A 72,089-nucleotide genomic window follows, 5' to 3' on the forward strand; every position below is an offset into this window, starting at 1 on the left:
TCCGTCTTGCCCACTCTGTTGAAAAACATACATTTGGAGAACACTTTTCAATTATCTGAAAAGTCATGGAAATTCAAATTTTATTGCAAAATCGGCTTGCATACTGTAAAGTACCGTAGTATTTAGAAGTAAATAGTATGGAGATAAAATTTTAATTATCGCATTGTTTACACTGTCAAAATAGAGTGTTTCCTAAACATGTCCGTCTTAACCTCCCCGCCCCCTCCTCTACGATTGGCGTTCTCCAAGTACCCCATGGGCCATCCAAAGTCGTCCTTCGAGTGAGTCACCCTGCCACGCGCAATAGGAGGAAGAGGCGTCACCAATAGGGCACTGCACTGTTTTGATTTTGTATGGGATTTTGACGTTTCGTGGCCTTGTTGTTTACAAAATTTCTGTAAGAGTGAAAGAGAAGGAGATAATTTCATGCACTGCCCTATATCCAGGCACTATGTGTCACCCAGATCCAGCAGTTACGTGCACCAGGTCCGCTCCCAATGGTAAGTTTGTTTCTATATACACTACCCGTCATAAGTACGGACTCACTAAAAGTATTGCAACAATATTGCATCACCCTGACTCACCTCGATATCTCTAAAACCTGAGGACTTACAAAGATGCTATCTTCAGGTAAGTTGTTCAGAAGCCCAAAAGCAACAACTTTTCTGAAGGCGGTATTCTTGTAGGTGTTCTGGTTTTAGAGATACCGAGATGAGTCAGGGTGATGCAATATTGTTGCAATACTTTTTGTGAGTCCGTACTTATGACGGGTAGTGTATCATTTTTGTGGCTAAACATTGTCCAAACGTATCCTTTGGACTTCACCCTTTCACAAACAACACCCAAATTCCCGTGACACCTACACAGAACTACAAATCAACCCAAATTTAAGTTCTTTTGACGCAATCCCGCACCTCCGTGGAATTACTCAAATTTGCGTCAAACAGCGATAGTGGTCACTAGGTAGTTTTCGTTTGATCACTGCAAAATTTTTCACCCAGCGGAGGCCTTATTTGACGCAAATTTGGGGTTAGTTAAGGTAACCCAAATTTGGCTTTTTGCATGGAGCCGCACAGATGTGTCGGTGCTTCTCTCTTTGTTTTTGACAACATTCGTGTGGGGAGAGGGAGAAAACAACCCAATGCTGAGTAAAAAGCTGTTTAGCCAAATTTGAGTTTTTAAAACTTATTCGCTGGGTTTAAATATTTTTCAGTGTAGGCCTGAGAGGAGGTAGAAGTCTCTACGTACCTTTATTAGGTGTCCATTTCCAACTAATCTTCTTTTCTCATTCCTTAGCTGTCGCAAGGACGTGGTCAGGACAGCTTTGGACCGTTGGAGGATTGCGTCATTCTTGCCTTAGAGTCAGTGAGTAGTTCCAAAACTCCAAGCTAACATTGAACAGCCTGCAACGACACGCTCGATCGTTTCTCCAACTGAATTGCACTTTTTACATCGGTCCTCCACGTCTTCGTGCAAAGCCGTAGAAATCCGGAATCGTCATGAAATGTACCGTACTGTATGTGAGACTGACCACGCTTACAGCGCCCTGCATCTGGCGTAGGAGGATTATCAGCTAAACATCAAGACTGTTGACGAGATGATCGTAGCGTGGAAGCAGATGGAGTTGCATGGGACGCACTCCCATCAACTGGTGCTCGAACACATAGAAAAGACGGCGTCAAGCGTTTGGCTGGTGTGGGGTGACCTCTTATCGGATGCCATATCCCTTTTGGGACGGAGCGCAAAAAAGTGAAATTTCCATACAAATTGCTCAACTTTGGCTCTCCAGAACTCTTAGTTTTCCCAGAAAAGCAACAATTTTTTTTCCTCATTTGAAAGAACTACTCTTTATCGTTCAATTTCTATCTTTGACTACCTAGATAAATTGGAAATAAAAAATATGCGACAGATGAAGCCTTTTCGTGTTTTACGGTTTTTGACCACTTTTTGTTTACCTTGTTGTGGTAAATTTCACAGGCAATGTATACAAAAGTTTGTTTACACACAAACAAGTATAAGTAATAACTGAATTATTGAAACAATTTACATCACATAAAACAAAGTATAAACAGATGAAAAAAATATGCAAAACTGTTACCGCTCAACAGCACAATTGTGCTGGTTCGTCACGAAAGGGATATAAGAGTTACGGCAGCGCAAGTTTTGGTTAAGTTAACATAAGTTAATTTTATTGCAGGCTGTTCAGTGTTAGTAGCTTGGAGATTTGGAACTACCCACTGACTCTAAGGCAAGAATGATGCAATCCTCCAACGGTCGAAAGCTGTCCTGGCCACGTCCTTGCGACAGCTAAGGAATGAGAAAAGAAGATTAGTTGGACACCTAATAAAGGTACGTAGGGACCTCTACCTCCTCTCAGGCCTAGGTGTCACGGGAATTTGGGTGTTGTTTGTGAAAGGGAGAAGTCCAAAGGACAAGGATGTTTTTGATCACCTGGTAATCGTTTGACTCATTTATCCATAACTCAGTTCAAAAGCATAATACTGAAATGAGATGTTCGGCAAACTTGTAGATAAATGTTTTTCCTACAATTATCACCAAGGACGTCATATCCTAACTCTCATATATGCGGCGTGAGAGCGCTAGTACCACCTACTCATACTAAACGATCGAAAAATCCGATCGTTTAGTATAAGTATTAGAGTGGGTCAACGTTGTATGGAGAAACTTTAAATTTGATCGTATCAATCCGGAACAAAGCTTTTCCAACCTATGTTAGCGTCCAAAACAACTGTGCAAAATTTGGGAGCGATTGGTTACGTCCCCGTATTCCGCATTGCGATTGAAATTTGTATGGAAGTTAGTATGGGAAAACGTGCTTTTTTGCATTTTTCTCATAAATTGAAATTTTTCGTCTAAAACAATCTAACCAATGACGTTTAAGTATAGCATAGGATATACCAAAAAACTTTGCCGAAGACCGCAAAGTGATCCGATGCTTGTGAAAAAAGTTATTCGCATGGTAACTTAGGCCAAAAATTGAGATTTTATTATTGATGTTATTCCTTTACATGTTAAATGTTGAGCACCACCGGGCAATCTGTACGTTATAACTTTTTTCATAAGTGTCGGATCACTTTGCGGTCTTCGGCAAAGTTTTTCGGCATATCCTAGGCTATACTTTAACGTCATTGGTTAGATCGTTTTAGATGAAAAATTTCAATTTATGAGAAAAATGCAAAAAAGCACGTTTTCCCATACTAAATTCCATACAAATTTCAATCACAAAGCGGAATACGGGGAAGCAACCCATCGCTCCCAAATTTTGCACAGTTGCTTTGGACGCTAAAATGAATCGAAAAAGCTTAGTTCCGAAAAATCGACTTTGTTGACCCAGTCTAATAAGTATGTAGTACTCACACTTTTACGCCGTAAATATAAGAGTTAGAATATGGCGTCCTTGGTGATAATTGTAGGAAAAACACTTATCTACAAGTTGCCGAACATCTCATTTCAATATTATGCTTCTGAACTGAGTTATAGACAAATGAGTCAAATGATTGCCAGATGATCGAAAACATACTTGCCAAAGGATACGTTTGGACAATGTTTGGCCACAAAAATGTTATATAGAATCAAACTTACCATTGGGAGCGGACCTGGAGGGATGGTTCGAACACGTGACTATCACGCCCATCACCTGGGAGTGAATCCCACTCCCGACCAGCTCAGCTATCATATTTAGATGGACCCATAAAAGTTGGCCTCCTGTTGCCACCGGTTGATTGGATACCGAAGAGCTGCCGTCGGAGTGGAAGGAAGGGATAATATGGCTCATTCACAAGAAAGGTGAAATGTGAGAACTTCTGAGCAATTACCACACAGTAAAACCGCTCAGCACTAAAATGTGTAAGCCCTACTCATAAGTGCATAATTTCCAGACCACACAAAAATGTGTTACAGTTACACATTTTCAAAAACAGCTCGTACATTCATCTAGATGCGAAATGTTGATATTTTTTTTGTTTTCCAAGGTCACTAGTAAACCTAGCTATATTGCTGTACAAAAATTTTTGCGAATTTAACGATTTTGCGGACACAGGAGCTGATTTTGGTGTAGTCTGGAAATTATGCACTTTTGTGCTGAGCGGCGTTAGCGTGCATTTTGATTGCCGCTTTTCAAGTGGTATCCCAGACAATCTTTTGTTGTCTTAGAGCTGAAGCATCAAATGGAAGTCGCGACTCGCGCGACATGCGAAGTTACAGATGCGAAGCAAGTTTGATCCGATTTTTAGCATTGTGCATCATTCAGCTAAAAAAGAGCTATAATATTCACTCGTCCGAATCGACACAGAAAAGTGGGTGAAAAATCAATTTTCGCACCCCAGGTCACTTCGGATTTCAACCATAAGCATAATTTCAAGCCGGCTTCATTGATGGCCAGCAGACAACGGACCAGATCTTCACTGTTCGCCAAAGCCTTCAGAAATGCCGTGAATACCAGGTACCAATGCATCCCTTGTTCATCGATTTCAAGGTGACATACGACAGTATCGACAAGATGATGGACTTTGATGACCATTACACGCTTAAAAATCCGTTCCGATTTTCACGAACAAAAAGTCACGAATAGCAGAACAGTTTGTTTGACTAAATTCGTGACGCAGTTCTCGTCATCGCGAACTGTAGAAACATCTTTTTGTAAACATATTCCCGAATCCAGGAACTGAGTTCACGGTCTACTTTCGGTTCGTAACGCATTCAAAGCCGTGAACACAAATCATGCGCTCGTGATCTTTGAAACCCAAATAGGTGATTATGTGCCCAGAAATGTGAACTTAATTCATGGTAGCTGTCACTTCCACAGCTTCCACACGAGAAGTTAAAAAAACAAAAACACCAGCAAGTGCAGTGAAGTGAAGTGAGAATCTAGTTGAAGATTATATTCTTCGAAATATAGAGAGATAAAGTATAATATGGAAAATTATCAACTGCTGAACTGTTTATAGGGGTAAGTAAGTGCTGATTGTGACAATTTACAATTTCGTTTCGCAGTTTTAAATTTTCAAAAGTGTAAAGTGCTGCATTTGTTTTTTATTCATTATGAAGGGGAAGATGCGAGTTTTGTTCATGCACCAATTCTCTAAAAAATAGTTTACGTGCTGCTCGTTGAATTCTTTTAATTGCAAAATTGTAAACTTGCACTAAAAGTGAAGACCAGCCACCCCATAATTGGTCGTAAAATTAGTGCCGGAATCCGTGAACCAAATTCTTGTTGTGATCTCATTAGATCTGATAACCGTGAACTTATGTCTCCTTTTCGTGAACCAAGTTTCCATCTCCAAGAACACGAATCATAAAAACAGGATCACAGTTCTCGTTTACGTGATATTTTCTCCGCCATGTTTTGAGCGGCGGCGTTTCGCATGCGTTACATTTGAGTTTGCAGAACTTAGTTCTTGAATCCGTGACATAAATTCATGGTGTATAATCGTAAACGGAGTTCCGATCTGTTCTGGAAATTGTGACTGAATGTTGATGATTTCAGGAACGGATTATTTTGCGTGTATCTTCAACATCGCTCTGAAAGTTGTAATGTGATGAACTGGGCTCAACAGCCAGGATAAGACATGAATTTTGATCAATTTGTACGCTTTGCGGGCGACTGGATATTGTCCCCATAACATTTGAAATGGAAGTTTTCTTGGAAGTTTTGCAAACTTCTATCAACAGAGAATGTTTAATGCTTGCACTACCGTTTCAGAAGCTGAGGATTTAAATATAACATTCTCTTGAGAGTATTTAGAAAATTAATCAGAAAAGAAATTTTCTATGCTTTGAAATATCACATATTAATCGTTTTGATGTCCACAGCTGTGCAGCACTCAAGTTCCAACGTCGAACTTCATCAGCTTTCCTAGACACATCAAACGGTAAAATGGGATTTGCCGCTGCACCCCATCAGCCATCACTCAACGGAAAGCTCGATCGATTGTGATAGTTATAGTCGTTCGTCTCTAATGCCCTCATCTTATAATTCCATTAGTTGTCTGCCTGCCTGCTCGCGTGGAGCATTATAATTCAATTTTTGACTCTGTCGGCCATGACGAAGCTTAATTTTGACTCCCTGATGAACTTTTAGAACAAATTTAGCCAAGGGCAAAGACCTCCCTCCTGTGTCTCTCCACACGGCGTTGGGGTGTGACTGAAGCAACTGTACATTTCTGTCCATTTTATCTGCTTTTCTTGGAATCATTTCCATGAGGCAGATAATTCCTCAATTATCTACGCTTTGTCCCTATCGAAAACCTGTTGACCTACATTCGAGACGACTTCTTCAAGCACACCGTATTTCTTCCAATCGGATTGGAGCCCGGCTAAAGAAGCCATCCCGAAAAGCCGAGACATATGTATGCATAACTACCGAGATGCTATGGGCCGATTTCCAATAAAACCAAACACATTAGATTCGATGCGGCAGTCAAGAGGCCAAACAGCGGATTGACGACTACGTTACCGGTATCGGCGGATTAGCATCAAGTTGTTTTTTTTTTTTCTCCTCGTGGCACCATGCCACTCACTGACTGAATGGACCTCAGTGGAACTGCATTGAACAAGATTCCATCGGATTCCATCATGGTCTAGTGGAACCAGAAAAAGCTATCAATTGCCTAAAAATGTGTGCGCGATCATAGGTGTTCTGAAGAAATGTCTATATTTTTTGTGTTTTGGTTGATCAACGCCAATCGGTAGCTTGACTTTACTTGACGTGTGATGAGGATTATAACGGACCGTAGCTAGTGGTATGACACTATAGTGTTTGATCGGTAGTGTATAAGACTAGTAGACAGGTAGTGAAAGGATTCGGATCGTAAAATATAGTCTCAAGTCCAGAATATATTTTTCGGCAGAGGTTACTTCTACTTCTCAGTTCATAGAATATCATCGAGACTGCCACACAATATCTGATATGAAAAAAGATAATTGGCAAAGATAGCTCTTAGGTAACAACTCTCAAAGTCCTTATACATATAATACACAAATGAAGTATTCTGTTCCAAATTGGGGAAAAAAATATATCACCGAAAATATTCTTGTAATACCAACCAGATTCAGATAAAACATCGGACGTTATTCTACTCTAATGACAAAATAAATCCAGTAGCCTTTTATTTTTGAATGCTCAGTATTCATTTATATTTCGAATAAAAAAATGGAGTTTTCACTTATTTTGGACAGATTTTTGCGTGTATTGATATTGGACACTCGCATTTGATTTCTACACCTTTAACAAAAAGCATCTTTGAAGATGTCAGTGGCGCGTAAGCCGCTTGAAAGCATTCCCAATCAACTGTATTATTTCACTCTTTTAGAGCAGCTTCCGTTCCGCACTCCATTGACAGACTGTTCAAAGCTGGTGTCGACGATCATGAAAGCAGATGACTGAGAAGCGGAGCATTATGACCACTTTTGCTACTGCATCATTTTCTTTCTTTTTCCTCCGACACACCTCTTCTACCGCCCAAAATCTTTTTTTTTGTGAATGGATTGCTATCGATTGTCTCGCGGATCAAAGGAAGCAAAATGATGATGATGATGATGATGATGATGATATAGTTTTCTCACCGAGTGCTTCCTCAACTCCCAAGATGCGCAGTACTGCAACCGACGTCGAAAGGGAAGACCCTGTTTCAATTCAGTGAAAAGAAAAGCAAAATATTACTGCCGTTCATTGCTGGTATGTTGGAGCATCTGAAAAAAAAAATGCAAGGCGGAAAAAATGATATGGGAAAACGTGGGTTCGCAGCCGGGGGAGGGAAACAAATGGAAAAGCGGCACGAACCAGAGGAAATCGAAATCGTATTGCTTTCGAGGCTATTATCGATACTTTTGCTTTTATCTGCCGTTGCGACCCGAGAGGAGATGACGGACTCTATTGAAGTACATATGTACAGTGACTTAGTTACGTGTTCTCACAGGGAGGTGTATCACACGAAAGTGAACGGTTGTTTTCAGTGAGCTGTGTCTATAAAGATTCTTTGAATTATTCTCAAAATATTTTTTGGGGAATTTAAACCATTGATGAATTTCACAGGACCCTTATAACATATCAGGAAAAAATCTTAAAACATCTTTTATTTAAAATTTACTTTAAAATTTTCCTAGCGATTAAATTGCTGATACAGTGTTATTGCCAAGAATTTTATGAAGAAATTATGTTAAAAGATCGAAAATTCCTCCAGAATCACAAATATAAATTGTTCTAATAATTATGAAAGAAATCTATTCTAGATTTCTAGAGATTTCAAGAACTGCTCCAAGTATTTCACCTCGACTCTCTTAAGGTTTTTGATCATAAAATTTTAGTCGAATTTAAAGACTCCATGAGTTGCACAAGAAACTTATTTTGAAGCTTTTTTGTCATCCCAGGCAGCAAGGATAACTCAAACAGTGAATTGATACACGGTACCCCTCGATAGCCAAAGCCATCTGCAAAACTCCAACTCTTGGAAAGTTCACCCATAATATATCTAAATCCCATTGTATCGCGATTCCCCATGGGTGGATATTATCCAGTGAATTCGCCTCAAGCACTCTCCCTCCAATCCAACGCAGCAACAATTGTCGGCGAGGCAAGTTATACCTTGTGATCTTAACCATTCCGGGGGATCCTGAGGATTGGTCGCTACTCACTTTTGGCGGACAAGGGGCCGCCATCCGAAGATGACAAACGTACCCGTCGGATAGTAAAGGAAATAGCGAAACGCGTTTCAAATAGGTTTGAGACCGGCTTTTTGTGGCTCCTTGATCTCGTGGAATTTCCAAATAGTTTACCAGTCTGAGGTTTTCCCATATGTAGCAGGCTGTGCTTAGGATGACATTGGCTGAACAAACAATAAACATCACTTCTGTATCAGACTCCAAACTACGAACAGTGTTTTATACAATACTACATTGGCGACGAGGATGGGATCCCGGAATCTCACGATGCTGTGTTTTCTTAATTGAGGGGAAGTATTAACCTGTATTAACTATAATTTGTGTAAACAATAATTAAACGGATTTTTTTGCAGCAATGATCAACACTGTGCTATGCGCGACCCGTGGAGGGACCGAGTTAGCCATTCGAGGGAGATGTACAGGTGGTAGGTAGTCCAACAAGCGTAACAGATGATTACTGGCACGTACAGAGGCCTTATTAGGATGAATGATGGTGATGTGACCTGATAGTGGTAGAACTATTTAATTGAAGATTTGAAGTCAATGGATAATGTTGATCGTGGTAAGAAATCAGGTGAGTAAATTTGTAATTAATTTAGACTACACAAACAGTTACGGAAAGAATCTGATTCAGTTGATCTACCGCAAAATGGAGTTTGCCACAATTTCATTTTTTTGGATAGCATAGTGGATAGTGGAAAGACTACTACATAAAAGGAAATTTGCAGAAAAAAATATTCCTTTACGTTCTTCTATACGTACAGTGTGCTATCCTAGCCGGTGCATGTTTTGGTTTGTCATTTTTCTGGAGTAGTTTGGTGGACACAAGAAACTTTTCCTAAGCTGTCAGAGGACATACGGTTGATAAGCTGCATAGAAAAAAAACACGAGTTTACTTTGATTTATACAGAGCGACCGTGGACATCTCATATTATTTTCCAAGGCAAAATAGTTGTGACAGTAACATTAAAGAGCGCTGAGACTGATTTTATACACGCATATAAAATATTCACATTAGTTTGTTTATATACGATGCTGATTAAAACAGCGTTACGTTGAGTAGAAGTACTGAGCCATGTATGAAAAAAGCAGTTTTCATAAATGAATATTTTCTACTGGTTTGTCTTCACATGTATGGATAAGATACTGTTAGAATGTCTTGTATCTTAGATAACCATCAAGTATTTTATTTGTGTTTATCAACAACTGACTTACGAAAGCACGGAAATATTACTCCAAAGCTACGAACTTTCAAATAGTTTGCTTGCGATGTTTAGTAGTTTTAATTTTGAAACAAGGTTCCTTAAGGTAGATCAATACTATTCAAAATTGATTTGTTAAGGGATGTAGCGATCTGTATTTCTAGCATTCTCATTACTACGTTATTACAAATTACTAGTAGATATGCATGGATCATCGATTTGTATCGATAGTTGAATGGATTAATTGTCAGAACTGAGAAGTTCATCACACAACTTACTTTTAATAACAGTAAATTTATGAAGAGAACTTTCCAGGAAATTATTTCTCATATTGATATATAGTCGCTAATCAGTAAAAACAAAATATCATAAATGTTTGATGCACAGTAATAAATGGAAAATGAATAGCTCAAATCATCATGAAAAAAAAAATGTGGTTGTATACATTTTAGCTTGAATTTGATGTGACAACCAAAAACGGACACGGAAATGGTTTACTGCTTATTATTGAGAGTAAGATTCCATTGTTATTGTTTTGTGGAAATAAGGAATAGAAATTTGTTGCGTCGAAAAAAAAATATATGCATATAAAAAAAAGTTCTTTTTTTTTGAAAATTTTCTAATTTTTGTCCTGTTTTGATGAATGTTGAATTATAATTGAAAGATATATGTGCCCATATAACCGAAGCGGTAAGCACACGAACGTGTTCTTCAAGACCATGCTGATGGTGACGGATTCAATTCCAGGTCGATCCAAGAATGTTTCGTAATGTATATTTCCTCAACTTCCTTTGACATGGAGTGTCTTTTAATTTGCCACAGGATATATAAATTCAAAATGGTTATTGACAGAGAAAAACCTTGGAGAAAACTCTCAGTGAATAACTTGGAAGTGCTCATAGAGCACTAATTTGAGAAGCAGGATTGATCCTAGTGCAGACGTTACGCCAATAAGAGGAAAGGCGAAAATCAAAATTTTAAGGCTTTATGTGACCGAGAAAAAAAAAATTAAAAATATACATTACTGGAAAAGAAAGGATTTAGTTTTGGACAAGACTGTCAATAATATTTGGGCTCGGTCTGCCAGCAAACTTCATATTCATAGATGAAAGTGAAGAAAATCAAATCATAATGTTTGATCGATGATTTGATAAAAGCACTTGAGATCCAGTTCTCATCACGAAATAAAAAAAAAATAGTGTATAGATTTCTAGGGAAAGTCTAGAGTTTAAGCCAATGGAAGCCAATGGAAGCCAAAAAAAAAGACCAAATGTAGGGGATCGATCCCAGTCCATTTGGAAATCCAGTCTACCATGAAATGAAGGAAGTGAAGCTTCAGTCCATCTGTGGTAAAGGGATGTGCAAAGGAAACTATACGTTTCAGTCTGAGAGAAAAAAGACCAGATGAAGGAGATTCGTCTCAGTCCATTTGGCAATCCAGTCTATCATGAGATGGAGGAAGTGAATCTTCAGTCCGTCCATGATAAAGGGAAACGCAAAGGAAACTAAAAGTTTCAGTCTGCATTGAAAAGACCAGATGAAGGAGATTCGTCTCAGTCCATTTGGCAATCCAGTCTATCATGAGATGGAGGAAGTGAATCTTCAGTCCGTCCATGATAAAGGGAAATGCAAAGGAAACTAAAAGTTTCAGTCTGCATTGAAAAGGCCAGATGAAGGAGATTCGTCTCAGTCCATTTGGCAATCCAGTCTATCATGGGATGGAGGAAGTGAATCTTCAGTCCGTCCATGATAAAGGGAAACGCAAAGGAGACTAAAAGTTTCAGTCTGCATTGAAAAGACCAGATGAAGGAGATTCGTCTCAGTCCATTTGGCAATCCAGTCTATCATGAGATGGAGGAAGTAAATCTTCAGTCCGTCCATGATAAAGGGATAAGCAAAGAAAAAAAGGTTTGAGTCCGCATTGAAAAAATAAGATGAAGGAGACTCGTCGCAGTCTATTTGACAATCTGGTATAACATGTGATGTAGGAAGATTATTATCTTCGGTCCACCACATTTGGTGTTAAACAAATATTTAGAATTTATACGAATACTTAAATAACAGTATTTTAAGTCTCATTTCAGAACAAAATATGCAAATTATAGATTGTAGGTCACAGCTGCTTGAAATAGTTACTCCGACAAATGGAACAACATGTCAACATAGCAGAGAAGGAATTGGTATGTACACCATGTGTTGGGATAGGAAAGAGAAGGAAAGTATGGAAGTAAAAAGCTAAGTATTGATATGGTTTTTAAAATAAATATAAATAATTTCATGCACATTTCCAACTACATTTAGGTTGAAATTGACAACTACCTCAGTAGGATGGATCACGTAGTTTGTGGATGGTCTATCAAACTAAATTTCCTTTTGTTGCTGTAAACGCCAAAATTGGATTTCCAGGACAACTCTCTACTCTTGGGAGAATTATCAATCTTATATAGGATTTACTGAACGGCAACGCACGGAAACGAGAAAACTGAAATTCAACGGTTTAAAATTGTACCATCAAGAAATTGTGAAACTTTCTTTAAACAAGTATTGTATCACAAACAGAAGATTTTTAGGAGTCATTTGAAACTCAAATTTAAATGACTTAGGTCTAGAACATTGTTCAAATTTTAATAAAGTTGAGGAAAGATGTAGCAGGCTGTGCTTAGGATGACATTGGCTGAACAAACAATAAACATCACTTCTGTATCAGACTCCAAACTACGAACAGTGTTTTATACAATACTACACCATAGTATGATTCAAAGCCTGGAATGTTTCGAAAAAAGTAGGAAGATAGACCCATGGATTGCAAGAAAGTGTTCAGCGGCAGATCAGCGAGTATCCACATCAAGGTGTGGATTCGTGGTAGCATGGCTAGTGTCATTAAGAATTTGGATGCATCGTGCTGAGAAGCGCGGTTTCGGTTCTCTCCGCTGCTATGAGGAAAAGTTATTGGCTGTGCCACTGGGCTTCACTTCCATACAAATTTCTCAGAGTACTGGCAGGGTTGTTAACGTTAATCAACGATTAACGCCGTTAACGTTAATTTTCGCTCATATCAACGTTAACGACGTTGCGTTGATTTTTTTGGCAATTAACGTTAACGTCAACGGAATGCGTTAAATTAACGTTAACGATTATCGTTAATGCTAGCGTTACTTCATGTGATGAGAAAAAAATAACATCTGAATTCCCTTGGAGGTGATCATAGTAGCCATCCATGTGTCAAAAATTTTCTCCTTCATTTCAAGGAATCTTTATCACAGACCGGCCATGTCCAGTCAGCACGGTTGCTGAAATAAACTTCTACAATCTTCCAAGATATGTTTTTTTTCTGAAAATCTAGGGGATTTTGGCATAGAGGACAGCAGAATCATTTATCGATTAAATCTCTCCGGTCACCAGTGACTTTTTTGTGTTCTACTGCACTCAAACACGGAAAACAATGCAAGCTGATGTAAGTAGCAAGATTTTCTACTCCATCCTTTTTCCTTCTTTTTTAATTTTCTTGGTGTAACGCCCCCACTGGAATATAGCCTGCTTTTCAGCAGTGTTCTATGGACACTTCCTCAGTTACATGTTAACTAAGCGCTTTCTCTGCCAATGAGCATTTTGCATGTGTATATCGTGCAGCAGGCGCGAAGACACTCTATGCCCAAAGAAGTCAAGGAAAATTCCTGGATCGACCAAAATCGAATTTGTCACTCTCAGCATGATCATGCTGAATACCCACGCCTTTACGGCTGTGGCTTTATGGGCTTTACAATAACCCACTGTTGGTGATATTGGACGCAGAGACTTAATTTCTTATACAGTGAGGTAGGGTATTGGAAAAGTAGCAAGACTGAATTTACCCTTTATTGAAATTATTTTAATGATGGTTTAAATATTTTGAATCATTAAATACGTACGAATTAATTCTAGTTGTTTCATCAGCTTTTTTCTCTAATGCCTTTAAATTTACCAAGCTCGCTGTAATTTCATCACACCACCCATGAACAAGCGCCCACATTAGTGGACTAATAACTCTTCGCGCACTAGGCAAAGTTCCAATAGTCGCTTAAAGAGTTGCCACATATAATGTTGGGTTAGCTAATGGGGCATGAAAGCGAATGTTTGGTCAACAAAATGCATAGTTAAATTAAGCTTTCAAAACAACTAGGAGTAAAAAAACATTTGAAATTTTTGAATGATTCAAAATATATTCCTTGGATGATTGCTTTGTAAATTTATGGGAGATAAAAAACTTTGACCGTGGAAATGATATTTTCAACATGTTTATCACTTAACATATAGAATTCTCTGTATTTTCCATTATTTCATAGAAAAGGCATATGAATTTTATATTTTTAAATTTCATAATTCTTGGAACCTGTGCCACTTACAGTCACTCTTTTACCTAAATGTGCAACTTAAGCTCCCCCTAATTGTCTGTTTAAAAAAACCTGATATCTCCCAAAGGCAATCATTAAAAGATTAATCGAAGGTTCTTCCAGTTCTTGTTTACTATCCAGAATGTGTTCCATGAATAGTTACCAGAAACGTATTACAAATTTACTAGATATTATTTAACAGAATCGGTAAAAGCTCTTGCAGAATTCCCACTTTTTGCCTGAATTCCGTAGAAATATCTTCAAAGATGTCCGCCACAAGCTTTTCGCATATTATGCTGAGTGCTACCAATTGATTAAAATGGGTTATTTTGGATGATGGCTGATCCCAAAATACAGAAATTAACGGAAGATTAACGGAGTCGTTAACGTTAAATCAACGCTCTGCGTTAACGTTAACGTTGATCAACGATCCTGAAAAATCAACGGAAGAATCGTTGATCGTTACAATTAACGTTAACGAATTAACGTAACGGCGTTAATCGTTGATTAATGTTAACAACCCTGTACTGGACCTGCTGATTCCTCTCGCTATGGTGTTGTGCATATTATTGAAAATGTTCCACCAGCTCAGAATTCGCCAGAAAAACGCTCAAGTCCAACGGCTCCTCTAGAGGGAGCATTCTCCGTGATCAGTCAGAGCGTTCGTAATAGGTAGCAGTACCTTTGAGACCACATGCTGTCCCTGACAGTAAGGACACGAAGCGGACTTTCCGGAGGCAGTACATGAGAACGTCCATTTGGTAGAATCCATTTCGGTAAAATAGATTTAAGTTTATCTATTTACAGTGACCCCACACCGATGAATCACCTTAATTTTGTGCACTATTTATGAATCGCCATGTTGATCAAATGAGCGATCCATAAACTGTGGTCATTTTTGCCGATTCATAAATTGTGGGGTCACTGTAGCTGGAATGGAATTTTTTGTGTTCAGAACAGTTGGAGAAATATTAAGGGATAAGGTTAAAACGCCATTGAAATTTCCGTTTTGGTTGCGACTGTGATGGAATGTAACTTGCTTTCAATGGTGATCGATCAATCGCGAGATGTCAAACTCCAGTGCGGTAAAATTCCGGAAGGGTTTTTCCACAGTAACCGAATACCAACCGTTAACTGCTGCGAGGGAAAATTCATTCCGCTGGACAACCTTTGTTCAACAGAACACATTGGACGAAGAATCTCGTTGGACGAAATTAAATAGCAGTATTTGAATTTTGTCGAGACTGAAAAAGCCATTTTCAAGTTTGAAATTTCCTTGACCCTTCACCTGAAAGCAATGATTCAAATTCGATTTTCAAAATATGTATGCCACCTTAAACTCCCTCAAAACCTTTTGCAGTGCCCTTGAGACCCTCGCTGAACTCGCTGAAATTCCTCTGAAACTTTCAGAAATGCCTCCGAAACCCTTGAAACCCCTGAGGCAGAATTGTGAAATGTCAAAAAAGGTCATTTGTTTATTTTCCTATTTCACTGCCCCCAGCATCGTTCATCGACGATATCGTTAACTCACTATAAGTGATCAACTTTACTGAAGGTTTGTGTTCATGGAAATTTGCATTAGAAATTTGCAGTAGAATTGGAAAATGCCATGACATTTTTCCATGACATTTTCGTGACATTTTACAAACCTGCCCTAGGGGTCCTGTAATATACCTGGAACCCTTTTTAGCAACTCGGTAACTCCTCCGAATCCCGTTGAAAACTTTCAAAAATGTCACAAAAACGCCCTGAAACCCGCACGGACTCCTGAAAATCCTTTGAAGCTTCCTAAAATGCCACCAAAACTCTATGAAACACCTCAGACCCCATGTAACACACCTGAAACTTTAACAAACCTTCGAAAATGCCCCTGTCATGTCTCTGAAACTCGATAAAATTTCTCTGAAATTTCCTGATATACCACTGAAAATCCCTTGAAACCTTCTCAAAAACCCAAGTAACGCTCATGAGATCCTCAGAAACTCCCGAAAACGCTCCTGTAAGGCTTCAAAACCTCCTTAACCTTCGAGCGATCGCGCTGTTGTATTTTGTACAACACGTTGAAAAAATCTCGCTTTTTGTACTCAGCATTGGCGTGGTGCCGACGCAGGTAGTCAACCGCGCGAGTTACGGAAGGTTAAAATCCTCTTAAACATCCTGAAAAGCATATTAGAACCCCCAAGACCCCTTGGGATCTAACGTAACGACCCCGAGAGCATACTTTTAGCTAGAACAGCATTGAAGTTGATTTCTCGTTGTTTAGTATTTATTGCTAAATTTTCAATTGTTTTTTTTGATGATTTTCAATTGGGTATTTTTCTAATTTTTTATCGAAAAATCGGATTTATTTATGGAAAATTTAAACTTCTTTCATAAGAAAAAATGTACTAATTTATTGCATTTATTGAATTATTCGTGGAAATTCCGACATTCTTTATTGCTCGAAAATCAATTATTTGAGGGAAATTTTGATTTATTTATACACTTATGGATTTGTTTATGGAAATTCTGTAGTTTATTATTGCTCCAACCCCTACTTTTTATTGGCAATTTTTGATTTTGTTGTGGAAAATTATCACTTTTTTATGAGTCGTTTATATTTTAGCCATTTTCACTTAACTAGTAGATCATCACCTACCAAAGGTGGCTCCTAGATTCACGTCTTACCCTACCCTACTAACAAATACTCCTTCCCGAGACAACCGTAGGGATGCTGTGGATTCAACGGTTTCTAGTAGCAACGATTGTCAAACTAACATTCCTTCCCGTTTCCGATGACCGTAAGGACGTGGCTGGCACCGTAATGGACTTTTCAAATGTTAAACTCTCGACTTGTGCACATTAAGAATGGTAGTTTGTTCCAAGCTTCACATTCAATTGTTCTGGTCAATCGCGGAGTAACAACTACGATGTGTACGATTATCTTTGCTTTGCATTGACGACAATTCTGACACCGAAGAGGATCGCACTGGAAGTGACGGAGGTGTATGCTCGTGGAGGTTTCAGCATCCGGAATTGACAATTTAATTCGGAAGTTCTTCTGCAACAGGTCGGGGAACCCAAAAGAGATAACCAAAGGCAATAAGCATCGACACCAAAAAGCGAAGCGGAACGAAAATGGGGCCTTTTATGGCTATCAATGGCAGATGTCATTTTTTTTTGCCAACAATCGGCAGTTTGAAAGTATTGCTCTAACAAAGCGGACCTTCCTGCGTTGTCATGAGCACCCAGTCAACACACACGATCGCATATGATGTTTAATAAGGATACTAAAGTGGAAGCGATATGCGTACACTTTACATGCGGCTCAATGGAAGCATGTACGCATATGGCCTCCAATTTAGCATCCTATTCAACATCATATAAGACTTCGTGTTAGCTTGGCATGTTAGACTAGCAGGACTTTCTGTCCCACATGACGATCCAGGGACGGATGGGAGCGTCCATAAATTACGTCCCGCTTAAAGGGGGGAGGGGGGGGGGGGTTCAGCAAAGTGTGACGACTTACACAAAAATTTCAGAGGTCCTATACAAAAAGTGTGACATGAGGGGGACGGGGGGTTGAAAATGATCAATTTTTGTGTGACGTAATTTATGGATGCTCCCTAATGAGATGAAGAGGTCGCATAAACTATTCGCATGCGTTGTTGGTTGCGATGGATCAAACTGTTGGAAGATAATCAAATTAATTAATTAATTATAGATTTTTGCGGCTTACCAGCCGAGTAGAAGTTTTACTTAATTCCAAAAGCTAGACTTAACAAATACTGGCGTGAGTGAGAAATAGAAAAATTGAAGTGGGTTTTGCGAAAAAGTTACTCGTCCTTTCCGTGAGACTCGAACTCACGACTCCTACTCACTAGACAGGCGCGTTGCCAATTACACCACGAGAAGACCCGAAGATGTAGTGCCTAACCTGAATTCACTCGAAATTCTGAGGTTATCTTTTCCACAGACCGCACTTCTTTCGGATGAATTAGATGTCCATCAAGCTCAAATAAAGTTCATTTGGACATGTTCCAACAACTTGAAATGTTCCGTTCCAAACTCTTTTTGAACTTACTACTCAAAGTTCGGATAACTATTAACCGTACCAAAAGTGAACTTCATTTGAACTTCGACGACATTGGAGCTGGGGAGAAGTTCTTATTTATTCAAATAAATCACCCGGAAATTGAACGCAGCAGCCACAGATTGTGTTAATTTCACAAGTACACTTTGTTTCACTATAATATTTCATCGTACTTACTTGTAATCAACGCAAAACATCCACGTTGTGTGACTCAAAGGCTGCCCGGCAGCGGACAACTGGTAGAACAGGATTCCGCCGGAGTTTTTTTTCGACTGCGAATAAAAGTCTTTCATGTTTTCATTCCCCGTGTCACTTGTCGCACCAGCGTGCCGCGGTAATCGACGCAATCGTAGTCACTGAAAACTTATAAACTTTTCTGAGTTATTGGCACTGGCACTAATTTATTGCTTTGCACTTGCTTAAATTACGAACCAAAACAATCTGAAAACGTCAAACTGTGTAAGTTCACAAGAAGTTCCTCGTAAACTTCTTTCGAACCTTCGGCTTCAGGTTCAGAAAAAGTTCACACGCGAACCTGATTAAGCTCTACTAAATGATATTAGCACATTGAGTAAAATCCCACAGTGCCTAACAACACATACATACATGGAGTAGTGTTAAGGCGCCGGCGTTCAACGAAGAGAACTCGAGTTCAAATCTCAGTAAGTAGAAACATCAAAAATTATTTCAAGGTATCAGTCTATTCGGATTAAACATGTACTGACGTAATAAAAAAAACTTTTATGTACTAAGCGCATTTTTTCATTTTTTCGAAGCATTTTTTCAAGCTGAATAGCGTTCTTTTCAGCGACACAAGCGAAGTTTTTGTGAACTCGAGTTCGGTTAAATACTTAAAAAGTGGGCTGAATAGAATGCTATTCATCTTCCTTTGAATAGCTGATTAAGCCCAAACATGCTATTTTATCTGAACTTTTGGTTGCTTGGGGGTAGAACCCACTGCCTAGTTTTTTCAACGCCCACAATCCGGCAGCACTCCGGGTGCAAGGCGTGGTAAAGCAAACATTACAGATGGCTGCGTTACGGGTCGGAGACGCTGCCACCGTTGACAGCAAGGATAATTCAAAGATGGAATCGATCAGCGGTACAACTGACATCGTTCGCGCGTAAACCCGATGCGCAAAATGTCCGGATGACGAGATTTTTTAGCTCTAGGATAGTTCATCTCAGGACCAAGCCTCACTTCCCCTCCGAAGGAAGAACTCACATTTTGTGAGTTTGTCGGGAGCGGGACTCGATCTCAGGTCCTCAGCGTAAAGACATGCAGTTTAGCCATCAGAACAGGTTCGCTCTAATAGCTAAATAGATTTTTTTCCTGAGGTGAACCAGCCAAGGGCTGAAAGCCTCATTAATAAAGCTAAGAATAAAAGTTTTCTTTTGTAAGATCTATTTCTAGAAAGCGTATCGAAATAGTACGCATGTTTATGTGCCATATCAATTTCTTAAATTTCCTGTTAGTTTGAGCACTAGTAGAATAAAGCGAAACCTTCAAGTATCTTACGTCGTTTTCCATTTAGGTTATTAGCTTAGACCTCTCCGAAAATCTTAATTTTTTTTTAATGTAATATTTCAGGATTTTACGCTGATTGTAAGTGAATGACTAGTTATCTATCAGAAGGTCGGCTTCAGTAAAATAAACGTGAATTTCAAAGATTGGTAGGGACAAAACTGTGTGATGATGATTAACCTGGGCTTGTTAGGGGAATATCTGTAAATAAAAGAAAATCGGGTTAAGTACGGTTCCTTTGAATTCCACTAAGAATTTGCATCCTTTGACAGATACGTATTTCGACCTCAACTGTAAGGTCGTCTTCAGTGTCTTGTACTTGACTCGACTGAAGAGATCCATCGCATTCTACACGTCTCATACATCATAGGTAAAAATAATAGGTAGCTTAATCTAGGTTTTTTTTTTTTTTTTTTTTTTTTTTTTTTTTTTTTTTTTTTTTTTTTTTTTTTTCCGAGCATGCAAAAACTTATATCTATATTAACCTCCACCATAGAATAGGTAAAATTTCCCTCCACCGAATAGGTACATTTCCCACCAGCACAGGATAGGTAAACAAAGTACATGTATCACAGGTACATTATGAGACGCACGCCATACGAGAGTGCTTAGGGGGTAATAATTTGAAAAGCCACGAACTTCCATTGCCTTGATCCTTATTCAACAGCGTGTTAGGTACCTGTTTGTATATCTCTAGACTCTCAGCAACGTCCAATTTCCAAGGTGAAGTTACATTTCGCAAAATTTGAATATCCTCTGTAGTTACAGGGTGGCCCTTCTCAAAGACATGTTCAGCAACTTTCGACCTGAAATCGTATTCCAAACCTCTATTCACTGTCCTCTGCGCCTTTCCCACCTCCGCCATATGTTCCCTGAATCTAACCTCCAAAGACCGTTTTGTTTGACCAACGTAGACCTTATCACAATGGGAGCAACTGATTTTGTAAACGCCAGCCTTGTTTAGGGTGTTGACCGGATCCTTTGTAGAGCCTAATGAAGTCTTCAACTGATTGCTTCTGCTAGAAAATACTAAATCGATCCCGAAATTTCTGAACCTAGAACGTAAATTATTAGTGATGTGTTGATCGAAGGGGACTGATACTCGCTTCAAAGATTCTGAAATAGGGGTAAGAGTTGTTAGGGATCCTCGATATCGCAACCTCTCCTTTTTGTCAATGATGGCCTGAATTGTCCTCTCTTTATATCCGTTGATTTTCGCTGTTTCGAATATGTGAGTGAGTTCCTTATTCTTCCCGTCATCGCTTAGAGGTAGAGTCTGCATTCGGTGAACCATGTGGTGAAAAGCTGCCATCTTATGTTGGAAGGAGTGATTCGACGAATAGGGGATGACACGCATGGTATTGGTAGGTTTCCTGTAAATCTCGAATTCGAACGACGAACTGTCTTCCCTCTTAACTAATAGATCCAAAAATGGAAGTTTTCCCTCCTTTTCTTCCTCGTGAGTGAACCTGATATCCTTATGTACTTTGTTGATGACCTCTAGAACCTTAGATAAAGCTTCCCGTTTGATCACACTGAAAATATCGTCGACGTACCTCCACCATTTCTCCGGAAGTAAACCTTGCTCCTTAAGCTTGGTTTCTAAATTTGCCATGAAAAGCTCGCATAAAAATGGGGATAGGGGATTTCCCATGGGGGCTGTGTGACTCGTTTGTAAGTAATGGTGAATTCGATACCTCTAAGTTCTACTAGTAATCCTATTTTAAGTTTAAAGAGCTCGGTACAGAACACCACTATTGCAACTCTGTTAGGAGGCGCAATTTGAACAATTAGAATTTTATTGCATATTCCTTAGAAGATTGTGATGAATATGCGACGCGAAAATTCCTCCTGAATGTATAGAATTTTTTATATGACTTCAAAACTCAAAAACTTCAAACATTTACACATTTCTTCCCTGTCTTCACAGTACATAATGTCATATTCTTCACATATGACGTTTCCGATATCTTAAGGCGCTATCAATGTAGGGTCTTGTACCATTTGGGCAGGTGTACCTATTTTGGGCACTTGCTGCTATAACTAAGTCAATTTCAAATTAATTGATTTGATTTTTTGTATAGTCTTAGGCACTTACAGTATCTAACTCTATACAAAAATTCAAATCAATTGGTTTGAAATTGACTTAGTTATAGCAGCAAGTGCCCAAATGGTACAAAACTCTACTCCACCTCCCATTAGCTTTTGTTAATACAAAATATTGTCAATTTATTGAACCCTTAGACTTTAGCCAGAACCAACTCTCCCTCTCTAATCAACCCTACTTTTCGATCAAGGCAACAATAGTTTGGCTCCAAAACACCACTTGGTACAAATATGCCACCCATTCACTGCCCACGAGGGTTGGGCTACACCCCGCTTCAGGGGTATAAACGGCATCAGGCTCTGTCAGACAGCGCGAGCTGAACGGCTGATGCTGCCGTTCGTAATTTCCGCTGAACGTTGCAATTTGGACCGAATTTATTGGGAACAATTTTCCAGAAGTGGTTAGGTACAAGTCGTAGCACTCATCCCCGTTGACTTCGTGTGAGTCGTTACCCCGCGCGAACGATGCGACGACGGCGACTCGTCGTCATTGTTTGGAGGAAAGGGCTGTCGATGAGAATTGGCATGATCTGGGAAACGTGACAATGAGTGTGGAAATCGTATACGATGTTGACATTTATTGGAAATAAACTTTTGTTACGAGTCTCAGTTTTGCTTCCATTGCTTGGGGTTTGGATAAAGCCAGGTGCTGTGAGAAAGACAGAAACTGTTCACACAATGGACAAGTGGTTTTCAGCTTGTTAATGTGGCATTGTGAGAAAGTGTATGCTCGTATGATAGTTAAGTATTGACCAGATTTTATTTCAGACTCTAGTTTAATTTAAAAACGCTTCACTAATACTTCACTTTTGCAAAAGAAAATAAAAAATGAATAACTCTTTTAAAGAAAAACTAGAAAGGACGGGCAAATTCCTTTTAATTCTACTACTGTGCTTATCTTCGGACATATAGGCCTATTTCGTCTGTGACTTACAGACTTCTTCAGTGTCAAGTGCAACCAAGCCAGATTTTATTGTTAAATAATACTCAATCGATTGTCTTATCAAATTCGCCTAGCTCTACCATTGAAAACCAAAACTTTCATTTTTTATAATTTCCATTAACTGTCAATATATATGAACTTTCTGAGCATGGTTTAATCACCCAACTTCGACTTAATTTCTGTATCTATATTAACCAAATATGTTTGTACTATACTCAACATTTGACAACACGTATCTTATTCTAATCCAGATCTCATCTTGGGATAAATGTTTTAGCTGGGCGAGATGCAGCACCGCTGGGTACCAGAACAGACGCTGTTTCAGCCGTTTTTGTCATCGATTGGGCCAGGGAAGCATGAGGTAGAAACTTGTGAGGACCAGAGCAATGAACGTTCCATGTCGTTTCACCATTTGGTAGCCCTGTTTTGAAAATCGTTGAAAAATAATAAAAAAAAATAGCTTTTGCTTGATTGACCGCCCGTAGATGGTACTCCACTATCGCCAGAGCAGCTACACTCACACAAGGAACCAATGAGATATCTGCCGGGTACTAGCAGACATCTTCAGTGTGGCGTCTGCCACGTCAGGTTGCAGGTATATGTGGGGAAGAGGAAGGAAGTGATGATTGCAATCATTTGTATCCACATCAGACCGAATATACCTCTGCGTCTGCACAAATTCATGCGGATGCCGGAGTGTTGGTGTGACTTGGTTGCAGGTTTGATAATCCTCCTCGAAATCAAAAGAGTTTTGCAACATGCTCTAGAGCGGTGTTTTGCTTTTCCCTCGTCGCGAGGGAGCGAACGAACCTCAAACAGAGAGGCAATAAAAACTGAGTGAGGAAGAGGGGAACAAAAAAAGAGCCGATGATTATTTCGGGTTTTTGAGTGCGATTTTCGCCTCGAGAGTCTTTCTTTGTATGGGAGTGGAACTCGCGAGAGCTTTTTGAGTGTGAGTGGACGTGAGAATCACAACAAGCAATGATGAGTGTTGGACGAACTCCTCACTGCGCGGCAAGCTCGCGCTCGGTGCTGTCGAGGATTTGCGTTGTGATTTCCAGGGGACCCGCATGCAGCAAGATAGGCCTACTGCTCATCTTTTGCGAGTGTGTTAGTGTGACTGGCAACGCGACCAGAAGCCTGGTCGAATCCTGCTTGGAAATCGGTTTGTTTTGTCGATGGGGATGGCCCGCGAAATAGCATTGTGTTGTTTGGGAAGGCCCGCTGGATGCATGTTAGGTAGGCGTAGTTTGTTCGAGTTTGACGTGTCTGCACCCTCCCGGGTGATTTCTGAGTTTTATTTTCACTCCTCAGAAAATCGCCAAAATCGCTTCCTCATTTTCTCGCGAGGGAGTTTCTGTCAAGCCTGCTTGGTTGGCAGAAGGTTCACACATTGGTGCGTGGATGCCAGGGAAGGTAATAGAATTGTGTTTTCTCATTCTAATGATGTGCGACACAGTTCGCTTGGTTGCATAACTTGTAGGCGTTATCTGATAGATTGACACTATGCTGTGAAAGATTTGAAGAAAAGCAAACGGCTTTTTCAACCCGTTTCTGTTCTAGCAATGGCTATGAACATGTGAATATACATGAGTTGTATATGTGGAGAAGAGGGAGAAAGTATATAGAAATGTACAAAGTAGGAGAAAGGGACGGGCCAGGGATTGAACCCAAGTAACACACTTGTCACCGAAGAGTCACGGCGGCGCAGGTTTATGTTGCGCAAAAGTCACTGTGACTAACTTCTAGCAAGTAAGTGTTTATTTGTTAGAAGTAAGTCACAGTGACTTCTGCGCAACAAAAACCTGCGCCGCCGTGACTCTTCGGTGACAAGTGTGTTACTTGGGAACCCAGGACCTTATCCATCAAGTCCGTCTGAAAAATAAAAAATAATAAAAAAGATCGCGTTTACGCGATGCATGCGTTGTAATATGCTCCAAACTTTAAGCACTGTTCACGGTACTCCAAGTAAAGTTTTTGAGCAAGGTATTTGAAAGATAAATATGAATAATTCAGGCCAGTAATTTAGATGCTCATGTTACTAGGGACCTAACACCAATAATCATAATAGTAAAATAGATCGTGTGACCAATCATTTTTTATTTTAAGATGAATATTATTCAAATGACACAAACTGCTCCTCAGCGACTGTGTCAATTGATTCGTTGCTTCATTTTCGCTGTCGCTCTTCACTGATAAAAATAATTAACCCACTAAAATGGGACTGCCCGCACATAATCCCATGAATAATGATCCCATTTCCGATGTGCCACCACACCGATTCCAATGTCCACTTGACAGAATTTAAATTAATTGTCGATACCCATAGCCATTTATCATCGACGATCCACACAGTGATGGTGTGGTAATGTCCATTTGCCACCACTATACTCATTCTCTCGCGTTGGCTGCGATGGCTGAGCAGCTGAGCTGGATACAAAGTGCCTCCAGAATCTACAAACGGGATGAATGTTTTTTAATGGCTACCAACCGTAATCCATTTGTGAAGCAACCGCCGCTGGTTCTGAGCCACAATGACAAACGCTCGCTGGTGGCCTACGGGTTCGTTTCGATTTTTTAACCCAGCAGCCAGCGGTACGATGCGTTTGTACTGAATGCGAAATTCATCATCATCATCATAACTATCCCCATCAGCCGCTAGATGCAGAACAAATTGAAGAAATGTGCAACATTAGTCGAAGGTGTGAAACAGTGCCATACGTTGTTGCACCTGTCGGCGAAATGCAGGCGTATCTAGCGAGGTGGTGCTGGGACAGAATGGGTAATGTAATGGTATACCTAATTGCGGAAACAGGAATGCATATCTAAGGCGCTAGGTTTCTATATGGCCGGACGTTCGGGTAAGTTATGCGAAACAGGATGCACTTTGATCTTTCCTCGTGCAGGTATACCATCCGGAAAATCTTACTGACATAGACACCATATGCTAAGGGTGAAAAAATGAACTGTTACACACTTGTTGATAGTAGTAGAATAGCTGACCTCAATGTAAGGGACACAAGGCAGTGCAAACGACAGAAGCAACCTAATGTAAAGTGTTCGTAGGTAAAAGGGTGGTAATGGACTAGATATCCATCGTATCTGTCTACAATGTATCGATTTTTTTACAGATAGCCCTTTAAGGAATGGAATAATTGAGAAAAAATAACAGCTATACTATTGTATACTTATGACTTTAGAGTAAATATGTAAACATAACAGTAATTACTACACATTTTAGTGTACGGAACGAGGGATTACACTAACAAAAGCTGAAATTCATACCCAACACACATTTTTGCTGTACAAGAGTGGAACAAACTACTCTTAAGCAAACTTTAGCTTAAGAAGCTGTCATTCAGCTATTTCTGTTACTTGGGATATTTCAGTATTTTTTTAACGCAAGAGTGACTCATATAACTATTCCATTACATGAAACGACGCTTTCCAGAGTGTCAAATTTCCCGGAATGATCCATCTACCGAAACGTGTTTCTATATCAACGAAGGAATTTCTACATGATTATCTTCTGAGATTCCCCCACGGATTTATCTAAAATTTCATCTGAGAAACAAACAACTCAAGGAAATTTTCTATGCAAATTCCTTCAAAATCCTCCAGAACTACTCTCAAGTTTCCCCAAGGGGTTCCTTCCAGGATTATTCCAAGAATGTTTCTACGATTCCTCTTTAACCCTCTAATATCCAAATGTTGATCTAAATATCATTTTTCGTCATCTATAATCGATTTAAACATGTTTTGGAAGATGATTCTTTTTAATTCTCGATTTCATGAATTTCAGTTTTTGATTTTTCTAATTTTTATTTTTGAACATCCCCAAACCTTTATATTTTTCCTGGAAGCCAATTTGGGGAACGGATTTTTTTGAGACGAAAACATTTTGAAATTTTATGATTATTGTTGAAATATTTTTATTTTTTTTTTCACAGAAAATTTTATTTTCCGTGTAATTTTAAGGAAAATAATTTTAGAGTATATTCGATTCCCTTAAACAATTAAACAAGGATAGAAAGATTTGGAAAAATTTAAAATATGTTAATTGCAGCGATTCAATACAAAATAAACAATTACTTCTAAAAGGTAACTAAAACATCAAATTTTCAATGATTTTAAAAAGTGTAAATACGCTTTAAAATATACCAAAACCCATTTTGAGATATACAGAATAGTCCTAAATATCAGCCAAAAATATAAAAAAAATATTTTCCACGAAACAAAAATTAAAAATATGCTCAAACTATACCCCGTCTAAAGGCGGGATTGGGTATTAGAGGGTTAAGTTATCTCCTATCATTCCGCTCGGCTATCTCTTGGACTTTGCAGAGAAGTTTTCGAAAAAAGAATTTTGTTTCTGATCCCTAGAATTTCCCCAGAAGTTCCTTCAGCCCAGATAGCATAGCATAGCATAGCATCCCGAGCAGAAAAGAAAAGCAAGTGAATAACATATTTAGGTATTAATCTTAAATACAATCATACCTTGATATGCCCTTCATTTGGTGGACATAAGAGGCAAAATAACAAAAACGAATACCATGATTTTGTATCAATAACACCTAGAAAATAATAAGTATTGTTATTTCAATATTAAATGAATACCTAAAATTTTAAGTGCTGTATTTGTTATCCAAAAGGTCTTGAATAACAAAGTTATAATTTTTTTTGTTATTAAATCGTGAATTTGTTCGATAATGCCATGGTATAATACCAAAATATGTTCTTCAGTTATGTCACTGCAAAATCAACAAATACCACACCAATACCAAACTCTGCTCACATACTTCCAAATGTTATTGCGTTGTTCTCATAACATATTGTAGAATAATATAATAATAACAATTTTAGATATTAGAGCACAGGTTGTTATCAGCATGGTATTTGAAAGGTATTCGCTTCTGCTCGGGATAGCCGACCGTGCACATTATAGGAGGGGGGGACTGTCTATCGACGTTTAATGCGCCATTAAAGTTGCCTGGAATTTGCCAAACCTTTCATTTAACAAAATCTTTGTTCGACAGTCAGCGAGGTCCTTACGATCATCGGGGATAGGGAGGAAGTGTTGATTAGATATCTACTTGGAAGATGTCCAAAAACTTGGGCCACTTCATAGGAATCTGGAGTTGGAAATTGGACGGCGTTTAATGAGGTGCTATCCTTGGCGAAAAAGCCTTTGAGAAATTGTCATAGATTTAGTTTAAGCATTTACCTGGTTACAACTGAAAAAGTAAACATTAGCATTAAGCAAGTCGCACAAATTTCGTTGGTAGTACAGTTTTAGACCGCTGTTATGAGGATTGCTTCTTTCCCGTCGGATACCAAAGCACAAAGATTTGAGACTAATACCTGATTCCTCGATGTCCTAGCTACAGCCCTGATGATCTTTTTCAAATTATATCTGGAGTTTCTACATATAAATCATCAAAAGTTCTACCAAGAATAATTCATTGAGGAACTTATTCTGCGGTTTAACCAAGGGATCCTCTTGAAAGACCTCCAAGCAAAAGCAACAGCAAAAAGGAGATTCGCCAAGATATTCTCTCTTCCCGAAGCTCTCCCATAGTTTGCACAGAATTTCCCACAGAAATTCTCCCAAGAGCTTTTTCTGGCATTTTTTCAGGAAATACTTCTGGGACTCGTTCAAGAATTGTTAAAGGAGTTACTTCTTGGCTTCCTGTAGAAGTTCCTCAAAGTATTAATTCTGGAACTTCGATATTCTTTGAATTATTTCCCCAGGTTATGAAGATTATTTTCTAGGAATTTTACCGCGCTTTTTTCTTAGAATGCTTCAAATTATCCTTCTGGGACTCTTCCAGGAGTACTATATGCAAATCATTTACCAGTTTTTTTTTTCTGAAAATCCTTAAGGAATTTTTTCTGGAATACTACCGATAAGAATCTTCCTGGAATTATTTCAAGAAAAATCTAACACAATGCTAAAAGAAAAACATAGTTACTCCTGTGCAACAAAAACTTAAGCTGTCGTGATTCTTCTGTGGCGTGTGTGCTGCTTCGATTCATGAATCCTCCAAAAAGGTTGTCTGGTCTTCTTTCACGGGTTCCTAAAGAAATTATTTGTAGGAATCTACAATAAAATACATATTTTTTGTAGGAATCTACAGAAGTAATTCTTGGAAGAATCTATCATCCTGAAAGAACTAACTATCATCCTGAAGAAATTCTCAGATATCGAATTCCGGTATCTCAGATTAAACTCCTGTAGGAATCTCTACAGGAGCTTCTGAACCATTTCCTGGACAAATCCATTAAGCAATCAAGAGGAATCCACAGAAGACATCCCCAGCAGACATTTCTAAGGGAATTCTAGATGGCATTTCAAGAATAATAAAGGAATGGGATTTCCTGAGTAAGAACCACATATTTTTTTACAGGAATCTACAGAAGGAATTCCTGGAATAATACTAACTGGTATTTTTGAAGAGATCGATAGATAGAATTCCTTAAAGGAATGCCCAGACATTTTTTTTTTCGAAAACCCGAGAGGAAAGTATTAGATCACGGGTTCTCAAAGAGCGGTCGGCAGCCCCAGAGGGCGGGGCGCGATGTCACCAAAGAAATTGTTAAACTTTTATTCTATTTTGTGCAAATTATACTACCCCCAAAAGCCACAATTTAAGGCACAATTTTTCAGTATAAAACGCCTTCGGAGAAAAAGTTTTCCGCTGCGCCTCTCTCTTTTTCAGCCACAACTTAAATTGAATGTACATGACATCATTGTTTACGAAATGTAAGTAACGAATAAAAAAATGTATCATTGATCGTCGAAAATCCCTCTCATAAGAAATTTCAGGCATCCTCATTGTACCTAAGAAAAAACTCGGTTTCGTTCATTTAATTCATATTTTTTTCTTAAAAAATTAATTGGGTCCCAGATGTTTTGACAAATTATAAAGGAGGTCGATGATTTTTTCTGGAGGAATTTCATGAAGGAGTTTATGGGGGAATCCCCAGATGGCATTTCCATAGTTATCCAAATCCACAAATGAAGCTTCTGGATTATTCTAATTCCTGGACGATTTATATAAAATAAATCTCTAGTTAGTGTTTCAGAAGGAATCATTACTAGAAATTCTAATGTACCAGGAATGGCAGGAGAGTTGAAAATTTGCTCTTACTTGATTCTTGAGAAAGTGCTTCCGGGAATTGCTCTAGGAAGTGGCTCGATCTTCCAGGATTTTTTCTCCGATAAGTTCAAGGATTCCTGCAAAACACATTTTCTGTGAGATTTCTCTAGCGCTATCCGTAATTCATTTCGTGGCTCAAAATTCCAATGGAAATTTTCCCAGAAAATCCGCTGGGAATTACTAATTGCATTCCTACGAAAATTCAACAAAGAGTTTATCCTGGAATTCATAAAGGAATTCGTTCGAGAATTTATCAATAAATTCTTCCGGGAATTACTCCGGAATTCTTCAAAGAGTTAAGCCGGAAATCCCACCAAGAATTTTTCAAGAAATTCTTCCAAAAGTTCATACAAAAAATCTTCTGGGAGTTCGTGTAAAAATTCCTCGGGGAGTTTATTCAGAAATTCCTCCGTAAATTTCTCAAGAAATTCTTTCTGGAATTCCTCTAATAAGTCTTCCAGGAATTCCTCCACACATTTCCCGAGAATCCGCCCAGAATTTGTTCCAGGAATACCTACAGAGCTCTTTTCGAGAATTCATTCAGAATTTCCTCCGGGTATTCCTCCAAAAATTCCTTTGGAAATTTCTCCATCAATTTATCCAGGAATTTGTCCATTAATTTCTCCGGGAATTTATCCAGTTATTTATCAAGAATTTCATTCAGGGAACTTCTCCATAAATTTCTCCGGTAATTCCTCCGTAAGTTTTTCCGGAATTTCCGTAGCAAATTCCATCGGGAAGGATGACTCCCGTTATTCCTCCAACAATTTCTCTGGGATCTCCTCCAGAAAATCGTCCAGAAACTCTTCTGGGAATTCAGGGATTTTTCCGGAATTCCCCCTAAAATTCCTCCGTGAGTTCCTTCTGATTTTTTTACCGGGAATTCCTGCAAAAGTTCTTCCAGGAATTCCTCCAGTTCCATAGGGGATTCTTCCAGAAGAAGGTGACTTTTTCGTCCGTATCAGTTTTGGTAGCAGCATAAACGGTTTTGCATCTACATCCGTAGGTTTCAGTAATTCTTGTCGCATCGTCGGTCGGTTGAGATATTTCATTTCATTTATTTAGTTGACATCAAATTCATGATAATACTGAATCAACAACTTGTCGCCATATTACTCGATTTGCAGCTGCAGCTCTCCAACGTCGGTCACGCCCAACACTCGCCAGATCACGCCCATCGTGCTCTCTGCGCTCCACGCCTTCTTGTACCAACCGGATGGTTAGCAAACACCCGCTTTGCAGGGTTGTTGTCCGGCATTCTTGCAACATGCCCTGCCCATCGTATCCTTCCGCCTTTGGCCACTCTCTGGATGCTGGGTTCGCCGTAAAGTGCAGCGAGCTCGTGGTTCATCCTTCTCCGCCACACACCGTTCTCCTGCACACCGCCGAAGATCGTCCTTAGCACCCTTCGCTCGAAAACTCCGAGTGCTTGCAGGTCCTTTTCGAGCATCGTCCATGTCTCGTGTCCGTAGAGAACCATCGGTCTTATTAACGTCTTGTACATTTGGTGCGGGGTTGGTGGTTGGTTGAGATAGTTAGAGGGAAAAAGTGTGTTTTTTTTATTCGGCTGCGATGCCAGCAGCATCATGGCATGGATGTCATAATCGGGCACTTTTCCTTTCCTCTTCCAACCTAATTGCAAGGACGTGGCCAACACCATTATTGTAACGTTAATGAAAGCCTCCGAAGGTTGCACAGTGAGAATGTTGACCACCCCCAGTCAATTATTCAGTTGATTCATTGTGCTACTGTCATTGGTTCGGGTAAATCACGGAGTAGCAACCATAGATATGTGCAGTCAGTCTAAGCTTAGTTAAGCTAAGCAAATCCTCCGGAAAATTCTGGGAATTTATTGTGGAATTCTTGTGCGAATTCGTCCAGCAATTCCTCCAGATTTTTTTTAGGGAATTTATCCAGCAATTCCTTTACAAATTCCTTCTTAAATTTATCCGAGAATTCATACAGAAATTCCTCCAGAAACACATCCGGGAATTCATTTTGAAATTCTTCCGGGAGTTTGTCCAGATTTTTTTACGGTAGTCGTCCAGAAACTTTTCTGGGAATTAATCTGGATTTTCTCTAGGAATTCTTTAAGAAATTCCTCCAAAAACTCCTCCAGGAATTCGTCCAGAAATTTTTCCAGAAATTCTTCTGGGATTCATCAGGGAATTTCTCCCATCATTTTACCAAAAATTCCTCCGAGAACTCCAAAAGAAATTCATCCAGGAAATCTACCTGAAAATATTTCCAAAATTCCTGTACAAATTTCTTTGAGACTTCCTCAAGAAATCTTCCGGAAATTGATCTAGTAGTACTTCCAGAAATTCCTACAGAAATGTATCCAGTAATTTCTTCCAAAAATGCACCAGGGATTCATCCAGTAATTCCATTAGAAATTCCTCCGGGAATTTGTCCAGATATTTCTCCTGAAATTCCTTCATAAATTTATGCAAACAATTGGCAATTCTTTCAGAAATTATTTCAGAAATTCATTCGAGAATTGATCCAGCAATTCCTCCTTTTAGGAATTCCCCAAGGAATCCTTAATCATCCAGAAATTCCGGGAGGAATCGACGAGGGCATTCCTGGAGGAGTCCCCGGGAGAATTTCTGTCCTGTACTTACTGTCCTAGATTATAGTGCTCCTCAACCACAGACAAACTGACGTAACAACTCACAGAATTTTCGCGAAAATTAATCTTCTATCATCCAGACACGTTTCAACAAACACTGCGTTGTACGTACAACAACATCAGCAGAAGGCGCTAGTGTGAAACGTCAAACGCAACATCTACAGATTACATCTTGCAATCTGACGCCAACCGACCCATGAACTCAACGTTGTTTCACTAGTTTGACACCATAATCTTCAAAACTTTTATTCATTTGCAAGATTAGGCACTAACACATCTTAGAGCAGAATGGAAACTATTAAAATAAATCTAAAATCAGCAGAAATACAACTGACTGCTTCAGGGGAGTTACAAAGGTGTTTCAAAATATTTCAGGAAATGTCAGAGGGGCTTAAGGGGGTCTCACAGGTGCTCAGGTAAGCATTAGAGGTGAGGTGAGCTTCAAGACGTTTCAATGCGTTTCAGCGCGTTTCAGGAGATCTGCTTGATATTTGTTGTCTTTTCGAACATTACTAAATGTAACATAGCCAACGGCAACCAGTTCGATATAGTAGAATTAGAATAGAATACATTTAGGCGCTGTACAAAGTGGAAGTACAGCTTCAAATTGGAATCGCTCACGCAGTGCCCTAGTGGACAAAAGAGCTGTAAATTAGGTTAAGTGATTGAAGAATAATAAACTTAACATGTGCCTATTCAGGGAGCATCCATTAAGAACGTCACGCTAAAATTGAGAAATTTCGAGTTTATCCTATAGCTATTGAAACTAGAATAGTAGTTGCTCTCCATAATACAAACAGCTTGAACACACCGCACCATCAACGGATGCTTTCACTCAAATAAATTTCCTGACTGGAAACCCTCGATAAAGTGCAAAGGAAATTGTCAATTGATGTTTAGCATTGCAAATTCTTCTGCTAGCAAAGTTATCCTTCGTCTCCTCGGAAAGGCACTACTGTTTTCTGCCATGATTCTAGTGGTCCATCTTGATGGCAAGAACGATGTTACACTTACCTCTCATAAGTCATGCGATACCATTATTCGCAGTGGGTTAAAACGCGAAGATTGAATCTGGAAAATTATTTTCAACTTATTGGTGGGTCGTCTAGGAAGATACACCGATTCATCAACATTTTCAGTCGTATTTTCTTGATTCCACGATTTCATGCGATAGAAATGAAATGTGTTGATTTTACGTCATCATTAGTCACATACTAAACAATCTCAAACAAATCTGATAGTTTAAATAGAGCTAAAACTAGATGAAACGTGGGTGAATAACTTTGCATTTTTAATGTACTTCCTCCGAGAGAGTTGAAACATAAACGATGATCAGATGAGACAAATATTAACACTGCACACCACATGCCATGTATATACCAGAAGGTTTTTATGAACTGTGAAGGGCAGCTCAAATCCAGATCGAACTTTTCTGTCAAACAATGCTAGACATATTTGAAACGCAAAATTTACGATCCCTCGTAAACATATTGATTACCATCTTTCAGTTTGAGTTTGAGATTCACATATGGTGTGACCAAGCCTTTGTTTGGTACGTGAAATATTTGAAGTGAGGATATAGATATTGAATTTATTAGTTATGCAAATATCACAGACGATATATATGCGACTATGTAGTCCATGAGTAGAGAACTGCTATAAATATATATCCTTCTTTTTCTCATTGATATTCCACCTCAACTGGAACGTAGCTTGCTTCTTAGCTCTTAGAATTATATAAAAACTAGAACTTTTAAGTTATGCTCTTCCGTTGTCTCAAACAACTTGTGTGTGTTATTTGCTGCGAAAAGGATAATAAAAATTCTATAAGTCTTTCCAAATTTGAGAGCTTTTTTGTCAGTTAACCATTTATGCATTCATAAATTGCATTGTGCAGACATTTTACGAACAAAGCATTTATTCTTTTCCTTGACCTTTTACTCCGCAATTGGGTATATTCATATCAGAATAAGTATGGCAGCATAAACTAGCATAGATTATTTATTTTAACAAAAGATCTTTAAGCATCTACAACGGCTTAGAGAAGTTCGCTTTCTAAATGTGGGTACCCCAAGTTTGCATATTTCCAGGAAACCAAAGGTCATTGCCATCCGATTGAATTAATTCGTTCACATATTTCATCATAACGAGATTAACATTATCCAACCACAGAAAAAAAAAACCATCCCAAAAACGAGGCACGTCCAAATGATGCCTATTTATTCTTCCCAAAACGAAGCCGTCTTCTAGTTCATCATCCTCCTCATCAAGGGGCCATCAACGAAATCGGGAGAGATCTCCGCCCGGCACTTTGCTTTTGCAGACCGAAACGTCCCAACCTACCGACGATGACGACGATGAAGACGACCGCATGCGCATCAGAGGTCTCATCTAGATCATCCCGTCCTGGATCGACTGGTTGACGATCGACGACGACGGCTGGCTGTGGTCTGGTCATCTTCATAACTATAGCTTGTTCGTCAAAAGGTATAAAGTTTCAAGTGTATTTGCTTTTCTTCCACCGTGTCCCCCCACCAACAACGGGGTTGTACGGGGCCAGTCAAACAAAACAACTGTTTGAAGAATCACCTCCAAATGGGCCTGCGATGATAGTGGGGTGCAGACGAAGAGTGGTATTTAAAGTTCTTGGGCCGGGTGAAAACGTCATTAACATTCATTTATTCATGAAACCTCGTAAAGAAGAGACTTTTTTCGGGCGATCAGTCAACTCTTTTGCGCCTGTCTTCTCATATGGGCTCATCCGTCCGTCCGTTAGTTGGTCGTTAGTTATTTCGTTAGGTTGCTAAATGATGGACAAGAGCTCCGCCGAAGAGGTGATTAGAACGCAGATATGGCGCTTTCGGAACCGACCAACAACGGAGGAACTCTGGCTGGTTGGCACTCTGCAGCCTTAAAAAGTACATGGTCGTGATGTTAATTTGCGCCTCAACAAGCGCTTCCCGCCCATAAATAATAATTAAAATGTTAATACCAGACGTTGACATCGTCCGGTGTGGTGGGACATGTGGTCGCCGGCTCATCAAGTGAGGCCATGTAAAGGCCCGTAGGAGGATCGCAGCACGGGTGAAAGACAATTTGGAGCAACCTGCCAGAATTCTCTTCGGGAATCCTCAGGCCTAAGAGGAGGTGTCGTGCGGTGTGTGAAAACTTTCAATGAATTTTGATTATCTGATTAGTATGCGTTATTGACGACAATGGCAGGGAGAAGTTTTGTTTCGTGATTTGATTTCATGGTCGTGATCATTACGATCACTTCAAGTGGAAGAATGGCTCACTGAGGTTATGTGGCACATAAAATATGAATATTATTGCTGGAACGGCTATAAAGAATCAAAACGATGGCTTCTTTGTGTGTCAATCATACCTCGAAAGAAAAGTTCAGTCGAATCATTTCTCAGCTGATTGTTAGTTTAAAAATAATGCAGATTATGCTGATTAATCCCTCTGTCAAATTTTCTCCAATCTACATCTATAATAAGCTAAGCCTAAAAGAGACTTGTACGATAATTCATGGTAAAATGTTTTACTAGGCAGAGCTTGCAGCTGATGATATGCGAATTCCATCAGAAATACGTAACTTAACCTCCTTGCTCCATGCCACACTTGTCAGGTGCCGACCAAACCCGACATCGAAAATCTATCGAATAGTGGATTCTAATTGAATGAATTCTGAAGCCTAAACAGTGACTTCCGCTGGCATTTTCATACTTTAAATAACGCTGAAAGTAAGTAAAATGCTATAAAGAACATCAGATATGCTGACAGCGTACTTTTTTCGACGCTATGTTTGGTGCGGAACCAATGTTTTCACTAAAAGCAACTCTATAGTTATAACATTGATCAAATTGAAACGATTTGACACCGGGAGTAGTTGTTCGGTCCCAGACGGGGACTGGCCTCCCAAGTAACACACTTGTCACCGAAGAGTCACGGCGGCGCAGGTTTTTGTTATGCAGAAGTCACTGTGACTTACTTCTAGCAAGTAAGTGTTTATTTGTTAGAAGTAAGCCACAGTGACTTCTGCGCAACAAAAACCTGCGCCGCCGTGACTCTTCGGTGACAAGTGTGTTACTTGGGCTAAGCCCCAAGCGGCTGGTCTTAGGACAACGGCCGCTTCCGGGGTGGGCACACAAGTCCGTCTTCTATCTCCCGGGTCCCAGGGCGTATTAGTAGGGGAGAGCTTCAGATGTGGGACTCCTAAAATTAATGATTGAAATGAACTTACGGTTTATTGATATTCCTCAACGGCGGGCGGTGATGGTTATGACGGGGTGACAGTGGTATTCAACCACCACAGGTTACTGTAGAGGGTCACACAGTAGATTGGGCCGGGCGACACACGTGGGCGCCGGTTTCGAACCAGCTTCGATATTTGCACGTGCGGGTAGACCGGAACTTGGTGGTGACCCGCGGGACGGCTTCGGGCGTCACGAATCGCCGGCCTTAACCACGGGATGGCGGTTGACTTCGTGAGAGGCGACGGGTAGCCGCGGAGGCGAGGCGGTGATGCGACGTTGTTCGACAGGAGATGTGTGGTACCTTCAAATGACTTGGCGGATGCCTGCAGACTCGGGTGGCTGCAACGGTCGTATTGGACCACCGAAAGGCTTGGTTTGATGGTTTCGGACTCGGCGGGCGATCCCGGCCACCTTGGAATGCAGAGGGGTAGCGGACAGGTCCTAGGTCCAACTTAGCTGACTATTTCGCCACGTGGCCGGGCTTGGATGGGGCTGACAGCCTGTTTGAAAATTATTCCTGGTGGATCCGAGCTTCGCTGATCTGCCGATTCCACACTTGTCGTCGATCAGACCGTCGTAATCTGATATCGTGTCTCCCAGAGTAACTTTCACGCAACCGGTGTTAACCTTCACATACCCGACCCCAGGTAACTCATTATGAAAATGCTGGCACACCGTGCCTGCGTGCTTGCTGCAAGATAGTTATTTCGTCGGGAAAACCTTCTTGTTGTGCGAAACGAAACAGAAAGTCCTCAGATTTTCTAAGCTCCATCATCGTCAGCGGTCCGAGGTAGCTCTGCCGCCGTTTCGCTTTCAGTTGCAAGTTGGAAATATAACGGAGCACAAACGCCATCACGTTCCGTAGCCGTTTCCAGTTGGAGAAGTCCCCTACGGGAATGAATGAACCGCACGGTTCCGTTCGATGAACCATTAAGTGCGGACGGAGCTCTGTAGTTACTGGCGACCGTAGACAAGGAGTTTCCGGCCATTTTGTTTCTGGAAACCATAGGAAATCTGGACCGGTGAACCATCTGCTTTCTGACGTAAGATCCGGTGTTCCATCCCACTTCGTTCCATCGTCGGCAGCGTTAAACCTTGTTGGAACCCATCGCCATTCCTCGGGTTCAGAAGTTTCCAAGATCTCACTGACTCGAAAAGCTACAAATTGCGAGTAGCGACGATAATCTGAGTTGATCCAGTGAAGCACGTCTCGAGAATCTCTCCAGTACACCCGTCGAGTTATCCGAAGTGACAGCGAAGTGATAATGGTCTGTGCGAGTCTGGCACCAAGCACGGCACCTTGAAGTTCCAGTCAGTCCAGGTATCGAAAGAAACTTTAACGGAGCCACCCGGGCTTTTGAGGCGACTATGGAGCACTTTGTTGATCCGTTGTAGTCGAATCGTAGAAAATCTACAGCGGCGAAGCCCTTTTCGCTGGCATCGACGAACGTGTGGAGTTGTACATCGGTACAGCTGTTTAGTGCCAACGATGAGTTGTAGCAGCGCGGAATACGCACGTCTTCGACTTGGGGTAGGATTTGTGTCCACAGCTGCCATTTTCTGTACAATTCTTCTGCGACTTCTTCATCCCACAGACACGAATGCCACATAAGTGGTAAAGTGTCTTTAATAAATATTAATAATAATTCTTCATCCCACTGGACCTTGGATCTCCAAACTTCCTGAAGCAGTATTTTGAGGAATATCAGGAAGTGAGCGATGAGCCCCAAAGGATCAAAAATCGTCATCAGAACACGGAGCATTTCCCGTTTGGTGGGTGGTCGTTGGCCCGCCAGAAGAAGTGGATCGTAGCGTTTCCAACCGACTTTGAACAAAAACTCATCCGTCGTGGTACTCCACCACATACCGAGCACTTTCTCGGCCGCTATTTCGGAACATAGGTCCATGTCCTTTTCCGTCATATCGCCTTCGTGGAGTGCCGTAAGAACAGTTCTGGAGTTGCACATCCAGTTGCGGATTTCGAAGCCGCCTTGAGAATGTACAAATTTGACCTCCTCTGCTAGACGAATAGCTTCGTTCTCCTCGTCAACGCTGGTCAACATGTCGTCCACGTAATGGCGTTTCGTTATTGTCTCTACGGCGACAGGGTGGCTTTCCCGGAAACACTCCGCATTTAAGTTTTTTATGTATTGGGCACAGCAAGGAGAACAACTGGCACCAAAACTCATAACTTGTAGTACGTACACAGCGATTCCACCGTTCTCGTCTGTCCAGAAGAATCTGTGACAATGCTGGTCCTCGGTTCGCATCAAAATCTTATGGAACATTTCACGTAGGTCTCCTGACAATCCGATCCGGCCTTGCCGAAATCGTAGAAGTATGGCCAATAGCGAACAGAGAAGATCAGGTCCCTTTAGTAAGGCAGAATTCAGTGAAACGCCAAATGTTTTAGCTGCTGCATCCCATACCAGCCTAACTTTTCCCGGCTTGTTGGGGTTTGTCACTGGGAATATGGGAAGGTACCAGATGCGCGGGTGTGACTGATCAAGTTCCTCCTGTGTCAGCTTTCTGGCGTACCCTTTGGCAACATATTCGGCTATTTTCCCATTAAGAGTATCTGCCAAGTCCGTGTTTCGTTCCATTCGCTTTTGAAGTTGCTGATGCCGACGCAAGGCCATCGCTTGATTGTCCGGCAGCCGGCTCGTTGGTCTTCGGAGGAGAGAATGAGATTTCCGATGGGCTTCGCAACACCAAGGCTATCGAGGGCAAAGTATGCTTTCATGGCGTGATGTAGCTGTTCGTCAGAATCCGGATCTTCGGTGCATACGTGAACCATACACTGTGCTGACTCTTCGGCGCTGCGACTCAGCTTACCACAGACCGTCCAGCCAATGCGAGTCTTGACGGCAATGGGGTCCTCGAATTTTCCTTCTTTGCATTTCAGTACAACTCCGACGGAAACGTGCTTCATTCCGATCAGAATACGTGGTCGCGCTTCACGATATGATTGAAGCGGCAGCCCTCGTAGATGAGGATACAGTTGCTTCAACTCGGCGGCGTCTAACGTTTGTAGTGGTAGCAGCAGCTCCTTGACGGTCCTGATGGACGAGAGGGGAAATCTTCTGTCCTGATTTTGAACACTAGCGATTTGCAGATTCACGATTCGAGAGCTTCTTTCGTTTCGCTCCGCGCCACCGGTCCATCGTAGACATAATGGTAGCGTGTCTCCTACAAGTTGTAGCTCTTCCGCCAACTCCTCATCTAAGAGTGTTAGTTCCGATCCTTCATCGAAAACCGCGTACGTTTCAACGGACTGGGTTTTCCCGTAGAGTATTACCGGCAGGTAACGGAAAAGAACGGAGCTGGAACTTGTACGATGGACGTTGCAGTCATGAGTCTGGGTGTCGGTCCTAGCTTCGGAAGACAGCGTTGCGGGCGACTGCGAAACAATGGTTGTTCCTGTTGCCGTAACCCTTTTCTCATTATGAAGCAATTGATGATGCTTCAAGTCACACCCATTCTTTCCGCATGGTTTCGCTTTACAGACACCTTTGTGACTGCGGAGACATCTGCGACAAAGTCCACTTTCCCTAACTGCTGCCCATCTAGCGTCCCTGGAGAGCTCTACAAAGTGCTTGCATTTTTCAACTGCCTTGCACCCACCTTTGCATATAGGGCAGGTTTCATGCACCCGGCCTGCCATGGCGACGAATTTCGTTGGTGTCGACGGATGGTTGACCCCCGATGATTCGGAATGCGCATTCAAGAAAGCATTTCCTTTCTTGCCTCCACGAGAATCGTTGCGGATTTGCTTCACGTCTAAACCTGCTGGAGGAGTTGCGATGGTGCTCGCAGCTTCAGCTAGTGAGTAGACCCAGTTTCCAAACGCTGCTAGATTCACCGCTGGAAGAGTTTGACGGTACCGTGCCCAGTCCAACTTGATAGATGGTGGGAGCTTGGCAACAAGTTGGTGTAGCAGTGAGATGTTATATAGATACTCTTCGAACCCGCATGCGTCGACCGTCGCGCAGAAGTTCCGAACGTTTACGGCAAACTCCACGATAGTCTCGAACTTATCTTCCCTCATCGGCGGCAGATTGTTGATTTTCGAGATCAGTGAATGTACAATTGCCTCTGGCTGACCAAACAGCATTCGAAGTGTGTCCATGACACGCTGTACATTGGACGGATGCATGAGCAAGCTTTTTACCGCCTCATACGCCTTGCCCTTCATGCATTTCTGGAGCCTGATAATGTTTTCATCATCAGTAATGCCACACATCGCCGTGGTATTGGTGAAGGTCGACAAAAATATCGGCCACTCTTCTGGTTGCCCAGAGAACGGAGGCAAATCCCTTGAGATTGCTTGTCGAGCAACGAGTTGTTGGCTGCTCGGTGCTTGATACTGGCTCGGGTATTGACGCGGAACGGCTACCGGTGACGTCAAGATGTTGCGTTCTGCGGGTGGATAAACTGACGTTCCTTGAGGAATCGACAAGTACGACGGACGGATGACGGGAACTCTGACCTCATGCGGTAGGCTGGTCGACGATCTGCTACCATTGCTGAGAAGGCGACTACCGTGGCTGGGAGTGCACCTAGGACCTGGTCTCGTACTGTAGTGAGGCGAGTTTGGTGATTGAACGGACGAACCCGGAATACTCGGTTCTTCGGTAATTTCCGGGGCCCTCACCGAATTGGAGAATTTTGTTTGAAGCTGTCCTCCCTCCAGCAAGGTGTTCGTCTTTTTCACCCAACTCTCGATCCTACTGGAACCTCCACCATACGATGATCCCGAGCGGCTGCTCATTTGTTCAAGGATGCTGTACTTCTTCTGGATGTATTCCCGCTGGAGTGCATTTTCTTCATCAAGTCGCTGAAGCTGCAATCTCAGTGATCTTTGAGAAGAGCTAGATCTGATGGTGCCGGCCGGCGTTTCCCTCGGCCGATTTACATCCCCTTCGTATGGCAGCTCCGTAGACGCTACCGCAGCTGTAACTGCTGTCTCGCCTACAACTGGTAGTAAAACGGGTGTGGAAATCCCCTTTCGTGAAGCGCTTCTCGTGGTCATTCGTAACGTGTTCGTTGGCTGCCTAATCTCCGAGGAAACCCCCTTCTCTCCGCTAGGTTTACGTTGCTTGCCCTGGCTGAAGATGGCACCACTCGTTGATGGGAGTTGCTGGTCGTCTGTTGAAGTTGTTTGCTGGACCCCGGTTGCAGTCGCGCATTTAGGACACCACCAACTCACTTTCTCACCTGTCACGGTGATCCGGATGGGTCAACTTATTAAAATCTTTTCTGGAAGAATCTCTGAAGATACTGCTGAAGGAATCTCTCGAAGAATTTTTGAAGGAGTTCCTCTAGGATCTCCTGGAGGAATTGCCAGAGGAATCCCTGGGAAAATTTCTGGAAGAATTTCTGGGGTAATAAGCCCCTAAAATCCTATCTAGATTTTTGTTTTAAATCCCGAAATATGGTCCAAGAGAACATATTTACTCATTTATTAACGTTTTTATTGGCCGTGGTAGAAAATATCTAATTTTTTAGTTTTATTTTGTAACACTCCTAGCTTATAACACGTACATTTAAAGTTTTTTTTTCACCGTGTATATCGGATAGGAACATTTTTGAATCCTCTCGATGGATGCTGCCGTCAAAGCATGGCGAATTGGCAATATGAAAGTCGGGTGGGCGCAGTATGTTCACTACGTGTTTCTCAGCAACCGGAGATACGCTTCAGATTTTAGGAATTTGAACATCTGACACGAAACTACCCGGGGAGCGATAGATCGAAACTGTACAGGAGTTGCGGAGAGGGTGGCCATAAAGCACAAGAGTGTAAGACGGAACCAAAGTACATCATCTGTGAAGTACTTGAATGCTTGAATGTCGTATGGACAACTTCTCTGGTGGCCCAAAGTGATCAACGTTCAAGCAGCCGGTGCGATACCGCACAGCAACTGTTGTAGCAATCCACGAAAGAAGCGAATTGCGACGAAGCAGTTATCTCGTATCCGTACCGTATCCCATCTGAGAGTGGTTGGTAGTGGATACAGCTTGCGATTTGGAAGTTGGTAAATATCCCCTAAACTCCTACAGGAAGTCGTGTATCACTCGACAGAGGGTTTCGTGATAGCCAGGGTCAACGGAGTCTACATATCCATACCGGGACGGGGCGCAAAAAAGTGAAATTTTCATATAAATAGTTCAACTTTGGCTCTCCAGGACTCTTAGATTTTCCAACAAAACAACAATTATTGTTCCTCATTTGGAAGAACCTCTCTTTATCTTTCGATTTCGAGCTTAGACTACCTATATAAATCGGAAATACAAAATATGCGACAGATAAAACTTTTTCGTGTTTCACGGTTTTTATCCACTTTTTGTTCAACTTGTTGGGGCAAAATTCACAGGCAACGTAAACAAAAGTTTATTTGATCACATACAAGTATAAGTAATGACTCAAATATTAATACTATTTACATCACACAAAACGAAGACTGAACAGATGAAAATAAAATATGCAACATTGTTAGAGTAAAGTGGGGCAAAAGTTCGAGTGGGGAAAGAGTTTCTTTTGAAGTTTTTAAACTCAATTCAAATTATTTCTTTCGGGTGTCAAGGTTGTTCGAACCAGGCTTGATAATCCTCCTCGAAATCAAAAGAGTTTTGCAACATGCTATAGAGTGGTGTTTTGCTTATGCCTCGTCGCAAGGGAGCGAACGAAACCCAAACAGAGAGGCAATAAAAACTGAGCGAGGAAGAGGGGAACGAAAAAAGAGTCGATGATTATTTCGGGTTTTTGAGTGCGATTTTCGCCTCGAGAGTCTTTCTTTGTATGGGAGTGGAACTCGCGAGAGCTTTTTGAGTGTGAGTGGACGTGAGAAACACAACAAGCAATTATGAGTGTTGGACAAACTCCTCGCTGCGCGGCAAGCTCGCGCTCGCTGCTGTTGAGGATTTGCGTTGTGATTTCTGAGTTTTATTTTCATTCCTCAGAAAATCGCCGAAATCGCTTCCTCATTTTCTCGCGAGGGAGTTTCTGTCAAACCTGGTTCGAACCCTTTTTGAAAAAGAGTCTTTCACTTCAAAAATTATGAAAATTGTTCAATATTTCGAGAAGTTATGACAAAATGTTGGTTTTTGATCAAAAAATTGTAACAACCCGACTAGAAAAATATATCAACTTTATAACACATTGTGTTATGATGTTACGATTTTTTTCTATAACTTATTATGTTATAAACTACATGCAGGATGTTGTTAAAATAACTAAAATTGTAACAAAAAGTACACCGGTCTTATCAAAATAATAACCTATTTTGTTATAATCAGATCAAAATTATAACATAATATGATACAAATTTTAGCTTCAAGAAAACTAGTTTCTATCATATGTTGATACAATTGGCTTCTTTAACGGTGTTGAGATAATTCCATATTCTGAATCTGCATGTCAAATTGAGCCGAAATCCAAATTTTCATGAATTTTGGAGCCCGGGAACCTATTTAAAAATCAATTTGAAGTTTGTATGGGAGCGATTTGTCGAATCACCCCTCGTCGGATTTTGTACTGGGTGAAGCTGTCAAACAGTTGCCCAGCTGTCAAAAGGTGATTTCAAAAAATTGCTTTGAAATTGATTTTAGGTACCAAAATAAGGTTCCGTAAACCGGGGTCAAATTGATCTCCGGGTCGAAATTGATCAGATGTTTTTCAGTTAGATCTAGCATACTTTACATAGTTTCCTTCCAAGTATCGTGATGTAGGAATCCTATACTAAACGAAACATGTGAGAAAACTATTTATAACATACTTTATCTAACGGAAAAACGTCTGATCAATTTCGACCCGAAGATCAATTTGACCCCGGTTTACGGTTCTAAAAATCTGAAAAAAATCGTAGTGGCTCAGAAAAAGGTGCTCTTTCGTATAAAATCAAAAAATCAATATATTTTTAAAAATTTAAAAACCCAATTGTGTAAAATGATGTTCTGAATGTCAAAGAATCAAAACTAAATTATTTCAAATGAGTTATTGAACAACATTTATAACATAATATGATACAATTGAGTTATAATATTTTTAAACACCAAAGATGTTTAACATGATTATATCACAATGAGTTATACATATCATGGTTTGTTTTAATTATGTTATATTTTTGTTAGAATCTTCTAGTCGGGAAGCGATGGCCCTTCCAACGCATGGAATGAAATTTTAATGAAAACGAATTCTATATTTTATTTTGGGGCGTAACTAGGTATATTTTGAAGATGCTCTAGCATGTATAACTTTTTGCAAAAAAGATTTCGAAATCGTATTTTACACATAGTGGGGCAAAAGTTCGAATTGTGGGGCAAAAGTTCGAGTCATGTGGCAACTTTAGGTATAAACCTAAAATTGTGCAAAATGTACATATTATCTCTAAGAGTGATGGAATTAGTGAGAAAATTCGATTAAAGTTGAAAAAAAAATGTTGTTTTATCTGAATTTGGCAGAAAACTACTAATTTTTGGTGTAGTAAATTTAACCCTGATTTGGGTAAAATCCAAATCGAATTTTAAAGTGTATTCCAGTTCTAACATCAAATATTAAGTGGTTTCAGGTATTCCTATTACCAAAGTGTCAAAATAGTGTGCTACGGTTAGCGAAATTCCACAAACACTAGATTCGAACTTTTGCCCCAGTGGTGGGGCAAGAGTTCGAATAAAACACACACATACAAAAAGTGTTGTAACTCAAAATTGAAAAGACATTTGGCGTAACCTTGTTCAGCAAAATTTTAGCTCATGGATGGTAGAATCACCACGGTATTTATTTATTTAAATCTGCTTCGATTTTTTGAAATAGGTTGAATTATCAACTAAGGTCGAACTTTTGCCCCACCTTACTCTATCGCTCAGCAGCACAATTGTGCTGGTTCGTCACGAAAGGGATATGTAGTTGATACGCAGCCCCATACTGGATCGGTTCAACCAGTTGCTCGACTAAATATAGGAGAAACTTGGTAGCCGATTTACAAATTCTAGAGGATGGAGCCTGTTGGAAGCAGTATCCAGATTGAGCTTAGTTCTAGCCAGCCAACGAAGTATCCACAAGTACCTATCGAAGAGAAGGCAGAGGGTCTATCGTCGACAATACGTTCTGTAGTTCTGCTGTAGCGAGAAACATGAATTGGAGAGTCAGCGAAGATTATACACATAACAATCATCAAGCGATCCGATACTGTCTAGGATAACGGGAACAGACGGAGACACGGGTGGATATTTTCAAAGAGCGGAAGTGGATGACAAATACTATCGATAAGGAGATGTTCTCGGAAGTGCTTCGGTATGGGCGCAACCTCCTAAACCTAAGTCCGGACGAACTGGTTTCGGTTCTGATTCGAGCCAGCGATGTAACTATGTTGAAGAAGATACAGACGCGATACGTCTGCCGTCCAGTCTACTGGTGAAATGAAAGTATCGCCAAACCCGTTGGAACCGGCATCGAGCCAGGAGGAGGATACAAAGAGCTCACACTGATGAAGAAAGGAAACTACACACACCTGCGTTTAGGGCGGAACGAGCGGCTCTCAAAAGAGGCATCAATCCCAGCGAAGCTAATTGCATGCAGGAAATCCTTCGTAACGCGGTTTCAAATCCATGGGGAGATGCCTAAAGAGGAGTGCCTATGGCTATGATAAAAGGCCCAGCGACCCCAGCCGACAGGTGTCCAGAAAACCTTAATGTCATAATAGATGCACTGTGTTTCCGCACCACTAGCCGACGGTTTAGCTTCCAGCCCATAAAAGGAGATGGTTGCAAATACAGGGAATACTCAAAATAACTGGGACAGGTAAAATTTTCACTTGTCAAAAAATGTTCAACTCGCTGTAACTTTTCGAAAAGGGCATCAAATATTCTCAAATTTTTACTGTACGTTCATTAACTAGTTGTGTATCAGTGGTCAAAATTTGGAAAAGATCGGTCCATTCTACACGAAGTTATAAAGCTTCTAGAAAAAGGTATAATTATTCGATAGCCAACTTTGAGCTGTTATATCTCCGGATTCAACGAACCGAATGCAATGAAATTTTGATAATTTATAACTATTATAATGAACTTTAAGTTGACTTAATTTGAAATTATTAATAAGAAAAAAAGTTATGGCGATTTCATTTTTTCCATGATTTTTCAGTAAATTTTTTTTTTTCATATGGATCCCATTACTTTTTCAATTTAATGCCGGCTATTTGGTTGCTTTCCTTTGAAACATAAACATATTCAATTCAATAAGAGGGAATTTAAATGAACTATAATTACTATCTCGAATTTTGAAACGATGATGAAGTTTTGGATAAATTGGTATTATATTAGAAAAATTACCTAATCGAAATATTTTTTTTTCGTGTGAAGAATTTTAAGTTTAGTCAAATGTTTTTAATAGCTCATTATATAAGTCAAAAATGATCAAAATTTCATTGCATTCGGATCATTGAATCCGGAGATATAACAGCTCAAAGTTGGCTATCGGATAATTATACCTTTTTCTAGAACTTTTATAACTTTATGTAAAATGATCCGATCTTTTCCAAATGTTGACCACTGATACACAACTAGTTGATAAACTTACAGTACACCTTGTCCTTTTTTTACGTCCATGCATGACTTAGCGACAAAAAATTCTGCCGCCAAGAAAATGAGCAAACTCAACAATTTTATATTTTTTAAAACATCTCCGTGATTAGGAGAAGTGTACAAAAATATAAAAATGTCAATTTTAATTATTATTTTGGCACCTGCGTGGTCATTAGTCCATACAAAAAAAAATTATTTGTCCATACAAAATGGTCATTGGCCGAACCCCCCCCTAATGACCACGTGGTTTATGGACAGCCCCTAATAGAGCTTCACTATTAACACGGGTAATGCGTCGAACCCTTGGCGGATCATGCGTGGCCGACACTTGAAAAGGGTTTACAAAGTGCTCGAACCCGCGTTTCAACTGGTAAGCCGGGTCGGTCACAGGCATCGTAGTATTCATCTTAGTCCCACTAAGTAAACGTGAGTCCGCTGGTATTTGCGGCTATCTCGCTTCCGTTGGCTAGGAAGTCCGCCCACGCTCTTTTGTCCGTCTACAGGAGCGTTTCACTTCCTTCTATAGAGCCGAAAAGCGCTGACGGGCTACGGCTTTGGGTCCTCGAGTTATCGCTCGCTCTATCGCGGATTTGGCGTTCCAGTTCATCCATCTTCCTTCAGATGTAATTTGTGACCCACTGCACTGTTTCCCTGGATAAATAGCTCACCTAAATCATTCTTGCCGGTGGCGGTGAGGCGTTCTTGATGGCGCTCCATTGATCTTCTACGCTTCCACCTTCCGGAATGCCCGTAGAACAGTTCTCCACCTCCCAGACGAAGGACCTTTTCAACGCCGCGTTTTCTCGACGTCGGCGTGTGTTTAACCAGCACCCGATTTTCTCATCCTGTCGATGAATCCTAGCAATGCGCAACCGGATCTCGTCTATTAGGATATGATGGTCGGATACGATGCCGGCGTGGCGCTACTTTTGTACCGCACATCAGGCTAGAGTATTGCAGAATTTGACACGATACCAATCTGTGTTCTCCAAAGCTCGACCAACGGAACTTTGCTCAGGATTTCTAGCTTCATACAACATGACTCGTTTGCTAGTTCTGCCTGTTTACAATACTGGGCTAGGGCTAGTACGTTCTTATTCTATTCCATTGTTTTTCGTCTCCATAAAATCAGTTCGTAATAGTAGATTTTCGGTTTCTGTAACGTTTTTCAGGTTTCGGGAACAGTAGCTTGTTGGCATAAAGTCCCTTATCCACCGCGGCGGGGCTGCCATCTTAGGTATAGCTTCCGGTGGAGGAGCATTTCATACTCAGCCGCTGGATGCCAGAACAGACGTTGTTTGAGCCTCACCTCTTTGGGGCACTGATGCTCGGGACGTACCTCCTCAATCTAGCTAAAGTCAGAAGAGCAACAGTGCCCATGCTGCACTGCCAACTAAGCACGCAACTCTTAGATGATGGTCTTTATCACTGACTGACTCGTGGAAGCATAATGTAGGAACTTGTGAGGATCAGAGCAATTCAATGTCGTGCCAGACGTGATGGATGCTACTTAAATTGAAGTGAGTATTTCTGTAGTAAATTAGCATTTTTACTAATTTCTTCAAAAGTTTATGTATGTACCAGTCAAAATAAATCGCACATTACGACTTTTTCAAAAACAGAGTGTGCGGTAGTTCGGCAGCAGCAAAGTTTCGCGCGCTCGCTCTGCTAGATTTTTGCGATTTTATTTTCTCTGCGGGGCCCCGACGACGGGACGCCAAGAAGTCAGTAGTGTGCGATAGTTCGGCAGCAGCAAAGTTTCGCGCGCTCCCTTTGCTAGATTTTTGCGATTTTTTTTTCCTCTTCCCTCTGCGGGGCTCCGACGACGGGACGCCAAGCAGTCAGTAGTGTGCGGTAGTTCGGCAGCAGCAAAGTTTCGCGCGTTCGCTTTGCTAGATTTTTGCGATTTTTTTTCCTCTTCCCTCTGCGGGGCTCCGACGACGGGACGCCAAGCAGTCAGTAGTGTGCGGTAGTTCGGCAGCAGCAAAGTTTCGCGCGCTCGCTTTGCTAGATTTTTGCGATTCTTTTTCCTCTTTCCTCTGCGGGGCTCCGACGACGGGACGCCAAGCAGTCAGTAGTGTGCGGTAGTTCGGCAGCAGCAAAGTTTCGCGCGCTCGCTTTGCTAGATTTTTGCGATTTTTTTTTTTCCTCTTCTCTCTGCGGGGCTCCGACGACGGGACGAGTGTGCGCGCGCCGTGGTTCGAGTCGGTTCCGAATTTTTCGCTTCCTTTCGGCGCTAGTTTCCAATACACTTTTAGTTGATAATAAATATTTTCTTTCATTTTTTGCATTTACACAAAAGAGTGAAAAATGTTACTTCGGGTTCGCCGGTCGAGAAAAAATCCGGGCGCCGACAAGTGAGTCGCGTTCAGTGTATTTCTGTGTGGAATAGACTAAAGGTTTCTGCTCCCTAGTGGAGTGGAGACGCGCGATAGAATTTTTTTTTTGGCTAGTTCTTGCGTCGAAAAGTGGTCGGTTGTTAAAGGCGGTTTGTGTATATTGATCCATTGTCAAATCATATCACCAACCATAGGTGACTCCCGGACTAACAATGTACCTTACCCTACTAACAAAAAAATCCTTCCTGAGACAAACGTGGAGATGCAGCGATTCGCGGTCTTTATAACAACGTTTGTCTTACTAACATTCCCTTCCATCCTCGATGACCGTAAGGACGTGGCCGGCGCCGTTATTGACCTTATTAAAGTTGAGAGCTCTCGACCTGTGTACATTGAGAATAGTAAGCTAGTCCCAAGCCCTATTCATTGGTTCCTTGTGCAATTTCGATTGCTCTGGTCAATCACGGAGTAGCAACTACGAATTGTGCGGTCATCTATGCTCATGCTCATGCATTACGACTTTTTCAAAAACATTAAACACTTCGTGCTTATTCCAACTAGTATTCTAATCATAATTCGTCTCACTTCCCACAGGCGTCTACGACACGGATTTCACACTGACAGGCAACAATCATTAGAAGCACTCAGTTCCACGTATGGCACGCCTTCGGGGTGTCCTAAATCACCTCGCACGGTGCAGCTCCGGAGTGCAGCTCCACGCCACCGCCAACGACCAAGGTAATGATGAGTAATGAGAATTGTAAGCGAGCGAGAGATTTATGCACCCAGATGAAATATGCTGGCACCGCTGCGCTGGCTGGTACGAGTTGGAGATATATGTATCTTTGTCCGGGGAACTAGTTTGAACGCTAGGATACAGTACTCGAGTTCTATGACCGGCTCACACAAAGCCCCGCCTGTGGAGCTGCGAATGCAACTCTTGGTCGCGGGCGGCGGGCGGTGTCGTCAAGTAAAGAAAAGGGTTTGCCGTACAAAAGAGCACACATTCACTGAATGACAGGAAACAGATGCTCTTTCTTGTTCGTTTGCATTTCTGGTCCCGCAGCCGCGGGTGGCAGTGAGTGAATGGTTCCGCTTATTCTTTCTGGCTTAACTTTCCAACTGAGGCAGTGGTTGTTCCTCAGCTTTGCGGCTGGTACGTTACTCAGTTGTATCTTGATTTGTCGAATTTGCTTGGTGCCGTCATTTTTTTTGTTCATTCCGAAAAGATCAAGGTCCACAACAGGAGTCGAACCTAGAGATCTTCAATACATTCCAGCTTTGTAGATTCAAAATCGCCTGAGTTAAGAATAGCTTCATTGAATGGTTAACTGCATTGAATATGGAAAAATGATAAATATCTCTCTATTGTACGTCAGTTTGGCTTTTTCTGGCTTTTAACACCTCGAACTCAACGGGATGGCGAGGAATTGAGGAAATCAGCAAGTAAACGTCGTCTCCGTCGTCGGTAGTGTTTATCGGTAACTTGCATGCATTGCATATGGACATCGTTGATGGGCAGGGCCCGTCTCACGGCAAGCATACATGTCTGGAATTATAATTCTGAGTGGGTTTAGCTTTGGCCCGAAGTGCGATTTGCGTGATTGACGTTTTCCAAATAGGAATTGGCGTCAGACGGTTTAGAACCGTTCCGCTGATGGAGAACTACGATGTGGTCCGCAAAGAGACGTGTAGCTATTTCATGCGTCAAGAAAAAGTATTGAATTAGCATAAAAGGTATACCACAGCGTTTTCCTGCGTGACGATAATTAAAATTGGAATAATAGAAATAAAATAAATCACAAAGCACCGCCCGGATGTAGAAAACTTTTAATCGATGCCATTTTATATGATTTTATTACAATTATAGGATGTATGTTCCCTTACTACATATATACATACATTTATTTGTTCAACATCAAATTTAAGACAAGACATGATCAACAATAGTGAAATACTCGGTTTGTGGCTGCCGCTCTCCATCCTTGGTCGCGTCCAATGCTCGCCAAGTCACGCTCCACCTGGTCCGCCCATCGTGCTCTCTGCGCTCCACGCCTTCTTGTGCCAACCGGATCAGTTGCAAACACCAGCTTTGCAGGGTTGTTGTCCGGCATTCTTGCAACATGCCCTGCCCACCGTATCCTTCCGGCTTTGGCTACCTTCTGGATGCTGGGTTCGCCATAAAATGCAGCGAGCTCGTGATCCATCCTTCTCCGCCACACACCGTTCTCCTGCACACCGCCGAAGCTCGTCCTTAGCACGCGTCGCTCGAAAACTCCGAGTGCTTGCAGGTCCTCCTCGAGCATGGTCCATGTCTCGTGTCCGTAGAGGACCACCGGTCTTATTAGCGTTTTGTACATGGTGCATTTGGTGCGTGGGTGAATCTTTTTTGACCGCAGTTTCTTCTGGAGCCCGTAGTAGGCCCGACTTCCACTGATGATGCGCCACCGAATTTCACGGCTCACGTTTTTGTCAGCCGTCAGTAAGGATCCGAGGTAGACGAATTCCTTCACCACCTCGAAAGGATCACCGTCTATCGTAACATTACTACCCAGACGGATCCGGTCGTGTTCGGTTCCGCCTATCAGCATGTACTTTGTTTTTGAGGCATTCACCATCAGTCCGACCTTTGCTGCTTCGCGTTTCAGGCAGGTGTACAGTAGCGTGGGACACAAAAAGACATTTTACTCCTGTACACTTTTTGATTTCCATTTTGGTCCCATATCAACTGTGTAAAATTTCAGCTCGATCGGAGAAACTATACTTTAGCGCCAGCCATTTTAAATTTGCATACGATTTATTATGGGAAAAATCTCTTTTTCAAAGAAAAATCGCCACAGGTTTCCCCTTTACCTCTAAAAATAAATCGATGAATAATTTCTGTTGGAAATTTTACGAGGAACAAACTCTCTGAAGACCGCAAAGCGATCTAAGGCATGTGGAAAAAGTTATTGACTGTAAACCGAATGGCATGCCAACGCTGTTAAACATGTAAGGAATAACAATAAATAATAAAATCTCGTTATTTTATCGATGGAGTGAGGCTCAATATCTTTTTCTACGAACGTCGCATCGGTTTGCAGTCTTCTGAGGTCTGATTCCTCGTGAAGTTTTCTACAGATTCTACAGAAATCATTCATCGACTTATTTTTAGGGATCTAGGGGTAATCCTAGCGATTTTTCTATGCAGAAGTAAAATTTCCCCATAGTAAATCGTATGAAAAAGTAAGAATGACGGGCGCTAAAATATAGTTTTCTCGATCGATCTGAAATTTTGCACAGCTGATATGGGACCAAAGTGGAACTCAAAAAGTATACAGGAGCTTCAGTTTTTCCATTTTTTTGTATTTTCCCATATAAACCGTGTACCAGGCTAGTGTACAGCTCTGCCATCGTTCCAAATGTTCTGGCAATAATGTCCATGTCGTCCGTAAAGCACACAAAATTGACCGGATTTTGTGAAAATCGTTCCCCGGCTGTTGAGCCCGGCTCGTCGCATCACACCTTCCAGAGCGATATTGAAGAGTAGGCATGAGAGTCCATCACCTTGTCGCAGTCCCCGGCGAGATTCAAATGAGCTGGATAGTTCACCCGAAACCCTTACGCAGTTTTGCACACCGTCCATCGTTGCTTTAATCAGTCTAGTTAGCTTCCCAGGAAAGCCGTTTTCGTCCATAGTTCTGCGCGGTCGATACTGTCGTATGCCGCCTTGAAGTCGATGAACAGATGATGCGTTGAGACCTGGTATTTACGGCATTTCTGGAGGATTTGTCGTACGGTGAAGATCTGGTCCGTTGTCGACCGGCCGTCGATGAAACCGGCATGATAACTTCCCACGAACTCATTAGTTTTAGGTGACATACGACGGAAGATGACCTGGGATAGACCTGGGATGACTTTGTAGACAGCATTCAAAATAGTGATCGCCCTGAAGTTCTCACATTCCAAATGGTCATTTTTCTTGTGAATGGGGCAGATTACCCCTTCCTTCCACTCCTCCGGTATCTGTTCGGTTTCCCAGATCCTGACTATCAGCCGGTTCAGACAGGTGGCCAACTTTTCTGGGCCCATCTTGATGAGCTCAGCTGCGATACCATCCTTACCAGCTGCTTTGTTGGTTTTGAGCTGGTGAATGGCATCCTTAACTTCCCTCAGCGTGGGAGTTGGTTCATTTCCGTCCTCCGCTACACTGGCGTCGTCGTTTCCTCCGTTGCCGTGGTTTTCCGTGCCTACGTTCTCGACGTCATTCAGGTGCTGATCGAAATGCTGCTTCCACCTTTCACGTCCGTCCGTCAAGAGGCCTCCGTCCTTATCCCTGCATATTTCTGCTCGCGGCACGAAGCCTTTACGGGATGCATTGAGCTTCTGATAGAACTTCCGTGTTTCTTGGTAACGACACAGCAGTTCCATTTCTCCACATTTCGCTTCTTCCTGGCGGCGCTTTTTCTCTTGAAAGGGGCGGGTCTGCTGTTTCCGCTTCTGTTTGAAACGTTCCACGTTCTGTCGGGTCCCTTGCTGCAGCATTACCGCCCTCGCTGCGTTCTACTCTTCCAAAACCGTTCTGCACTCTTCGTCGAACCATTTGTTCCGTCGATTCCGTTCCATGTTCCCTTACTAAGATTCCTCCACTAATTCCTCCATTACTATTTCTCGAAAAATTATTCCTGGCATTACTCCAGGGATTCCTCTAAGAAATCCTTCGGGAACTTGAAATTCCCGCAGAAATGCATCAAGAAAATCCTACAGAAGCTTCTAGGAGCTTCTTTAGGAATTCCTCGAAGAATTCTTCCAAGAATTCCTGCAGGGAGTTTTCCAGAAATTCCTTCAAGAAATCCTCCAGAACTTTCTTCATGAAGTACCTCAAGAAAATATTCCTGGAATAACTCCAGAGATTCCTTCGAGCATTCCTTCAGGGATTTCTCCAGGAACTCCTCCAGAAATTTGTCAAAAAATATCGCTAAAAACTCTCAAAATATGAATCCAGGAATTTCTCCAGGATTCCTTTCATAAACTTCTTTGAGAATTCCTCCAGGAATTCTTCCAGGACTTGCCTAATAAAGTCCTCCAGAAATGTCGCTACAAATTTATCAAGAAATTCCTACAGGAATCCTTCCAGGAATTCCTATAATAATATCTTCAGGAATTCCTCCAGAAATAGCTCCTAATATTCACACAGGATCTACGGTAAGAATGTTTCCAGAAAGCCTTCCAAGACTTCTGTCAAGAATTCCTCCAAGAATCCCTCCAGGAATTTCACCAGGAGTTCCTGGAAGAATGCTTACAGTTATTCCTTCAAGAGCATGTCCATAGGAATTCTTCCAAGAATTTGTCCAAAAGCTCCTCCATGAATTCCTATGGGAACTCCTGCAAAACCTCCGCCAAGACTAATTCCAATAACTTTTACAAGAATTTCCCCTTTAATGCATTCCTCGAAGATTTCTTTCAGAAAAACCTACATAGATTTTTCAAGAACTTTTTTCAGGAATTCCTCAAAGAATTCCTTCAGGAATTACTGGAGAAATTCCTGGATGACTTCATGGAGGAATTCTTGAAGGAGTTTATGAAGGGAATCCTGGAGAAAATTTTGAAATCAGGATTTTTTTAGCGATATTTCTTGGATTATTTTTGGTGGAATTTCTGGAGTAACCCCTGAAAAAATTCTCGGAGAAATCCCTGCAGTTATCTTGAGAAACTTCTGGAGGTGAAGGATCCTAGGAGATATATATGGAGGAATTGTTAAAGGAATTTCTTGAAAATTCTATGCAGGAATTCCTGGAAAAAATCTTCGAAGAAATCCTGAAGAAGTTCCTAGGGGAAAACCTGAAGGTACTTCTGTAAGAATTCCTTGAAAAATTCCAGGAGAAATTGCAGGAGAAATAACTAAAGGATTTTTTAGATAAATTCCTGAAGGAATTGGATTAGTCCCTAGAGTACTTTCAGAAGTATTTTTGGAGGAATTTCATGGAAGAATTCCTGAAGGAATCTCTTATGAATTTCCTGGAAAAATCCTTCGAGTAATTTCTGGAAATATTCCTGGAGAGATTCTTGAAAGAGTTCTTGAATGGAGTCATGCAGAAATTCCTGGAAGAGTTCTTGGAAAAACTTTTGAACGAATTCTTGGAGGAATTCCTGGACTTACTCTTGAAGTAACACCTGTAAGATTACTTCGAGGAATTCGTGGTGGAATTCCTGGAGGATATCCTGGAGGATTTCTTCTCAAAAGTAGTGGAGGGGTTCCTGGAGAAATTCTCGGGACTGTAGAAATTCTTGGAGGAATTCTTGGCAGAATTTTTGAACAAATTGTAATTCATGGGAAAGTTCCTGTAGGGATTCTTGAAACAACTCTTGGCAGAAGCCTTGAAGGATTTCGTGGAAAAATTCTTGGTGGAATTCCTAGAAGAATTTTTTGAACATCATCTGGAAAAAAATTTGAGTAAATTCTGAAGAAATTCCTGGAAAAAATTCTCAGAGCATTCCCGAAAGTAATTGTTGTTAGAATTCATAGAGTAATACCCAGAGCAATCTCTGAAGCAATTTCTGAAGGATTTCCTGGAGGAATCTCCTGGATAAAATCCTGGAGAAATACCTGAATTCATCTCTGGAAATTTCTTGAGTATTTCCCGGAAGGATTCATGGGGAATCATTTAAGGAATTCCTGGAGGAACTTCAGGAGGAATTCCTGGGAGAAGCCCTGAAGTCGTTCTTGGAGGTATTCCTGGTGGAATTCCCGGAGCTCTTCTTGCAGGGAATCCTGTTGTTATTTTGGAGAAATTCATGAAATATTACCTGGAAGACTTCCTGGAGGTATTCTTGAAAGTATTTGTGGAGGAATTCCAGTAGAAATTTCTGGAGTTATTCCTGGAGTATTTCTTGGAGGAATTACTGGAATATTTCCTGGTCTTATTCCTTAAATAATTTCTGAAAGACTTTCTGGAGTATTTTCCGGAGGAATTCCTTATGTAATTCATGGAGGAATGTCTGAAGTGATTCTTCGAGTAATTTCTGGAGGAATACCTGAAGAAACTCCTGAAAGAATCCTTGTAGGAATTTCTGAAGGATTTCCTTTAGGAGTTCCTGGAGGAATCCCCGGAGGAATTACTGAAGGAATTTTTGAAGGACACAGTCGTGAAATTTTCTGGAGGAATCCTCCGAATTCTGCATCTCTGAAGGAATTCCTGGAGAAAGTCCTCTAGGAATTCCTTGAAAAATTCACTGTAGAAATCCCTGAAATAATTCTTGATGGAATTCCTTGGACAACTCCTTAAATAATTTTAGGAGGAATACGTGGTAGAATTCCTGTATGAAATCCAAGGGGATTTTTTTTTATTCTTCAATCACTTAACCTAATTTACGGCTCTATTGTCCACTAGGGCACTGCGTGAGCGATTCCAATTGGAAACTGTACATACACTTTGTACAGCGCCTAAATGTATTCTATTTCTAATTGTACTACATCAAACTGGTGGCCGTTGCGCTGCTTTCACTTTCTACCCTATCGTGGTAGATTGATGAGCACGAGGAAGCTGATGTGTGGCTGTCGGTTGTTCCTGTTTCCAGTCCGATTGGGGGTCCATTATGGGTTGCCGTTCGCCGATGTCCAAGTATCCGGGTTCATTTAAGCCATGGGCTCAGAAGAGGGTCAGCGTCAGCTGCTCTCAGGGGGAAAGAGCAACTGATGAAAGTTCCGGGGCTGGGATCGAACCCATGACCATCTGCTTATGATGCAAACGTGTAGCCATTACGCCACGGGCCCCGGCTCATCCAAGGGGATTTTCGTGTTCAATTTTTGGAGAAATTTCTTGAAGTACTAATTTCTAAAAGAATTTCTTGAGTATTTTCAGGAAAAATTCCTGGAGGAATCCCTTGAGGATTGAGGGATTTCTGAAGGAATTAAAGTAGAAACTTTTTGAAGAGTTCCTGGGTTAGTTCCTGGAAGAACTCCTGGAGGAATTCCTGGAATTATTCTGGAGAAATTCCTGGAGTTTTCCTGGAGGAATTCCTGGAATTATTCTGGAGAAATTCCTGGAGTTTTCCTGGAGGAGTTCCTGAAGGAGTTCCTGGTATATTTCTTGGACGACTTCTTGGAGTAATTCCTGGAGTTATTCCTGAAATAATTTCTGAAGAAATTTCTGAAGTCATTTCCTGATGAATTTCTGAAGTTATTCCTGGAGGAATACCTGAAGTATTTTTTGGAGTAATTTCTGGAGGAATCTACAGGGATTTTCTGGCGGAGTTCTGGTAAATATGTATCCCTGCATGAAAAACTGGAAGAATTCCCGGGGTACATCGTGAAAAATAACTGGAGGAATCTTTAAATGAATTTCTAGATGAATTCCTGGAGGAATTCCACGAAAAAATCATTGGAGAAATCTCTGCAAGAGAATTCTCCTCGCCTTGGACAATTCCTGAAGGAATAAATTCTTTTTAAGAATATTCATCCCACTTTTGAATCCCTTCAGTACTTTCTTCTGAGATTTCTAGAATTTCTAGGTTTCTTGGTTCTTTCAGAGATCCCCTATTTTGTTTTTTTTTTCCGGAGAGTTCCTTCTAAGATTTCTCCAAAAGTTTCTCCTGAGATTTCTTCAAGAGTTTTTTTTTACGGTTTTTTCATCCATAGTTTCCTTCAGGAGTTCTTTCAAGATTTTCTTCTTCACTTCTCCAGAAGTTTCTTCCGACATCTCTCCAGGGATTTCAATCAGAAGTTCTTTTGAGAATTCATTCCAGTCCTAAAGAAGTTTCTTCCTGGATTCATCCAGGAGTTCATTCTGGGCTTCCTTTAGGATTTTTTTTTGAATTCGCTCAGATATTCGTTACGAGATTTCTGCAAGAATTTCTTCCGGATTTCTTTCAAAAGCCCTCCTGGAGTTGCTTGTGAGGTTCCTCCAGGAGTTCTTTTTCAGATTCCTTCTGGAATTCCTGCCTGGGTTCTTATAGGAGTTTCCTCTGTGATTTTCCGGTTTTTTTTTCGGGACTCCTTGCTGGAACACTCCCACCAGGATACCTCCAGGAATTCTTAGAATTCCGTGAGCAATCCCTTCCCTCCCATAGTTAATTCTGGATTTCCGCCAGAATTTTCTTTCTGAGATTTCACCAGGAGTGTTAGCAGGATTTCATCCGGTATTCCCCGGAAATTTATCTTCCATGAAACAAAAAATCTCCCGTGTTTCCTTCAGAGGTTGATCTAGGAGTTCCTCTATAGATATAGACTAGCCCACAAATAGCTCCTTCTGAGATTCTTCCAGGAGTTTATGCTAGATTTCTCGAAAAGTTCCATCTAGAATTGCTCCAGGAACTGCTCACGGGATTTCTCTATGAAACCCTTCAAGATTACTCCAGGAGCTCCTTCTTAAGTTCGGCTGGAAGTTTCTTCAGAGATTTCTTCTGAAATTCGTTCTGCTCCTTTAGGAATGTTTTCAGAAGTTTTTTTTTTATTGGGGATTCCCAGAAGGTGGTCCTGTAGAAATGTTATCCATCTCCTGATAGGAACTGATTTAGGAAATCCAGAAATAACACCATGAGAAATTCCTTAAAAAATGTTTCTTTCGGCAGTTTAAGAAATTGATGGAGAAGTTCTTCAAGTTGAAGAAATCTCGGGAAGAGTTTCTGATGGAATCTTCCTGATCCCGCCTTGGACAATTCCTGAAGGTATTCCAGAAGGTATCTTTTGAGGAATTCCAGGATGAATTTCTGGAGGAGCTCCTGAAGTTATCCCTGGAGGAATTACTGAAAGAATTTCTGGTAGAAACCGTGGGGGAAACCTGGAGGAATCCCTTAAGGAGTTTCGAGATGAATTCCTGCAGGTATTTCTGGAGGAAGTCCTATAGGTATTAATGGAGGAATTAATGTAGATATTTCCTATAGACATTTCCTGGAATCCTTCAGCAACTTTCGGGAAAACCCTAGTAAAAATCCAAGAGGAATTCCCATGAAAATCCTGGGGGAAATCTACCACGAATGCTGGAGGAATTTTTGGGATACTTCGAAATCAATTCTTTAGATAATCGTGGGGGTGCCATGAAGTAAACTTCAGGGAACTCCAGTGTAGTAATAGAGACAGAGAAGAGAATGATTAAAGCGAAAAATATGCTTGACTTTAGAGCGCCTCCTGATTGACCGACTCAGTGGAAAGCTAAGTAGAATGAACGACAAAAGCAAACATACAAAAAGAGCTTCGCATCGTGGATTCAGCTCAATTGATAGACGTTAGTGGATACACACGGAACCGCCAAACTACCCAAAATTGAGTTCTTTTGTTGCAATCCCATAGTTCCGCCCAATAAGCCAAATTTGAGTAAATCGATTAAACTCGCACTAGGTAAATTGCCTTTACCTCCAGCAAAAAAATATACTTAAGAGTAGGTAAATTCAACCCAAGACCCCCCCTCATTCAACCCAAATTTGAGTATACCTACATTTACTCAAAATTGGCTTATTGGGCTCAAGGACCCCCATTTGGTAGACGCATCTCTGTTTGTTTTTGACAACATCGGTGGGGGAAAGAGGGAAAACAAACTAATTTTGGGTAACTAGTTTATTCGATATACTCAGCTTTGAGTAAAATCGACCCAAAAATTAGGTAGTTTGATTTCTCCGTGCAAGCGGATGCACCAAAAGCAGTAGCAGAAGTAGCCTTTGCAGTACACAGCAGTCCACCATAGAGAGGTTTTGAAGATTTTTCTTCTCTGCGGTCGGTGTTGTGGCTATAAGGAAATCCGCTGCGGTCACGACATCCAGGAGACAATTATAGAATTCTTGTATTCTTTCTAGTATCCCAGAGGAAATGCTCCAAGAAAAACTCTGACGAAGCTTCTGCTGGAGAAATCCCAAAAAGAACTCCTGCAAGAATCTAAGAAGAAACTTTTGTATAAATCCCTTATGAAAGTATTAGAGGAGGGTTTCGAGAAGGAACTTCTGGAAGAGTCCCAGAAAACACTCCAAGAGAAATCACTGCAGAAGTTCCCGACTCCTGTAGGAATCAAAACAGAAAGTCATGGATGAATCCCGCAAGCAAAACATGGAGAAATTACAAAATAAACTCCTGGTGGAATCTGAAATAACTTAACATTTTTTTTAAGCTCCATATATTTTTGGTGGAATTGTAGAAATTTCCGGGAATGCAATCGAAACTTCTCGAATTTGATTTGAATTTGAAACAAAAACAAAACAAATATGACAAACAGTAGTGTGCGTGAGTTTGCGCAACATAAATGAAGATTGCCGTCATGGCAGCTTACCTACAAACACTACCAACAGTTCGTTTTCATCGTGAAAGCAACGTGCGCTGAAATTCTTTGAAAGTGTGTTTGAGCGTGTTTTCATCGGACAGCTGTCAGCAAGTACTATAGAGTTCTCCAAATTTTATCGCACGAAACCTAATGGAGAACAAAAATTGTTAACAAAGTTCTTACAAATTCTTAACACAAGAAATTTGAACACAAACCACTACCACACAGGCATCTGGATTGATCAATGCCGGTTTGCTGATGCTACACTGAACGAAAACTCCCACCATGAATTGAATGATTTTTGTCTCATCCGAGCCCTATGCGTATTTTCAGACAAGACTTGGATGATTTTTCATTGGGGAGCGTCCATAAATGAGACAGCTTTTTTAAAGCAATTTTTAACACCCCATCCCCCTTCGTAGCATTTCGTCACAAATTTGAATACCCCCTCACTTAAATGACGTAGCTCGATAAACACCCCCCCTGCATCAATAAAACTTTCATGTCAAAAACAAAATAAAAAAAACTAGAAACATACCTTTGATTTCAATTTCAATTATTGCAATCAGTGCAATAAATTTCGTCGTTCTCCGATTTCGCTTTCGGTTTCGCTGTCGCTCTCAGTTGCTGTTCTTTAGCAATTCGCCCGATCTACTGACAGATTTCGCCGGCCGCCGCAATGTTTACCATTTTCTTTTATTGTTCTCGGTCTACCAGCTGATCATGTTTACACAACAAAACCAGCTGGGCATCCGATGCTTACGTTCATCCTTATTATTCGACAACCACCAGCTGATCTTGTTTTCACAACAAACCACGCTGATTTCGCCAGAATCTTAGGTAGGAAGCGAAAAGCTGTCGCAGATGACAGATAAGTACGATTTTCGGGCGATTTCAATTTCGTCGCGAAAGTCTGATTATTCGTAAAAAAATACAATAATATGTTTAACAAATGTTATGATAAACCAACAATAACAAGAAAACATAGGGTACACCCTAAGTTTTTATTACCGAACTCGGTTTGGTTTTTAACGAATTTAATCGGTTGCAGATCAAATACCGAGCAGTTGGGTTTTTTGCGATATTCTGATAGTGGAAACCGACTGTTCGTTGATTATGACATTTATTTGACAAATTGCTATGTCATAACTACCAAACAAAACAGTTGAACCCATAATATACGAACTCGGCTGGCAGATACCGAGGAGAAAACTCGGTTCACCGTCTCGCCGGTCTCAACTTTTTGTCAGCCATGTTTGTTTTTCTTTGTGCAAATGAATTGAAATGAAAGCAAGTTTTTTTTCAACATTTCAGGCATATTTTAAGTTGCTGTTGGCCGAATGAAGCGAAATCTACTAAAATATACTGGTGAGTACTTCAATTGTTTGCATAATGTTGTGCATGTGATAATAATATGAGATCAATTACATGTTTTCAGGTTTTGCCCCTGGCCATACCTGCAGTAGCCTCCAGTAGTTGTCGAATTCCTTGGGATCAAATTTTACGTTTAATTTGTTTTGTAATTTGTAGCAATAAAGTACATATCTACTCGACAGTTTCTTGCAATCTAAAATTCATTTAATTTAAGAGGTAAGACCTGGCATTTTTCGAAATTTGTGTTTTCATATAATTGTGGGCCACCCTACTGTATATCTGGCAGCTCTGCTTCTAGGTTGCCGACGTAATTTGTTATGCTTCCTTCGCCAAGGATAGAAAGCGATCACCCATCTTTACATATAATTAGCTTCCTCGACATAAATACATAGTCCACTGTGATTTTATTAAGATGGACGAGCAGTGGAATTTACGACGTCCACTCATAATTAAAACGAAAAATCTCCAAAGTTCTCGAAACTCCAAAAAGTGGACCACCGCTAATCTTAAATACCCCATAAAACCGTACCTTATTAGAGTCCCAGTTGGTGACTTTAATTCCATTTGCTGTCGGTAAGCAATATTTCCTTCCCGGTTCCGCCCGAGTGGCTGAAACTTTTGCTTTTCCCATTTATTTATCCACCCGCATTTGAACGTGGAGTGGAAGCTGTGCCAGGGAGTTCGCTATAAAGAACCTACAAACACCTACTATGTATCTGCCATTGGTTGGACGAGATGACGACGACAACGATGATGATGCTGTTGTTGGTGCTGATGATGGTGATGCCGGTGGAGCTTTCCCGGTTCAGCGGTGCTCGTTCTGATGGTTAATTGCGCTCGTTTTCCTTTTCATATCTTCATCTTTCAATCTTTGCCGGTGGTGCGCCATGAGAGCAAAAGTTGGTTCAAATCATGCTGGCTCACCATCATTTAATTTCAGCAACTTTTTTTTCTATATTTGTAGTGAAGCCCGTTGTTGGTGGATACATTTTTCGTTCAATCACTCTTGTTGGCGAAGCTCCATCGCAAAGCGGAGTGTTTGTTTTAAAAACTTTATCTACCATCTCGCTAGTTTTTTTTTGTGGGTAGTAAGTAGTTCATGACAGTTGGGTGGTAGAAGCAGGGATGGTACCGAATTGATGATAAATAGGTGCAAAATTAACAAAAAAAATTGGCGACCTTATCATGACGAAATTTCTTGCTTCTTTCCTTAAAAGTTAAAAAAAATCAAAACGTGACTAAATTCCAATATAATAAATTTACTGGCTCCCACCCCTGTGGTCAGAATGTTGCACTCGCTTGTACACTTACAACTCGACCGAACGTGGTGGTCAGAATGAGAGTTCAACTTTTGGAAGCCATCAGATTTGTTAGCGCACCAGCTTCCACTACTCCGGGGTGAAACTTGTTAATACCAGGTAATTGAACCCCGTTTTAATTAGTTCTGAGTTTTAGAAGTTGAGAAAAATTGGATTGCTGGAGCTGTGCTCTGCTGGGACAGTTCCCATAAAGTGGTGGTGGATTACAGTTAGCGAGGTTTTTCCTCGCAGTTTGTTGTTGATGGGTAGGTTGCAGTTTTTCAAATTGACGCTACCGCAGTCCGCAACGGAGATCCATTTTATTTGTTACGGAGGTACGTGTTGTGTACAACTTTTCTGCGATCCAACTGAGATGGGTCCTCGTCGAGATTAACTAAATGGCTTAATTAAAATGCTGATTATCTTATCTCCGATCTCATCGACTCAGCCGAATCTTATCAGATTGAAAATCGTTTCATCGAACGTCAGCCAGCATAGCTCGGCGGAAGCTTCTGGTTGATCCGCAATGGTGGTAGCATGTTGATTGGATGCGCGGGAAGTAAGAACTGCTCAACCAACGCTGAAACATCGCTCGTGTATCCTGATCTCATTAGGTATGTTTGTTTATGAACCTGATTATTCTCAGTATGGCGTTGGAGGAACGTTCAAACAACGCATTGGAGAACCATTTCACCGCATAACATGGCTTGATTAACGAGAGTACTTTTAATTAGGACTCATTAGCAAGTTTTCTTTCTTGCAGTGATCTTATTTATAATTTCAATTCATTGATCCACGGAAATAAGGTCTGACGTGAAAGACGAAAGAAGTGCAAAAGTCATTAATTTACGTTGAATTGAAACAAATACGTTTAACGCATTCCTCTTGTAGTTTGACTTGTTGAAGCTTAGAAGACAAAGAAGACATAGAAGACAGAGAACACAGACAAAAAAGAGGAGACAAAGAAGATAGACAGAGAAGACATAGAAGACAGAGAAGACAGAGAAGACAGAGAAGACAGAGAAGACAGAGAAGACAGAGAAGACAGAGAAGACAGAAAAGACAGAGAAAAGACAGAGATAAGACAGAAAAAAGGACAGAAAAAAGACAGAGAAAAGACAGAGAAAAGACAGAAAAGACTGAGATAAGACAGAGAAAAGACAGAGAAAAGACAGAGAAGAGACAGATAAAAGACTGAGAAAAGTCAGAGAAAATACAGAGAAGAGACAGAGAAAAGACAGAGAAAAGACAGAGAAAAGACTGAGAATAGACAGAGAAAAGACAGAGAAGAGACAGAGAAAAGACTGAGAAAAGACTGAGAAAAGACAGAGAAAAGACAGAGAAAAGACTGAGAATAGACAGAGAAAAGACAGAGACGAGACAGAGAAAAGACTGAGAAAAGACAGAGAAAAGACAGAGAAAAGACAGAGAAGAGAAAAGAGAAAAGACAGAGAAAAGTCAGAGAAAAGACGGAGAAAAGACAGAGAAAACATTGAAAAAAGACAGAGACAAGACAGAGAAGAGAAAGAAAAAAGACCGAGAAAAGGAAAAGACAGAGAAGAGACAGAGAAAAGACAGAGAAAAGACAGAGAAAAGACAGAGAAAAGACAGAGAAAAGACAGAGAAAAGACAGAGAAAAGACAGAGAAAAGACAGAGAAAAGACAGAGAAAAGACAGAGAAAAGACAGAGAAAAGACAGAGAAAAGACAGAGAAAAGACAGAGAAAAGACAGAGAAAAGACAGAGAAAAGACAGAGAAAAGACAGAGAAAAGACAGAGAAAAGACAGAGAAAAGACAGAGAAAAGACAGAGAAAAGACAGAGAAAAGACAGAGAAAAGACTGAGAATAGACAGAGAAAAGACAGAGACGAGACAGAGAAAAGACTGAGAAAAGACAGAGAAAAGACAGAGAAGAGAAAAGACAGAAAAAAAGAGAAAAGTCAGAGAAAAGACGGAGAAAAGACAGAGAAAAGACTAAGAAAAGACAGAAAAAAGACAGAGAAGAGACAGAAAAAGACTGAGAAAAAACAGAGAGAAGACAGAGGAGAGATAGAGAAAAAACAGAGAAAAGACAGAAAAAAAAACAGAGAAAAAATTGAGAAAAGACAGAGAAAAGACAGAGAAGAGACAGAGAAAAGACAGAGAAAATACAGAGAAAAGACAGAGAAATGACAGAGAAAAGACAGAAAAAATACAGAGAAAAGACAGAGAAAAGACATAAAAAAGACAGAGAAGAAACAGAGAAATGACCGAAAAAAACAGAGAAAAGACTGAGAAAACAGAGAAAAGACAGAGAAAAGACAAAGAAAAGACAGAGAAAAGACAGAGAAAATACAGTGAAAAGGCTAAGAAAAGACAGAGAAAAGACAGAGAAAAGACAGAGAAAAGACAGAGAAAAGACAGAGAAGAGACGAAGAAAAGACAGAGAAAAGACAGAGAAAAAACAGAGAAATGACAGAGAAAAGACAGAGAAAAGACAGAGAAAAGACAAAGAAGACAGAAAAGGCAGACAAGACAGAGAAGACAGAGACGACAGAGAAGACAGAAAAGACAAAGAAAACCGCGAAGACAGCGTGGCCAGTGAATACAGAGAAGCCAGTGAAGACAGTGAAGACAGTGAAGATAGAGAAGGCAGCGAAGACAAAGAGGACAGCGAAGACAGAGAAGACAGCGAAGACTGCGAAGACAGAGAAGACAGAGTAAACAGTGACACTGAAGACAAACAAGACAGACATGGCAGATTGAATAACGATGACAGTGAAGACAGAAGACAGAGATGACAGCGAAAACAGAGAAGACAGAGAAGACAGTGACAGTGAAGGCAGACAAGACGGACAAAACAGAAAAGACAACGAAGACCGTGAAAACAGAGAAGACAGATGAGGCAGAGAAGACAGAGAAGACAGAGAAGACAGAGAAGACAGAGAAGACAGAGAAGACAGAGAAGACAGAGAAGACAGAGAAGACAGAGAAGACAGAGAAGACAGAGAAGACAGAGAAGACAGAGAAGACAGAGAAGACAGAGAAGACAGAGAAGACAGAGAAGACAGAGAAGACAGAGAAGACAGAGAAGACAGAGAAGACAGAGAAGACAGAGAAGACAGAGAAGACAGAGAAGACAGAGAAGACAGAGAAGACAGAGAAGACAGAGAAGACAGAGAAGACAGAGAAGACAGAGAAGACAGAGAAGACAGAGAAGACAGAGAAGACAGAGAAGACAGAGAAGACAGAGAAGACAGAGAAGACAGAGAAGACAGAGAAGACAGAGAAGACAGAGAAGACAGAGAAGACAGAGAAGACAGAGAAGACAGAGAAGACAGAGAAGACAGAGAAGACAGAGAAGACAGAGAAGACAGAGAAGACAGAGAAGACAGAGAAGACAGAGAAGACAGAGAAGACAGAGAAGACAGAGAAGACAGAGAAGACAGGGAAGACAAAGAAGACAGAGAAGACAGAGAAGAGCAAATAGAAAACACAGAGAAGACAGAGAAGACAGAGAAAACAGAGAAAACAGAGGAGACAGAGAAGACAGAGAAGACAGAGAAGACAGAGAAGACAGAGAAGACAGAGAAGACAGAGAAGACAGAGAAGACAGAGAAGACAGAGAAGACAGAGAAGACAGAGAAGACAGAGAAGACAGAGAAGACAGAGAAGACAGAGAAGACAGAGAAGACAGAGAAGACAGAGAAGACAGAGAAGACAGAGAAGACAGAGAAGACAGAGAAGACAGAGAAGACAGAGAAGACAGAGAAGACAGAGAAGACAGAGAAGACAGAGAAGACAGAGAAGACAGAGAAGACAGAGAAGACAGAGAAGACAGAGAAGACAGAGAAGACAGAGAAGACAGAGAAGACAGAGAAGACAGAGAAGACAGAGAAGACAGAGAAGACAGAGAAGACAGAGAAGACAGAGAAGACAGAGAAGACAGAGAAGACAGAGAAGACAGAGAAGACAGAGAAGACAGAGAAGACAGAGAAGACAGAGAAGACAGAGAAGACAGAGAAGACAGAGAAGACAGAGAAGACAGAGAAGACAGAGAAGACAGAGAAGACAGAGAAGACAGAGAAGACAGAGAAGACAGAGAAGACAGAGAAGACAGAGAAGACAGAGAAGACAGAGAAGACAGAGAAGACAGAGAAGACAGAGAAGACAGAGAAGACAGAGAAGACAGAGAAGACAGAGAAGACAGAGAAGACAGAGAAGACAGAGAAGACAGGGAAGACAAAGAAGACAGAGAAGACAGAGAAGACAGAGAAGACAGAGAAGACAGAGAAGACAGAGAAGACAGAGAAGACAGAGAAGACAGAGAAGACAGAGAAGACAGAGAAGACAGAGAAGACAGAGAAGACAGAGAAGACAGAGAAGACAGGGAAGACAAAGAAGACAAAGAAGACAGAGAAGACAGAGAAGACAGAGAAGACAGAGAAGAGCAAATAGAAAACACAGAGAAGACAGAGAAGACAGAGAAAACAGAGAAAACAGAGGAGACAGAGAAGACAGAGAAGACAGAGAAGACAGAGAAGACAGAGAAGACAGAGGAGACAGAGGAGACAGAGAAGACAGAGAAGACAGAGAAGACAGAGAAGACAGAGAAGACAGAGAAGACAGAGAAGACAGAGAAGACAGAGAAGACAGAGAAGACAGAGAAGACAGAGAAGACAGAGAAGACAGAGAAGACAGAGAAGACAGAGAAGACAGAGAAGACAGAGAAGACAGAGAAGACAGAGAAGACAGAGAAGACAGAGAAGACAGAGAAGACAGAGAAGACAGAGAAGACAGAGAAGACAGAGAAGACAGAGAAGACAGAGAAGACAGAGAAGACAGAGAAGACAGAGAAGACAGAGAAGACAGAGAAGACAGAGAAGACAGAGAAGACAGAGAAGACAGAGAAGACAGAGAAGACAGAGAAGACAGAGAAGACAGAGAAGACAGAGAAGACAGAGAAGAAAGAGAAGACAGAGAAGACAGAGAAGACAGAGAAGACAGAGAAGACAGAGAAGACAGAGAAGACAGAGAAGACAGAGAAGACAGAGAAGACAGAGAAGACAGAGAAGACAGAGAAGACAGAGAAGACAGAAAAGACAGAGAAGACAGAGAAGACAGAGAAGACAGAGAAGACAGAGAAGACAGAGAAGACAGAGAAGACAGAGAAGACAGAGAAGACAGAGAAGACAGAGAAGACAGAGAAGACAGAGAAGACAGAGAAGACAGAGAAGACAGAGAAGACAGAGAAGACAGAGAAGACAGAGAAGACAGAGAAGACAGAGAAGACAGAGAAGACAGAGAAGACAGAGAAGACAGAGAAGACAGAGAAGACAGAGAAGACAGAGAAGACAGAGAAGACAGAGAAGACAGAGAAGACAGAGAAGACAGAGAAGACAGAGAAGACAGAGAAGACAGAGAAGACAGAGAAGACAGAGAAGACAGAGAAGACAGAGAAGACAGAGAAGACAGAGAAGACAGAGAAGACAGAGAAGACAGAGAAGACAGAGAAGACAGAGAAGACAGAGAAGACAGAGAAGACAGAGAAGACAGAGAAGACAGAGAAGACAGAGAAGACAGAGAAGACAGAGAAGACAGAGAAGACAGAGAAGACAGAGAAGACAGAGAAGACAGAGAAGACAGAGAAGACAGAGAAGACAGAGAAGACAGAGAAGACAGAGAAGACAGAGAAGACAGAGAAGACAGAGAAGACAGAGAAGACAGAGAAGACAGGGAAGACAAAGAAGACAGAGAAGACAGAGAAGAGCAAATAGAAAACACAGAGAAGACAGAGAAGACACAGAAGACAGAGAAGACAGAGAAGACAGAGAAAACAGTGAAAACAGAGGAGACAGAGAAGACAGAGAAGACAGAGAAGACAGAGAAGACAGAGAAGACAGAGAAGACAGAGAAGACAGAGAAGACAGAGAAGACAGAGAAGACAGAGAAGACAGAGAAGACAGAGAAGACAGAGAAGACAGAGAAGACAGAGAAGACAGAGAAGACAGAGAAGACAGAGAAGACAGAGAAGACAGAGAAGACAGAGAAGACAGAGAAGACAGAGAAGACAGAGAAGACAGAGAAGACAGAGAAGACAGAGAAGACAGAGAAGACAGAGAAGACAGAGAAGACAGAGAAGACAGAGAAGACAGAGAAGACAGAGAAGACAGAGAAGACAGAGAAGACAGAGAAGACAGAGAAGACAGAGAAGACAGAGAAGACAGAGAAGACAGAGAAGACAGAGAAGACAGAGAAGACAGAGAAGACAGAGAAGACAGAGAAGACAGAGAAGACAGAGAAGACAGAGAAGACAGAGAAGACAGAGAAGACAGAGAAGACAGAGAAGGCAGAGAAGACAGAGAAGACAGAGAAGACAGAGAAGACAGAGAAGACAGAGAAAACAGAGAAGATAGAGAAGACAGAGAATACAGAGAAGACAGAGAAGATAGAGAAAACAGTGAATACAGACAAGACGGAGAACAAAAAGAAGACAGAGAAGAAAGAGAATACAAAGAAGACAGCGAAGACAGAGAAGACAGAGAAAACCAAGAATACTGCGAAGACAGAGCAGACAGAAAACACAGAGTTGACAGAGCGGAAGTAACACACTTGTCACAGAAGAGTTACGGCGGCGCAGGTTTTTGATGCGCAGGAGTCACTGTGACTTACTTCTAACAAGTAAGTGATTATTTGTTGGAAGTAAGTCACAGTGACTTTTCCACAACAAAAACCTGCGCCGCCGTGACTCTTGTGTAACAAGTGTGTTACTTGGGAGGAGAACTAAACTATTTTCTCACAGTTTCTTTAAATAATCTCTTAACCAATCGTTGAATACTCCGTCCCAAACTTCAAACTATCACTAAATCATCCTTGGTAAACACATTCCCAGCGGTTCCGACCGACACGGTCGTCACCACCACTAGACACACAATTAAGCAATATTTTTCCCCGTCTAGCGAAATAAATCTTCCCGGCAACGAGGGAACGAAAACATCTTGCCTCCTAAATCTCTGATCGATTTCAGTTCGCTTCCTTATCGATAAAACTTAATCGCAGACCCGCAGGCGCTTCCCGAGGAATCTTTCTCCACGTCGTCGTCGTCGTCGTCGTCGTTGTTGGCACTCGAAGATAGAATTTTCCCCCTGAATACCTAGAGTAGGACCGGGAAACGTCGATGAACGACACGCCGCCCGGCCGCAAAGTACCTATCGTCGTGACGATGAAAGACGATGATGGCAACGGAAGATGAAAGATATGCAATATCCCTCGACTTGCTGGATTGTTGCATCGAAAACAAATAGCAAAATAAATTCTCCGCTTGAACTCGGCTGGCTAAAGTTGGCGATGCACAGAACTAGTTGAGAAGAGGCTCTAGGTCATGGAAACGAGTCGGTGCCAAGTCACACTTAGAGCAGCAGCTCAGAGACGCGCGGTGAAGGGTGTCCCCCTTTCTAAACAGCTAGTTATCTATTGGCATCGTCCGAGTCCGAGTTTCAGACTGTCGATGAGCCGGTGCATGAACTCGTCTTTCTTTCGTCTTCCGTGATTATAGATATTTGGATTCTGGTTGGTTGGTACCAGAACTTGGACTTGCCCTGCAGCGCTGTTTCAGAGGAACGTGCAAAGCATCGCGTTCTCCCCAAACTGGTCTATGATTTATGCTGGTGTCCCTTTGGTTTTAGCCGCGCAGCTGGGGCTGGCTGGCGGTGATTTCCAAGTGTAGATTGGCACGTTAGAATCCGGCGAGAGACCGGCGGCGGAGCGTGGTAGAACCAACCAGCACGCTGCGCTTTATGACTTTTGCACCGAGGGGTTCAATCTTCCGTTATGTGGTGAATGCCAGACCGACGACGACGAAGATGATGATGGTGATCTGGCGGTGGTGTCATGATTTAGAAACTGTTTGTGGATTTAGCACCAACTTGTTGGGCAACATTGTAGGTGTGGGAATTTATTGTTTTCTTTGTGGTTCGTGAGCGGAATCACATTACTGGTTTGTGATAATAATCGGAGCAGGTTTGTAGCGGACGCAAATGCATTGTTGCTGAAAAATGATCATCTATGCTGGAATGCTGGATGTTAATATTGGTCATTTTACTATGCTACGAACTAAAAATACTTCTGACTACGTATAGTTGCTTTTCATGTATCGCAATTGTTAATTTGACTTTACAGATCGACTTTTAAGTATTATTCTTATCTTTATCTCATATCAATCTCCAGAAATGTATCTAAAGTTTTTTTTTTATCTTTCTTGAAATTCGTTGGAGGTAAGAATTAGTATAAGTTAAAATTCCTAATAAAAAGAAAAATCAAATTGAAAAAAAAATGAATTTGTTATAC

The sequence above is a fragment of the Aedes albopictus genome, chromosome 3 (assembly GCF_035046485.1).
Source record: "Aedes albopictus strain Foshan chromosome 3, AalbF5, whole genome shotgun sequence".
NCBI lineage: Eukaryota > Metazoa > Arthropoda > Insecta > Diptera > Culicidae > Aedes > Aedes albopictus.